This window comes from Lissotriton vulgaris, unplaced genomic scaffold, assembly GCF_964263255.1.
Source record: "Lissotriton vulgaris unplaced genomic scaffold, aLisVul1.2 SCAFFOLD_2574, whole genome shotgun sequence".
Classification (NCBI taxonomy): domain Eukaryota; kingdom Metazoa; phylum Chordata; class Amphibia; order Caudata; family Salamandridae; genus Lissotriton; species Lissotriton vulgaris.
This window is the reverse complement of record NW_028240954.1, coordinates 73,970-146,058: the sequence shown is the minus strand read 5'-3', so window position 1 is coordinate 146,058 and position 72,089 is coordinate 73,970.

The window sequence follows — 72,089 nt, the reverse complement described above, 5'->3', positions numbered from 1 at the left end:
ATGCTGAGTATGCAGGTGCAGTGCATGAACTCCTGTATGAGTGAGTCATGCTGCCTGGGGCTCACTCACTCCACACTTGTAAATTGCGCCTGCACCAGGCTTTTTCTCATTTGCAAAGTTTGGCGCATGGGCAGCCCCCACACCCCCAGGAATGACTGCTTAATACAACCAGAATGGAAACAACATTCAGAGAAATGAAAACAAGTTCATTTAATGCAAATAACTGTTAACAACACCATGTCCAGCTATTGTAGATCTGGCAACTTAAACAAAACAGCAACAAAAAACAAACAAGCATTGGCAAAGCCAATAGGTCTCGCTTTTTGGACCCTATAAGTATTCAGTTATGCAGCAGAATATCCTTGTTGCAACAATAACAACTATTACATGGCTAAACACTTATAAGGTCCAAATGCAAGACCTATTGGCCATGCCAATGCTTGCTTTTACATGTTGCACTGCGCGTGGGCTGCTGTGTACCTTGACTTAAAGTGGGAAAAAAGCGCTTTGACTGGGTCAATACTGGCAGTATCATAGTGCATTTTGTTTTCTTTAAGCCATGTAACCAACATGGACAAAGTCAATAGACTTTGAATAGATGAGACCTATTGGCTTTGCCTATGCTTGCTTTATAGATTGTTGCATAGGAGTATATGAAGTTGTGAAGACTTCTCTTGCAATATTTTCAGAATGATAGCGAACATCACAACATTTGTGAATTAGGGGTGATACCCCTAATTCACAATGTTTTCTGCATGTTAAAATCATGACTTTTGCGCACCTTTCAAGTTGTTGTAAGAACAAAAATGCCAATATCTATCCCGTTTCAAAATCACAGGTAAAACAGTGTTTAAATTAATTTTCAAGAAAACAGCATCTCTGTTTTCAGTACCAACAAGCACTCGCTCGTGATGAAATACTGCAAGCTTGCGCAGTGGCGGCCGGCACAGATCGGTGGTGGGGGGTGGCGTGGGGGCCAGGGACTAGGGGTAAATAAATAAAATTACACTCACCTCCTCGTCGTGTCCTCCCTCACCGCATCCTCTTTGGAACAGGAATCACCCAGGCTGAAGCTACCTTGAGCCAATCCCAATGCATCAATGCTGCGTTGTGATAAGTTTGAGCGCCGTTGTTCGGCGCTCAGACGGGGACAGGGACCTTGGGCATGTTCTCCACTCAGGCTGTAGTGCAGCCTGGGTAGAGACCATGCTAAGTGTGAATGAATGTTTGGCTAGCCCGAGAGGGCCGGCTAAACATTCATGCACACTTACGGAGTGAAAAACACTCCTCCTATCCCCTGCTCTGTCAGCAGAGCAGCCCTGCCCCGCCCCACCTGGCAAAGCTACCACGCCCATAAAAGGAAAAAATAAAATGATAATAACTTTCAGTTATTATCATTTTCTTTTACCTTACACTGATAAAAAGCAGTGGGGCAACACTCCTACACCTTAGCTAAGGAGCCGCCACTGAGTTTGCATAGAAAAACAACATGTGTGCATAGTAAGAAAAGGGACACACTCTGGGAGCACAATTATTTAGGCCAATAACAGGACTGCGCCAAACTACACTCAAGCAATCCAAAAACCAACCACTGCTACTGTTGAATGCCTCATTAAAGAAGCAAGAAATAAATAGAAAATAACTTGCAAGGTTTTCTACACCCTACATTACCTTTTCCAAGTGAGAGATTAGGCTTGGGTTGGAGCCATAATTAATAGCCAGGCAGGAATAAGAAGTCAGTCTTTTAACTAGACATGAAGCTGCAGGCACAGGACACAGCTGTGAATAAACCAAGTCTGGCACCTTTCCATCACTCATAAATTCCTTGGCAAGAACCCCCAAAGCATTCGGTCTGCAGTAAAATTCCTCGAAAATACATCTCCAGCCAGACCCTTTCTTGGTTGGTCCTGGCAAATATTACAGCTGTCATGAAGAACCTCGCCTTTTTCAACACACTCCCTGTGTACTGGTTTCTATTTGACTTTACACAGTTGACCTTTAACCTTTGCTTTGTCAGTGACTCTCAGATGAGGTTAAAGTCTGTACAAGAAATGTCTCTGACTGGTGCTACCAATAACAGTGTAACTTCTTAACTATCTCGAATCCATGCTGGGTTGCATATTTCTCAGGTATTTTTATATTGTTACTTGAAGTCTTACTACACTTATGTCTGACACTTATACTTGTGACAGACTGCTTATCTAAATCTGTCTGTCACAGGCAGCATTGTATTGAGACCACGTTTACTAACGAGTGGTCCACCGGTGCGCATGCGCTTCTGCTAAAGTTTCCGCATTGTAGATCGGCATGACGTGCATCGGCGCACCAAGTGAGCCGAATGTACGTGTTTTCCACCAATCAATGGGGGTATTTAAACGCGCCTCTCACCTCTCCTCGTTGCCTCCTCTTCGGCTCAGGACTTCGCCGAGAGGTACCGACGGAGAGGTGAGTTTCCGCATGGCTGCCCGATATGCTCGTTTTACTCTGTTTTACTCTGATTGTGGGCACTTAATAGAGGGGCTAGTCTGGCTAGTCTGGCGCTTAGGCATCTACACGCTTATGAGTGGTTTCTTTCACATTAATACTATCTGTGAAGGCCACCCTTCAAGCATAGGTTGAAGCATGAAGTGAGCTGAGTCATTTATCTCTCCCAGTTTCTGTTAACTTTGAACAATACCCCCAGTATGAATATTGAGATTGCCTTCTGGTTGACAGTTTCTAATGACATCATGCAGGATTGAGTTTTTTTAACATTAATCCTTCCTTTTTGTCAGTTAAAGCCTTCCTTTCCACCTAACACTTGATGCTACACCTACCTTCTTTCTCTATGGCAGTGTGATCGATGTGGGCAACTTACAACCAAGTTTTCATGCACAATTTTAATATATACCAATGGTTGAGGACACCGATCAGATCTCTGACAGAGTCTCCTTATATTTATTTTTTCTGTGCACAGAGCAGGGCCTCATTCTCCGAGCCGTTGCCGGGCGAGGTGAGGCTTTATCCCCACACATAGTTGGGTAAGTCTACTTGTTTGTTTAACTTAATTACAGAATTTTCTGTGGTTCACCCTACGGGCAACCGCTATCATTTTACTGGCCGTCAGAGGTATGACTGGCCTAGCTGAGTCTTTTTAGGTTTTCACTGTATGATAAAATAGTTGTGTCCAGGGTTGATTGCCCCTTGGAATCTATCATGTATATAGATTAACAACTAGTTGTTTTATTTCTCTGTTTTTGTTTGCAGGGACTGCATCCTCTATCATCACATGGTTCAATAGGATATGGTAGGATGGTCCAATTGACCACATTCATTGTTGATAGACTTATTTGAGTCTGACATTTCACTTTTTATGCACTATAAATAGAGTGTATCTTTGCAGTAGCATCTATATAGTAGTGGCCCTGAAGAATGCCGGTGCACTTTCACCTCATGGCAGAAACGTGTTGGCCTTATTAACCACTCAGCAAAGTAGACAGTGATTTTGTCACACTGTTTTGCACCCTTTTTTAATGTGACGTCCAGGTGAATAACAATAAAAGGATTTTTCTTTTGCCTTGACCGTCATTTTAATATCACTCACTCAACTTTCACTGCACTGCACTGTATCAGCACCGCCAGTGGCTTGGACACTTTCATCCTGTGAACCATAACAGTGTGATATCCAGCCGATACATCTGGGCACGGATACACCAGTCTGGTTCTAGATGTCCTAAATGACGAGGCTCCGCCATGAGGGTGGGCTGATAGGACTTCTATCAAACACTTAGTGTCTTTCGACCACTTGGGGGCTGGTTCAGCGCATTGTCAGTTTGTAGTTTTTTCATTGAGAACCTAGAGGACTTAGCTCTCTTTCAGACCTTCAAGTTTTTTATTGTTCTTTATAGCATTGTAGTCACTACTTTAGCACATACACAGGGTGGGCTTCGAGTCTGGCCCTTGCTCGTGGTTAGGCGGCTCTCTTATCTATCAGTTCGCTGCACCTGATACAATGGCTTTCCACCCTTTATGCGTGTTTATTCCTCCTGAGAGCATTACTGCCTTACCCTGGTTTATGTTGGGATTCTTTATATCCTTCTGCTGCTGATGTCAGTAAAGTTTATTTTTCTTTCACATTTTCTGTAGCATTTGACTTTTAGCACTCACTGAAAGTGCCCCGCTCTCTTCATAGCATCTGGTTGCTTGCATCCTCTTTCCACTCTGTGGTGTGTTTACATTTTCTCTTTCACCTGAGCCAGTGATCACCACCTCTGTCAATTAAATCAATTAATCAGGGATTTGAACAGCACACTACTCACCCGTGAGGGTCTCAAGGCACTGGTGGGGGGTTTTCCGGTCATTCGAAAAGCCAGGTCTTGAGGCTCTTCCTGAATGCTTATAGTGTGGGGCTTCATCTGATGCTGAGGGAGATTTCATTCCAGATCTTGGCCTCTATGTAGGAGAAAGTTCTGCCTCCCATTTTGGCTGCGTGGTATTTCAGCCAAGGCTAGGTCAGAGGAGTGGAGGTTTCTCTTGGGGACCTAGAAGGAGATTCTTTCCTTGAGGTATTGGGGTGCGGTGTTCTGGAGGGCTTTGTAGGTGTGTGTGAGCAGCTTGAAGGTCACTCTTTTCTTGACTGGTAACCAGTGGAGGTCTCGTAGGTGCTGGGTGATGTGGTCTTGACATGGGATGCTGAGGTTGAGTCTGGGTGCGGCGTTCTGGATGGTCTGGAGTTAATGAAGTAGAGATTTGTTGATTCCAGCATAGAGGGCGTTCTAGTAGTCCAGCCTGCTGGTGATGAGTTTGTGGGTGACGGTCTTCCTGGATTTGGGGGGGATTCCATTTGAAGGTTTTGCAGAGTATGCGGAAGGTGTTGTAGTATGTGGGGGAAACAGCTTTGATCAGTCGGTTCATGGTGAGGGAGGAATCGGGTATGAGGCCAAGGTTGCGGGCGTGGTTCTTGGGAGTGGGGGATTGCCGAGGGCAGGGGGTTGAACTTTAGCCAGCGGCTGCTAATCTAGGTTGCGACAACCTTCATTTCTTACTGGAAGTTGTGCCTGGTGATGTTGGGTTCCTTGGTGAGGGAGAGGAGGAGCTGGGTGTCATCGGCATAGGATACAATGCTGAGTCTGTGATTTCTGACGATGGTTGCGGGGGGGCCATGTAGATGTTGAAGAACATGGGGCAGAGGGAGGTTTCTTTGGGTAACCGCATCTGATCTTTGTGGGTTCAGAGAGGAAGGTCGGGAGTCTGATTCTTGGAGTTCAGCCTGCGAGGATGGAGTGGATACAGTCTAGGGCAGTTCACCTGTTTGCCGGCGTCATGGAGTCTGGCGGCTAGTGTGTTGTGGGAGCCGGTGTCGAAGGCCACTGAGAGGTCTAGTAAAATGAGGGTTCCAGTGTGGCCTTGGTCTAGGAGTGTGCAAATGTCGTCCGTGGCAGCTAGGAGGGCGGTCTCGGTGCTGCAGTTGTTGTGGAAGCCGGATTGAGATGTGTTGAGGATCTTATTGGATTCTATGTAGTTCGTTAGCTGGATGTTGACGATCTTCTCTGATACTTTGGTGGTGAAGGGGAGGAGAGAGATGGGCCTGTAGTTATTGAGGTCCGTCAGGTCTACGGAGGGCTTCTTGAGGAGGGGTTTGACTTCTGTGCATTTCCAGTCGACAGGGTTCAGTTGATTATCAGTTGTAGTTCTGGTGCAATGGCGGAGGCGGCCCTGTGCAAGATGTGTGATGGGCAGGGGTCAGTGGGTGCTACGGAGTGTCTGCTCATCATGGTCTTTGTGGTGTCTTCTGTGGTGACAGGGTTCCAGGCGAGGATAGTCAGCTGAGTGGTGTTACTGGTGGAAGGTGTTGGGTCGGTGCCTTGGCCCTGTTCATCGAAGTTGTCGTAGAGTGCCGTGATCTTTTGGTGGAAGAAGGAGCCAAGTTTGCTACAGAGTTCCTGGGAGGGAGGGAGGTCAGTGGTTTCACTGGGGGGTCTGGTGAATTCTTGTATGATGTTGAAGAGTTTCTTGGAGTTGCAGGATTTGGAGAAGATTCTGTTCTGGATGAAGTTCCTCTTCGTGGAATTGATGAGTTGGTGGTGTGCTGTAGTGGCAGTCCTGTAGGCAGTGCATGCCTCTGGGGTTTTACTGTTCCTCCAAGCTTTCTCAATTCAGCACGAGAGCTTGAATTGGTGGCTTTTGTGGGGTGTTGTCTGTCAGAGTTCTGGAGGGGTGCAAGCGTGTTGGTGCAGTCGGCGAACCATTTAAGTAGTACGTTGGCTGCAGAGTTGGCATCGATCTTGGTGGGGGGAGGAGTGCGGCTGAGGGCGGAGGCGAAGTGCTCTTCGGTGATCTCGCTCCAGTTTCCACGCAGGAGAGTGGCATTGGCTTGTCTGCAGTGTGTTTCGAGGAGGAGAAGTGGACGCAGTGGTGGTTCATCCAGAGGGGTTGCGTGGTGTGACTGAAGCGAATGTTGATTCCTCTGGCGAAGATGGGGTCAAGGGTGTGTCCTGCCTTGTGAGTGGGGTGGTGAAGAGTTGCTTCAGTTCGATTTTGGCGAGGTTGTCTAGGAGGGCAGAGAAGTTGGGGTCGCTGAGGTTGTCAAGGTGGAAATTCATCACTCCGAGCAGTACATAGTCCGTTGAGGTGAGGTTGTGGGGCGCAATGTGGTGTGCGATGGTGTTGGTGAACCGTTCATAGAGTCCGGGTGGTCTGTACGCTTAGGTTTACTCTGGGGTTGACCTGGAAGTGGATGTGTTCCATTGGAAGAGCAGTCATTCGAGATTGAGGTTGTTAGTCTGAGGGAGCTTTTGTGGATGATAGCGAGGCCTCCTCCAGGGTAGTTGGAGCGGTCTTTCCTCTGCGAAGTCGGTTGCAATGTCGGGTGCGGAGATAGCGTTGGTCCAGGTCTCTGTGAGGAAGGTGATGTCAGATGAGAGGGTGTGGAGGAGGTCCCAGCTTTCTACTGTGTGTCTGTGCAGTGAGTGTGCGTTCAGGAGGATGCAGGTCAGTGGTTTGGGTGCGCTGGCATTCGGTGGGTTGGCACTGGCTATCCGGGTCCGGAGGCAGCAGTGTCGGCAGAAGAACAGGCCTTGGGTGATACTTGGTGTTGAGAGCTGGCAGTTGTTGTCGCGTCCGGTGTTGAGTGCTTGGAGGGTTGCTGAATCATAGCGGCGGGGGGAGGAGGACCAGGGTCTCTGGTGCTGGTCATGGTCGAGGTGCCAAAAATTGCAAATAAATTCATAGAAGGCTTGTCCTTCAACTAATATAGTGAGTGATTGACTGGCTGGGTTGCAGTAAATGGTTTCTGACTGATCCTCCGATAGCTCAGTGCCTCTTCAAAGCAGGTGTCCACATTCCTCCCATTCTAGCATCTCAAAAAGTGGAAAAAAAATTGAAACTGCTTATGTAGGACGTCTTCTATACCTTAGATCCTACCTTCCATTTACCTTGTAAACCAACCCTGGCTCCCAAGTTATTTTGATCTTGGAGAAGAGTATATTAGGATCAACATCATAGAATTATGTGTTCTTCATGAAAGGAGGAGAAAAAAAGGGAACAAACTCTACAATACAATTGTTGGACTCTTGGTGCACTCCCTTTTGTGTGTTTCTGTCTGTTCAATTGAATTTATAGGTGTTGAGTAATTTGACCATTAGACCGTTAGACAGTAAGTGCCTACAACTATTACCTTACAAGACTAGCATTTGTGCGGCCGTTTGTAACCATAAATACTCTTGCTTTGGGATTATTTGGACAATATTTGGTGCCAGCGTCCCACTCCTAGGGCAGCTAATCCCCCTCACTTGCATCCCCGCCCCCTTTCCCAGTAGCTCAGGTGTATAATAAAGCAATGCTCTAGTCTTGTATTGCTGTAGCTTAAGCCTGGCCGACATTAAATGAGTGGAATATATTGTAAAAGGCTGTGCAATCATGGGGCAGTCTACCACTTGCCCCAGGAATTTGGACCATTCTGTAGCCAATATCTCCAAATCATGTTCACTGAGTTGATTGAAGCAGGCGCATAATCTCTTAACGCTAATCAGATCTACACCTTTACAAATTAAGTCCAATAAATGATGTTCCAGTGGGAATACATACTGCCATCTGACTTAGAAACTCTGTAACAGGAAATATTTTTTTTAACTTTTGGCCAGGAGAGAAATGTATTAACCAGAGTCTCTATTAATTTGCAAAGAAAAGGGAGCAACGATATCAGTCTATATTTAGCTAGTTCTAATTGGTGTGCTGTAAGTTTCGCTAACACAGGCCTGAGCTGGGCATCTTTCCATCTTGCAGGAAGAGTTTTGGTGCTCAGAGACTGGTTATGCAGACCCGAGATTATGTGGGGAAGTGCTGGGGCCAAGGTTGCCATGATGTAAGGAGGAGAAGGGTCCTCAGAGGAGCCTGATTTTATCTTGCTCATCAAGGCCAAGACTTGGTGGCTTAGTAGGCTAATGCATCCACTGTAGGGGCTTGTGTTTGACCTAATGGCCACAGCTTTAAATCCCGGTGGGTCCACTCAGCCTTTCATCCTTCTGAGGTCGATAAAACAAGTACCATTAAGTTGGGTAACAATAAACATCTGTTCTTCAGCACCAAGATACCCTTAGGTAAACAGGTGCTTTACAAATACACAATATGTTACTTTCTCGGAGGTGACTGGCTCAAAGTTCTCCAAGAGGGTATAGTGATTGATGGCTGAGGATGAAAGTGAGGACTGTCCTTCCTGTGTAAGGCCATTTGAAAGAGTGCAGTAGATTTTGGAGATTTTTTCTTCAAATTGGTCTGCGAGGTCGTGGCAGATGGACTGGGATGCTGGAATAGGAGAGGCGCAAACAGGGGGCTTGGTGAATTCTTTTAGAATCTTATATAATTATTTTTTTATTGTATTTCCTGCCGTGTTAATCCTGTCCACTTTGTGGGTCTTTCTTGCTTTCCTAATGTTGTTATGGTAGGTGCCTAGTGCTGTTTTACAGGTAAGTTTGATGGGATAGGATTTAGTGGTTTACATTTCCATTCAAGCTTTCTACAGGCTGCTTTTTGTGCTTTGAGAGGCTCCGAATACCAGGGAGAGATGGCTTTAATTGTTTTAGGGCAGCTAAGATTAGCAGGAGCAATGGTATCTAGTACCGGCTTGAAAGCGCTCTGAAATCTTCCAGAACAAGATTGATATCTGAGTGCAAAGTGGAGGGTAGGAGAGAGAAGTGCAATGTCCACGGTCCCATCATTCTATGTGCTGTTGTCTTGTAGCCAGAAGATTCTCCAGTATGGAGCCTGAAGTTTTTGGAGAATTGGTCTGTCCAGACCATTGGGATGGGGGGAGGGTCTTCCTGTAGATTAGGTGAGTTGGTAAATATGAGGTCCAGAGTGTGGTCTGCTACATGTGTGGGCCCGGAGACCTTTATATACAGTTCCAGTGATTCAAGGTCTGAGGAAAGAAGTATTGTTTCTGGGTCAGAGTCCAGCTCTGCATAGTAGTTGGTACTATTACTATTATAGGGACGTCCATTTAGAAGCTTTGATAATAATATTTGTTTAATGTACGATCATTATCAGCTATGTCTTCTATTTTTAATAAAACCAGACTGTTCCAGGCCAGTTACGTTTGGTATTAAGTTAACTAGCCTAAGGGCCAGTACTTTGACACATTTTTTACAATCAGTATTTATGAGAGAAATAGGGGGCATATTATCAACAAATAGCGATATTTATCGCTAAGTAGGGTTAGCTGCAATTTTTTTATCGCCGCGCATCACAGGATTTTATCGCTGAGATAACGTGCAATTAGCGATAAAATTCCCGGCGTTATTCACGCATTATTGCTAACAGGGTCTTAGCCATTATATCCACCTCCCATTGGATATAATGGCTAAGAACTGGTCTGGGCAGGTGTTAGTTTTTGGAGATATTTGCGCTTAGCGCAAATATTTCCATCGCTACGCCTGTGTTGCTAATAGGCGATAGCGATGATGGCGACTGCTTTCAGTCGCTAACATGTTGGGTACGCCCACTCTGCATGTCATTAGCGATAAATATCGCTGACATGCAAAGCGGGCCCAAAACCGCTCGCTATCGCCTACAAGCTGTCGCTAACTGCTGTTAGCGACAGCTTGCTAATAGGGCGATAGTATTATCGCCGCTTGGAGGCCAAAAACGTCCGCTAAAGCATCGAAAATTGCCTATCGCCCCCCTTGATAATATGCTCCAAGGTCTGTTCTTCTTGCACAAAGAGAAATCTTGAGTTAGGTATAATACAAACTATAGCCTCCGCAAAAGAGCCCATAGAGCCCTTCAAAGAAGAGATGTAAATATTCAGCTTAAATAGTATAGGAAATATAACTTTTGAATATTGGAAATAGAATTCTATTGTGAATCCATCTGGACTCAGTGCTTTCCCTGTTTGGAGAACTTTAACAGCAGAACATAACTCTTACATGTTTTGCATGTTTTCTTGAGGAGACAAATCTATATTATCTGTTTTCCTTTTCTTCAGCCTAGAGAAGGAATTAATGAGCACCTCAGAAGGACGAGTCTCATGAAATATTACATTTTGGTAGTAGTTCGCAAAGCAAAAAGCAGTATCAGAATCTCTGAACATTACTCACCCAAATCATTCACAATAGATTTCACAGCTGACTTTGCCCTTTAGCACTTCATATAAATAGCATATAAAGAACCAGCTCTATTCCACAAACTTTTTCAGTAGTATATTTGCTACACTGTATTTTAGCCACCATCAAAGCATCACAATCAGCTTTGTTATGTTTTTAAGTATAGTATTTATGTTCTAATCTCTTAATGTTGTCAAGAATAAATACAGATTGTTTTTTGGCTTTTTTCTTTTTGAAGGAAACATAAGTAATTATAAAACCACTGGGGGCTGCTTTAAATGCACCCAAGACAAAGTAGAAATGAGTGTCTCCTGTATTATTATTATCAAAATATTCTTTGAAAAAGTTTTTGTAGGTGGTAATAAAAGTCTTATCTTAAAGCAGGGAATTATTAAATCTCCATTAAATCCATTAAGATTACCCATTATTGTTTTGTAGAATATCTAGGTCTGTCCAAACCGGGGCATGGTCAGAAATCAAAATTGAACCAAATTAACCAAATGCTGAACTATGCCTTCACTTACAAATAAACAGTCAATTCTAGTTTGAGAATGATGAGTGGTCAAGTAAACAGAGAACTCTCAAAGATCTGGGTTAAACAATCTCCAAGGGTCAGATATGGAGCTTTGAGAAATGGTATTTTTAAATGCCTTATGAGCACTGTTAGGAACAAATCTAGCTGAGGAATGCCTATCAAGAAAGGGGTCCATTAATTGCCACCCAGTAGGAAATTATCACAAGAATGCTGAAATATTTTCTCTGAAATTAGTTTCCTAAAAATGGATCTGGATGAGTAGGGTCATATACATTCATTATTGAAAGGATATTTTCTTCTATTTTAAGTTTAACCAAAATCCACAGTTTCTCAGAATTATTTTCTTATGAAATTAAAAAAATAGGCAAATTCTTGTAGCAAAGTATAGCAGCGCCATTCATATTAAATATAGAGGAGGAGAAAAATACTTCACCCACCCATTGCTTCTTAAGTTTAGGAACCTCAATATGAGAAATATGTGTTTCTTGTAATAAAACTTTCTGAGCCTTAAGTCTAGCCAAATGTGGCAAGAATCTTTGCATCTTCAATAGGGTTTTTTAAACTCTTTACATTCCACATAATAATCCTGAGATTTATTACAAATAATATGATTGAAAAATACTTAACTTAATAAACTCTTATTATGTAATACTCCTAGGAGAAAAATAGGAAGGAGTAATTGGAAGGAAAGAAAACAAGAAGTGGGGAAAAATCCCCAACAGACTACTAAAGACATGAATGAACACAAACAGGTAAAGAAAATTCCCTAGTCGCAGTTGAATGAATACGGATATGAACTGAAACACCTGGAAGGATGAAAGAGTGGTGGAATACCTAAATGCAGACATGCAGATCATAACTCCAATGGACGGAAAAGGAAAGAAAAAATATATACCAGAGTGATGAACAGTAGAACGATAGAAAAAAATATAATGACAATTTCACAAAAGGTAAAAAAAGAACAGGATGATGAACAACAAGACGAGGTGGTACCAGAACAAAGAATTATAAAACAATCCAGTCTAATATGTAAAAAAACAAAAAAAACAATGAGACACGGATTACAATTAGCCACGCGATCACTTAAAAGCCAGGAAAAAAGAAACATGTTTGTGATTGGGCATTTCTTAAGCAGTTAAAAGAATACTAAAATCATGAAGTAACTGAAAAACTCAGTTCCATGCATTTAGATCTGTGCTGTCTGATAAAATCTCAGAGTCTGCCATGGTCATCAAATGTAAAAGTCTTATCTTTCAACATGGCCTTGAAAAAGCAGGGATGCACTAAAGCAATCTAGCACGAGTTATGAGCAATATGGAAGAAGGTGTTTCCTTCTAAGGGGCCAATTCCGATGTGGGTCGGAAAGCTATCCGACCGAGCCGGAACAAAAGTGTTTTCCGACCAAGCCAGACACCTGCAGTCCGACCGAGTACGATGCGGCTGCATGCTGCCGGACATGGTTCGGTCGGACTCCCATAGAAGTCAATGGGAGCCAGTCGTACGACGCGTACATGGGCTCCCATTGACTGAATGGGTATGTCTTGCACAAGGGCGCCCCCTACACTGGGTACGTGTTGGTGCCATCTGCACTGTACATGCCTGTGTTGGGGAGACCCTTGGGTCTCCCCCTGTGTCTGATTCGTAACGGTGCGGGTGATGGGGGGGTCCGACACGGACCCCCAAAGGCAACTTCCCAGACGTTTTGGGAGCTGGAAACTTCAGCTCGATCCAGCTGTCTGACGCGTGCTTCGTACTGGCTCGGTTGAAAATCGTCTCCATTGCACGGCACGGTGTGCTTACGGACGAGGCAAACAGAGCAGGTCGGACCCGGAAACGATTCGGTCCGTGATTTTGTGTTTCTCGCATCGTATTTGCTTGCTCATACAGCTGTACGAGTCGGGGGGAGAACACACGTACGGCTTGTACTTTTTCCGTCTGGATAGCGTTCGGAGCTCTTCCCAGCAACATCGGAATCTGCCCCTAAGTGTTGTAGCGTTGGAAGCATCTTGAGAAGAGAAGACTTTGTTCCCCCACCAGTACAATTCTCAGATTTTTTAGCTTCTAAAAGAATATCCATTAATCCTGTAAACTGCAGGAAGAGAATGATGGTGCCCGCAGGCCTTGTGGTAGCTAGCGAAGAGATCTTAGGCCCAAGCTATGAGCCCTTTGGACACTGAGAGTACAACGATCTCCCAGGTGAACAATTGAGGGAATAGCCTTTAGTAAGAACGAGGTCATGTTGGAACCTTCAGACCCCTCTGCTATACCATACAGTTGAAGATTATTTCTCCTGTTTCTGTTTTCCAAGTCCTCTTTCGTTTTTTTAAATTGTTCAATTTGCTTGACCACATGGGAAACATCTGGTATGGAATCTTCAACATCATTTACTCCCTATTCAATGGCAGATATTCTCTTATCATAAACAGACAGTTTCTCCTCAATTCATTGAAGATCTGCATTGGTTTAAACAACACAAGTTTTCAAAGCTCTAATCTCTTCCATGAGATCTTCTAATGTCAAGGGGGGAGATGATTTGGAGGGAGAGTCCACATCCATTTTGTGCCTTTAAATTGAGGTAGAGGCGTTAGGCTTTTTGAAGCTACCCCTGAAACTTGAGAAGCAGAGTACCTTTGTTAAAATTCACTTATCTCTTCCATGCTGGCCTCATGAGATGTGTTAGCAAGATCCTTCTGTTGCTTTTTAGTCTTGATAAGGGACGGAGGCTTGAATGAAAAAGAAGTAGGTTTAGTGCCTGCCCTCTCCATTTGTGGTCTCACCTTGCAATCACAGGAAAGAATAGCATGTATCAACCCCCTCAAGTAATAACACGTTAATAGCAATGCTAGAAAGATTCAAGGTAAGGGCTCTCAGACTGGACATGATAACCAATTGCAATAGAGGAGACAGGATCAATGTTATGAAGGAGTGGTATTATAGGACAGTCAATGCTTTCATGATCCAGAAATGAAACTGCAGCAAGGTAGGCATAAATGTTCTTCAAACTGTTGCCAAGTAGGTGAAAGAACAACTAACCCCACACCTTAGCAGAACAATTAAAATATACCCTTAAAGAGAGTGCATGTCAAGTCAGATACTGAGGTAAAACCACAACATTGTAGGATCTTTCCAGTTATAAATAAGCACAAAAAATGTTGTGGGCCTTTAGCTTTGTAAAGAACCCCGAGGAGAAACTAACCAAGCTGAAAGATTTGTTTCCCATACATCAAAATATGCAGTATACATAAAACTTTGTGTATCTTTCAGAATTGTTTCAGTGTGTTCCTGTTTATAAAATCCTCCTCTGGTATCAGAAAAATAGCTTTACATTCATTTCAGAAAGACTTTCTAATGCTTTGCTTACTTATCAGATGCATTGACTTGAAAAGCAGAGCAGCAGTATTATTTTAAGTCATTATGATCTCTGCCCTGCTATACAGCAAAATTAAATCTGTGCTAAAGAAGCTTTTCACAGCAATACGGATACAGTAAGTGAATGAAAACCTGGCAAATCACCTCAGTCAGCACTTCTTCCAAAACATGACAGGCATGACACACTCAAAAAAGAAACACATAGTTTTTCCATTAAAGTACTTCACATTTTTGTATAATAGAGAAACTTGCCCACCCATCAATAAATCTACCACCACATGTTTCTTTTAATTGTTAAGTCATAAATCTCCTTATCAGGTCTTGAAAACCTGACTGGCGCAATGGAACATAATCTTTTTATTCAACAAAACTGCTGCTACAAGCTGTCTTATTAGCTCACTATATTTTGAGCAGTCACAAATTATCCGAATGGCACTTTATTCCGAAATTCCTTTCCACAGAGTCTCACTCAGCTGCATCCACCATCTTGGGCTCCCAAGCCACAGCGTCTCTGCTGTCTGCCTGAATGAGAGATTAATCAGTTGAGCAAGTTATCACTGTTCCAAAGGTGAGTGGTGTTTCTTCTGTCTATGGCAAATAGGGTATTGGAGGGATTCTGCTTAGGAACAGTACTATGCTTGGGGCCATAGAATATCAGCATGTAGGGACTGAGTCTCCATACCATATCTGCATCTATGGGCCCAAAACCGACTAGCTCATAGTGACTCACATGCCCTCCTAACCTTTCCAGAGAGTTAGGTGATGTGGCAACCCAGAACACAATACTCCTGACCCCCTCAGGATAGCGGTAGCAGGTCACCCCCTTTCACTCTCTCACACGTACTTGTCCACAATAAATAGAAAAGAGGCACAAGGAAAGTTTATAATGTTTATTCAAACTGTTGTGCTCTAATTTGCAATAGTTGCGGCACAACTAGCAAACAAATACAGGTCAGTAATGTCATTAGCATAGCTATTGGACCGTATACAATAAAGCGTCCTGTCATATTATCTGCCAGATTTGCCTAAACCCACCCTCACGAGGGGCAACATGGCGGCCGCTAGTTAGAGCCAGCCCTCTACTTGCGGCAACTGAGCGCTTACCTACTTGCATGGATGTGGGGGACGTCATCGGTCAGTGCAGCGTCCCGATGAGGTGAAACCCTGTCTCTTGGCTTTTGCTGTTTTGTGTGTGACTGACTCTCTCTCCGCCCAGCAACAGTGGGCCGACACAAGGCAGTCTGTGAGCAGAGGCTGCGGCTCGGCAGAGGCCGGCGAGCCACAGCAAGAATCGGCCTCCGGGGCAGGGGGAGCCACGGGTCAACCACCTGCACTTTGGCCAACGAGTACCTGCCCAAGCTTCATCCCTGCAGAAATATTAAAGCAGCGTGTGGGGCAAGAGAAGAGAATGTTGTACAGAGCCCCCCAATGACCCCGGTAAGAAGGAGAAGGAAGGGGGATTGGGGGGTCTGGGACCAGGTAGCTGCGAGAGGTGATTTAAACATAGAGAAACCACAGTTTACTAGAAGAAAGGGTGCAGACGTGGCCCCTGCTGGGGGGTTTACAGGTATACCCTAAGAAGTAGGGATATTTGGGGCAAAGATCAACCTCTTTCCGGTGTTCCCTCAAAAGAAAACACCTCGTTTGCGTCCTCAGCATTAAAGAAAAATCTAGAAGCCAGGTTGTCTTGCACCCGCCTTCACCCCTCCCCCTTTCCTCATTACCCAAAAAGCGCCTACCAACAAACGACCTCTACCTACAGGCAGAAGGCAGCCTAAGAGTAAACTTGACAGCATATAAATTACAACTTCACTTGGCTCTTATTTTAAGGTCAAAGACCAGTCTGCGCATTCTATCTCCACTTCTATGGCTGCTTGCCCCACTCCCATGCACAGCCCGAGCTGCCTGGGCCTGCAAGAGCTTGCGCCCTGTGAGGCTGGGAACAACACCTTGTGTCTTGAAAATAGGTTTACCCTCTGGCAGCAGTAGAAAATGGACGAAGCTCCAGCTCAAGGTAACTCCAGGTCCGAGAGCCCATCAAGCCAGCCTTTTGAACAGAGAGAAGTGCCCACTGTAACGGCCACAGTGACCGGACCGGGGGAGCAATTTCCCACAGAGAGGCTTTTAGCCACCCTGTTAACGGAGATAAGAGAAAAGTTTGCAGTCTCCGAGTTTAACTAACAAAAGATCCACGGAGCATGGGAGGCACTAGAAGGTAAAATCAACAACCTTATGGAGTGAGTCGGGCAATGCAGGTAGCTTTTGAAGACCTCTCAAACCAGGTTGACACTAACAAGAGCAAGATCACGAAGCTGAGGAATACCGATAGAGAATTTCAAGATAAATCTGAAAGCCTAGAAAACAGAGCCAGGAGAAACAACATCAGGATACTAAATGTCCCAGAAGATCTTGAGGGAGGGGACATAAGGCGCTTCACCATCAACCTTCTCAGGGAATTTAATATGGACATAGAGAAACAGTCTTTAGAAGATGATATCCATTGGGTACATCGAGACCCGTTCTCTAGGAGACCAGAGAAGAAAAATCTGAGAAGAATCTTAGTAAACTTTAAGACATATTCAATCAAAGAGAAAATCCTCGCCGGGGCACTCAAAGCAGGATCATACAAGAAAGGAGATTGGTCCTTCCGCATCAGATCGGACATAACACGTGCTATGCAAGATAGGCAATGGGAGCTAGGGAAGTTTATACAAGAACTAAGGGGGCTAGGTGCTACGGCTAACGTCCGGTTCCCTGCCTCACTAAAGGTGATGTGCAATAATAAAATGTACAATTTTAGGGACCCCTGTGAAGTCAGCTCCCTGATTGAACAGATTAAAGCACATCAAAAAGATTAGACCTAACATTGCTGTGATGTAGTGAGAGAGAACGAAGTGGAGGTAACTACTGGCATAACCTCTAGTTTTTTGGGAGGGTTCCCCGGGGTGGGTGGGGTGGGAGGAGGGGGTGCGGGGGGTTTGCAAGCAAAAAGGAAATGCCAAAAATAAGCAATTTTTTTATCTGCACTGGGTGGGAGAGATTGTGGGGAAAAAAAGTGTCCTCATATTAACAAGACTTCAATTCAATTTCAAAGCTTTTATTCGATTTGTGAATACAAATCATACAAGCAAAATTTAAAAAACAATTCATTTCATTAAAATTGTTAAAAAATACAAAAACCATCTTGGAAGATACAAGAGAAATCCGGAATATTTATATGGGCAAGGAGCATATACTGGCAAACACTAGGCGTCAAATCATGAGTGGAAGTGTAAGGGTAAACTAGAGAATGCGGGAAACAAGCACGTACAGACAGGGATAAATAAATCATCACATAGAATACCTATCCTAACGACTGTACATTTTAAAATAACAACAGTACAATTTAAAATTACCCGAAGGCATGGGACATTAAGGATTCCAGAGTAAATTTGCAAAACAAGTAGGTACAGACAGGATAGTGTAAAAATATAACACACTAAACACTACCTGGCAGCTGTACCAGTAAGAATGCTAAATCAAAGGAGCATACATGTACAGACAGGATTAAAAGACATTATCACACAATGTGCTTATCCTGGCAGCTGTACTTTTTACGAAATAACCAATAATAAAAAAGACATTTTGCATGGTTATTAGTCACATGCTATATAAAAAACAGTATGTACAGACAGGAATATTTAAAATCATGGCAGTGAAATGCTTTTCCTGGCAGCTGTACATTTCAAAATATAAGTGGCAACAAAAAAACAAATGTCCGCATTTTCTAGGGTTGATAGTAACACAAGGGCATTCTTAAAAGACCTTATATTATATTTAATGAAAATAGGTTTTAAATACCTTAACCTTAAAAAGTGATAAAATTTACAAAATAATAAAAAATGGCAGCAACTCTGGCGTGAAACGTTGTCACAGGGGCAGGGAGATTCTGATTTAAGTTTCTGCACTGGAAACGCTACAAGGTGGTGAACAATGCCCAGCCTGACACGGGTTAAAACGAATTGGTGAGAAGAACGACTGACATTTAGAAGGTAAGCTTGGAACCCCGATGTTAAGTTAAGTTCCTTATAGAACTTCACTGTGGCCAGCTTACCGTGAATTTCATCTCGCCCTTTCTTTTTATACATTAGAAAAGTTTGTTTGATTTCTTTTTTTGGGATTTCAACCGCCAGTTCAGGATTAAGTAGGACGTCAATGTCAAACAAGGTTTTGTACCAAAAGTGGATATATTTCAACCATAGGATACGGGCTTAATGTATTTAAATAGGTTATATCAATCCTCTAGATCTCTAAATACTGGTAGCAATCTCAGGCTTGTCAGGTTATTACGCATTTATTCACACTTCCCATGATGGACTTAGATAGGCCTAAGGGTTCCCTTTAGAAGAAGAAAAATCCTAGAGTATTTAAGACCCTCTGATAGTGAGGTCTTTCTGTTACAGGAGTTGCATTTGCTTAAAGAGGATTGGGCTGAGCTACTCAAAAAACAAAAATAGGTGGATCACTGCATATGTACCACACAGTCATGTTCAGTGAAAGCAGTTGCCCTTCTTGTTAAAAAATCTACCCAAGCTACTCTCAGAGAATATGTTGTCAACCCTCTTGGTAGGTGAGCATTAGCCAGGGCCAAAATTAATGGTAACTGGCTGACTTGTGTGGGTTATTACGGCCCTAACTTGGATGATCTGACCCCACTACATACCATACTCCTTCAGGTGGTCGATATTAAAGATCCCATTATACTAGGGGGGGATTTTAATGTAGTCCTGGATCCAATACAAGATTCAGCCCCATGGAGAGCAATGGCATCAACTTATAATATGAAAGGCACCCTGAAACAATTGATGACATATATGGGCCTCATAGACATCTGGAGAGTGATTAGAAATCAGGGAGGGTCGTCTTGGGAAAATTTCACCTTTCATAGTAAAAAAATGTGTCCATCGATCTAGGATCGATTTCTTTTTGTGCATTCCCTCATTAGTAATGCAAAATTGAGCTTGCCGATTATCTTGAAGCAATTGTCAGGAGGAAATGAGAAACCAGTCGGCTATCCCATCATGAATATGGGGAGGGATGCAGCAAATTGCTTGCATGGAAGACTAAAGCTAACAAGTCAAGGAATCTGATAAAAGATCTCAGGTGCTCAAACTCAGATAATATTATCTCCAAGGATATTAAAATCGAAAACGCTTTTGCCTAGTTTTTTCAGGACCTTTATACAGAGGACCGAATAATAAGTGAAGAATCTTTGGAGGAATTCCTTTTAGATATGGAGCTGCCTATGCTTCAGAGCCCTGAAAAAGATAACTTAAACAGTCCCATTGGCCTTGAGGAAATTTCCCACACTATTACTACCTTAAAAATAGGGAAGGCTGCTTGACCTGATTCCATTCCTAATGAAATGTATGTCATCTTAAAAGAAGAACTTGCCCGATAATGCTCCAACTGTTTAACTCTGCTTTCATATCTGGCTAGGACCTTCCATGGTCTTGGGATGCTGCCACTATAACCATACTTTTGAAACCAAATAAGAACCCAAGGTCCTGTGAGTCTTAAAGGCCCATTTCTCTTCTTAATAGTGATCACAAAATATATACTCAGATCCTAACCAAAATTCTGGATAAGGTGGCAGGATCACTAATTCATACCGACCAAAAAGGTTTCATGACGGGGAGGCAACTCCATGAGTTAACACACAATCTAATTGGGGCAATAGATATGGCAAGAGTATTTGGGATCCCCTTGGCAGTATTGACTTTCAACACCGCAAAGGCTTTTGATAGGGTCAGCTGGCCCTAGACAGGAATGTCCTCTCTCCCCTCTGCTTTGTAATTTCTACATTGAACCACTGGTATGCAAATTAAGGGGATGTCAGAATATTCACCCTTTAGTTTGTAACGGGTGGGTGAAAACATTTGGAATGTATGCAGATGATCTTAACATCTTGACAGGGGATCTGCAGCACTCTCTTCCTGTGATATGGGAGTAGTTGAAAGGGTTTGGGAGGGTATCTGGGTTCTCCATTAACCAGCAATAAACCGAGTTAATGCTATGGAACACCACCTATAGGATTGAGCTAATGAAACAGGGGATTAGATATCTGGAAGTTGAAATTGTACACAATTTAGAGAAGCTACCCCAGGTGAATTTTGATAAAGTAGATGCCAGAGTTAAATCACAGTTATGAGCATGGGGGGCACTTCTGCTCTCCTTCTTGGGCAGATCAAATCAAATATCCATGCAAATCCTCCAAAGTTCACCTTTCCGTTTAATACCATCCCGTTAGAATTTAAGAAGGCCTGGTTTAAGAAAGTGCAAGGGGAGTTCTCTAGCTTCATCTAGTGAAATAAAGAATTTCCTAGAAGAAGTTTTGAAGATAGGAAGAACAGAATGTTATTGCCAGTCGAGACATTTACCAATACTACTGCCCTTTCCATCTGAAAAACTTTCATCAGCTGTTGATGGGAAGCTCCTGCAGGTTTCCGCTTTTTAGGGCCCTCACAATAAGCTCTCCATACCAAGCAGCTTTTTTCCTTCTAAAGTTTGGCCATCCCAAATTCTTTAAGAAGGTGAGGGTAAAGGTTCTTTTAGTTGCTTCAAAGATCTAGAATCAAGTGAGACTGGCTCTTCAAATTCCCTACTACAGCAACATTGCGCCTATTTGGGACTCTCCAGGCACTCCGGCCTGTTTACTTGATGCTCTTGCAATTCAGTTACAGGGTTGTGGCCTTTTCAGGTGGGGCAACTCCCAGTGGATACTAAACTAATCTCATGGAAAAGCCTTTCAGATACCTCTGAAAACTCGGTCTCCAAATGTAAGTACTATCAACTCTCAAGCTGTGTTAAAACATTGATGAAGGAGGGCAAGGGGAACATGGACTTGGTTTCAAGGATCTGCTCACGCCCCTTTCTACGAAAAGAAGTTGCAGAGTGGTATTGGATGCTAATCCAAAATGGAGAAGAAAAGCAAACAGAGATCTTGAGGAGGAAACTGCCGGACCAAACCCTTGAATCCCTAGGGCAAGTATTAATGTCTCTATTGTGGTCATACTTGAAACCTTCTCCATTAAGGAAAAATCATATTTTTACCGTCTTCAAGGCCTACTGGACGCCACAGAATTATCGTAGTTGGGGCGTTGAGCAGTGAAGAAATACCCAAAATGTGGAGAAAACAACACGAATGAGGCCCATATGTTTTGGCAGTGTCCCCCAATCCAGCTTCTCTGGAAGAAAGTGGGTAAGATCATCTCAGATATCTTGGTACAAGAGATTAAGGTGAGCTTAACGCTTGTGATTTTTGGAGTGGTCCCGGGAGGGGTGGTCAATCGGGGCCTTCTTTAAACCCATAAAGCCCTTATTTTTGTTTTGATTCTTGGTGCACTTAGGGAGCTGTGTGTTAAGTGGATTCTCCCCTCTCCCCCCATTGAGGCCAAATGGATTCACTCTATTAAAAAAAAAAACTATTTTGACCAGGCAAATAAACTCGTCAAGAGAACAAACTTCTGGTAACTCAGGGACGTTTGTTTTAAGCTTCATGTCTCCAGCCTACCACATTGAGCACTGTTTTGTTTTACCCCTTTCTCCTTCTGCATCTTTCTGTATCCTTCTCTCTCTTTGGTCGCCTTTTGCCTCTCTTTCCCCCTAAATTTTGTCTATCTCCCATCTTTGGTCTTTGCACGAAGTATGTTTACATTTATTCTGCAACCTGATGGTCCAATGATTAATGATATGCTACACAGGCTCCTTTAGTGCTGGGGTCACCTTTTTTTACAGCACCTGTTTCAAAGGAGCCAGTGGTACATGCCAGCCGAGAAGTATTTGTGTAGACCCAAGATATTTTCATCATTTTCATTATTCCTCCCTAATGGAGAGACCGGGTGCCTTTTTACCTCCATTTGGTCTGGCCAGGTTTGGTTTTCCTGAATTCAGAACATATTTAATAAATGAGGACTAAAAAAAAATAAAAATAAAATAATAAACCTACCCTCACTATGAAAGCTAAATGATTATAGATTATAGATCTCTGGGTTTGATAGCAGACCCCATATGTTAGCATTCATAGAGAGTTGTTCTACATTCCGTCCACCACTTGCAGGCATAAGTTACCCCTGCTGGTGCTTTGTTTTTAACCATGGCCCCAAGACGAGTTGACACCTTCGCTGTGGCGGCTATTCCACTGCAACGCTCAGGGGGCGGGGGGGCGCGCGGCGTGCCCATGCTGGTGACGGAACCGCTCCATCACCAGCCTCGGTTGAGCTGTGCCCCGCTTGCTCAATAAAACGCACCACACAGGCGCGAAATCAGCGCCGCGCAGGCGCGTCGGGCGGGCCATGACAGAACCGCTCCGTCATCAGCACACCGCCACCGCGGCTGATGATGGAGCGGTTCTTCATCAGCACGGAAAAGGTTAATAAAGTTACATTTCATACTTGATAGCTAGTTCCCTGTGTTGTGTATAGAAGGCTTTAATTCTCACCAAACTCAGGGCAATAATGTTGTCACAGCACTGTAGGCAGTACTGCAGGTCACCAATGTGGCAGCTACAGTGAGCCAACAGTCATCAAGGCCCAGCCTAGCCTGAGTACCAGCACCGTTGTGAACGCACTGTAATGTGTTGGGGATGTGATGGAGGATGCGCCTGCTGAACTCTATCCAATTCACTTCAGGATTTCTGTTGAAAAACGATGGTAGCAGCAAAATACCCATCTCAGGTACTGGCACTACATACATATACAGATATGATCCACACGTCATACCTCAAGTGCCTTGTCTCAATGGCTAATAATCTCTAAACAGTGAGTCCTTGGTGCTTATGCTTTGGTCCATGAGGAACCTAACAGAGACAAGAGTGACTCGAGAAAAGAGGTGAATTTTGGTAACTTTCATTAATTGCCACTTAAATGGAACAAATCTTGGTTGCAGTAGGAGAGTATTTCAGTGTCTTGAAAAGTAAGTGGAGAAGGACTGTTTCTGTAATTGTTCTTAACTGTTTTTTCAGATGTTGAGTCTGGCAACGGAAAACTGATTTCATCATACATGCTAAAATAGTCAAGTAGGTTTGTGTATATGACCTTGTAGATGTTATAGAAACCTCTGAAATTTATATTGCGTGGACGTGATAGCCAGTACAGCTGCTTTGGGGCTGTAATGATATATTTGATGTTCCCTTGGTTTGATGATCAACGCTGGCTGCTGCATGTTGAAACACCTTTAGTGCTATCAGGCTGGCTCTGGAAGTCCAGATACAAGAGCATTCTACTAACTGCGTGTGACAGAATAAGGGCTTGCAACGTGGATCAAAAGTGGTTTGGTAGAAAGAAAAACTTGATTTTAACCTGTATGTCAACCTGGAACCATTACTGCTGTTTTTGTCTTCACATGGGCCTTAAACGTCAGTCTGGTGCTGAAGCATCACCAGACTACCTTCAGTAAATCATGATCTGGAAAAACCCTTTCCAGTGCATGTGCATCTCAAGTAGGACATGACATGCGAACGATGCACTGCAAGAAGACTAAGGGCTCCCGGCTCCAAGGGTGAAACAGCTCATTTGACATTACGCACAGTGGCTCGCCTCACCATCCTCACCTAGTAAACCCACTGGATCTTAAACACACATCCCAGGTAGACAAAGGGAACAGGACCACAGGCTATGGATACTGCACAGACTTGATCAGGAGGGTGGCTAGTAGCCCACCAGACTTGGAATCCAGGGACACAAACATCCCTGACCATAGACCAATTGCTGCCATCACTGTCAGTCTACCACAGTCTGGGTAGAGAGGGCAGTAGCCACTCTCTGTGAAATAGGTGAGCACTATGCATGCCCCGTCTCAACCTAGAGCCAAGGTCTAAGGTCTCAATCCATGTTAACAGGAAGACCGTCAGTGGATATGCATGATTGTCATGCTTACTGAGGTAGGAATCCAGAAAACATATTGTAACTTTTAAATGACTTGCCTGGTGAGCAGCCTGCTCTCCAGAGACATGCAGAAGCCTTTGCTTTCCATTAGTAACTATTATGTTGGCAGCACACCATTAAAGCCTCCCCCAAGGAAAGCTCATTCTTTACCCTTGAAAGGTGATGAAACAGTTCATGACCTTTCCAGAGGGTGTACCATCTACCTTCTCTGCCAAACTGCATTTTCTACTTTACTTACTTAAGGTTAGCTATGACATTCCCGGCATCAATAACGGATACACTTTTTTGACCACGGTCCAAAATGTGAGCTTGTTCAGGACCTGGGTATGTAATATGTCAGCACAATACACAGCTTTGGATCCCATTCTGAGCTAAGAGGTAGGGAATTGTGTTTCCACAGTATTTGGCCTTCGTTGCTCTGGTGAAAGATAGGGATCTGTCAGATGGGAAGGGTGTAAGAGTTTCAAGTCGGCCCGTGCCGGCTATCTTGAGCCCCCTGATTTGATTCCACTCCTGAGTTGGTGGAGGTGGAGTTATCAGTGATTCTGACATGACCTCATGAAAATGTGCCTACGTTAAATCATCTGAGGTTTGCTATATCTCTCCATATGGAACATCAGATTTATTTGCTGGTATGGTGTCTCCAGGAGGAGGTGGTGCATCTAACTGCAAAACTGTCCATTTGTCCTGCTGCCTTGATTATGGCTTGAGAAACTTGTTTGGTTGTCTCACAAATAGGAGATGATTGTGATGTGGTAGATCCGTGACACTCCCGGGTCGATTATCCCAGTGTAACTGTGTACACTGGAAAACCTTGAAACCTGATGTCAATGATATAGGAGTCATGTTCTCATCAATCCTCTGTTTCCTTTCTTTTTTCTTCCTGTCTTGTTCTGACATTTTTAGGTCAAAGCCTGTGCTGTCTTGTTGCAAACAAATATTGGGAGCATGTTGAAAATTGCCGTACGAATGCACTCCACCTACTGTTTGCTGTTGGCTTTGTGTTTTGTTGGTCACACTTGCTTGCTTTCTATTCGCTGGCTTTATTTGTTTTAGGCCATGAAGCCTTGTGATGGCACATACGCTGTTTACTACCACTTTGATTGGCTCCTTCCATTCTTCCACAAGTTCTTGCTATCCAGAAACTATTGTTTTTCCTTTTTTGTGAAGCACTCCACAAGAGTGGATGTGTTTTACAGTTGTCTCATGGGTAACTGAAAGTTACCTACAGTGCTGTAAACTTTTTGCTGGCTGCATTATTCAGTGAACTGTAAGTTACTTGCCATAATTGTTTGCCAGCATTATATATTCAGCTTTTGATTGCATACACGGCCTTGTCGACTGCATGTGCTTAAGTTTGTTCGTTGCTGGGTAATGCATTTAAATAAAAGTGGAGGAGGCCTGTTAGCATATATTTCGGTGCCATAAAAGCACATCAATAAGTGTATGAGTTTTAATCAAGCTTCCATATATAAGTTGCATTCAGGCTTATTATTAGTCGTCTAGGGCACGAGGCACAAGATTTATGTCATATTTTGGTGCACTCTGCATGGTCAGTTTTAGGGAGAACGTTTTGCGTTTTCTGTCTTAAGCCTAAAGGCCCAGGGCCTCATTTATGAAAAGTGACGCATCGCTGCGAGAAAACAGATATGCGTCACTTTTCATTGCGACCTCCTTGCGACCGCAATGATGCATCATATTTACAATATGACGCATCATTGCGCAAGGAATTACAGATACGTCAATATTTCTGACGTATCTGTAAGCGCAAAAGTGGCGCATTGCTGGAGTGTGCCACAAAAGTGACGCAACTCCAGCAATGCGTCCTTTCACATGGGGAAAGCCCCATCTGAAAGGGCCTGCGTCAGTCTTACGCCTGCTGTGAGGCAGGCGCAAGATTTTGACGCGACAGCATCCTAAAAATGACGCAGTGAAATCTCATAGATTTCACTGCGTCACTATTGCGAGGCTTTTTACGGTGGAACGCCCCCTCTGCATACATTATACCTGACGCAGGTATAATGTAGCACAGGGGTTTACAAAGTGACGCATCTGCTTAGATGCGTCACTTTGTAAATAGTGCGCAACAGGAGGCATGTTTTACGCCGCCGATGCGTCACAAAAAGTGACGCACCGGCGGCATAAAAGTGACGCGCTGCCTCATAAATGAGGCCCCATGTCTTTGTGTGAGAAGGTCGACTTCTCAGGATTGATCTCAGGGATTCGTGTTGCTTTTATTGACATTTTATTTTTGATTTTCTTGATTTGTAACTTCAAAAAGAATCAGGAAACATCTTTGTGGTCCCCCTCCCTTCGCCACATCCTCTCTCCCCTTTTCAACAGAAGTAAAACGAGCGCCGCACAGCTTGCGGTTTAATGTTAAAGTAAGACGTGAAAGTGAAATAGCTTCAGCCTCTGTGTTTCAGAATCATCTGCACATGTTTTTTCTCCTAAATGCAAAGCTGAAGAAGGCTGCAGACCATTCAGAAGCCATCGGCCACAATTTCTCTTGACCTTTCATGCCGCACTCCCAACACACCATACCTGAAGGAGCCCCATTGGCTCCCTATTCACAAAGGAGCAAAATTCAAACTCCTCACCCAAACTTTCAAGGCACTATAGAACAGGCCTAACAAACTCACAATCACATCTGCTTTCACAAACCTTCCATACACCTCTGCTCATTCTCTACTTGCATACATCCCACGCATGCAGAAAATCAGATCTGGTGGTCGAACCTTCTCCTACATCACTCCGAATGTGTGGAATGACCTTCCACTACACAAAAGATCCTCCACCTCACTTCTTGAATTCCACAAGAATCTAAAGACATGACTTTTCAAGTAGCTCCACTGGTTACTAGGTGTGCCTGAACCAGGGGTCTCCAACCTTTTCTGTAATGAGAGCTACTTCTGATAAATGAAAATCGTTGTGAGCTACTGAAGTCCCTGTGACTCGCATATTTTTACAAGACACCCTCCTCGACCAGATTTGTTGACTATAATGCAAATGTCCATGGAGCCCGATACTAAGGTTTGAACAAGTGACAAGGGGGGCACTATGATAGGGTTGCCATGTTTTTCAGTGAGTGTATGGTCTGTGGGGATATATGAACATGTGTGTGAAAGAATGGGATATATGTGTATGGGTGACTATGAGCCTGTGTCGTATATACTTGATGGATTTAGACCCAGATCTCTGTACTGGGGTGAATGTATGACATTGTTCTGCATTCTGTCCATCAATTGTTGTTTTTGCATTTGTCACCCCGAGTGGGATGGGTATGCTCAGACTTGAGTCCCATGCTCTCCAAACCAATGGAGTCAAGCTATCCTGTCTGAAGACGGCTGATAGCCAAAAAACGGTCCTAGGATGCTTGATTCCTGTCCAGGAAAGACATGGCTTGGCAGTTCGGGCTGGACTGTTCCCATGAGGCACAGAGTCAAGGCTGATTTGCATATGGCCATGTCTGAACTGGGGTGGTGTGGAGTGAAAAAAAACGATGGATTTAGGCCCAGATCTCTGTACTGGGGTGAATGTATGACATTGTTCTGCATTCTGTCCATCAATTGTTGTTTTTGTATATACTTGTGGCACAGGACATACCTTTTGCCATATGTGGCACTATTACATGTGCAACCATTTTAAAATGTAATGTGTAGACAAATGTTCTACAGAAATGTTCATAATAAGGAAAAAAAATCTGCACTTGATGGAACATTTTCCTGCACTTTAAATTTCTACCAAAAATGGCTGTATTTTTCAGTTTTACAAGTGGCAGCCACTGGGACCAAGATTCCTGCTGTGAATAAATGCAACATTTTGAAATGGGAGAAAATTCAACTGAAGAGTTAACTTTATGTTTATGTGTATTACATAAAACTAATTTTAATGTTCTCCCACATCAAGGTGTCTTTACAAACAGCAGGCATATTAATCCTAGTGTCCTGTAGACATGCCATATTTATAATAGGAAAATACAGTCATTTGTTTAAGTGTGAAGAATTTAAATTTAAGACAGATGCTTCATAAAACCTTTAGCAGTTAATTGGCTTAATTTAAAGTAAAGAAAAAACATTAAGACAATGTTTTATAGAAACATTTTTCTTCATCTTAAATTTCTCTCATTTAAAAGAAAATTACTGTATTTTTCTGTTACAAATATGGAACCGGGTCTACCAGCCACTGGGAGCAAAGTGCCTGCTGTGCGTAAATGAGGCACTTTGAAAAAGGAAAAAATTAAAATGATGAGTTAACTTAATCATTAAGTTAACTCTTCATTTAAATTTTCTCTCATTTAAAGCATACAGAAATATCATTTTGTTATCATGCTCCAATACTGAATTGGAATGACTCAAGGCTTGGAGCTACTCTGAAGGTTTCTGCGAGCTACTGGTAGCTTGCGATTGACTGGTTGGAGACACCTGGCATAGACTCACACCTGCTCAGCACCAGAAAAACCTCCCGGGTGATAGTGCACTCTATAATATCTGCACAACCTTCTTCAGAACATTTTTTAAAATCTAATAGTAACAAGTTTAAGGTGTTTTGTCCTTCCCATGACACAAGTTTCGCTCACTTGCAAGGGCTACGCAGCTCCAATGTGAATGAGGAAGCCCTAACTGCTATCAGGTCAGATAAATCAGTAATTTTATTGCAATTGAGTTGGTCTCCAGGCAGAAAACTTTACTCTTGATCTAACATTTTGAAAGTCTAGCAGAGTAACTTTTTGGGGATTTGTAAATACTAGTGCAGCACTTATAAAAACAATTTTAGTAATCATTTGGATAGATATTTACATCAACTTGTTTAGGGCTGGCATTGCAAGCCACATCCTGTTTTTATTGCTCTAGTATGCAATGCAATGCATGCAGTTCTTGTTTACAAAAAAAGGTTTGCGTGTTTTTACATGCCCATTCTAATTCGATGAATAAGATGACAATTTATTAAGAATGGTACTACTTTCGTATCAGACATTTCTCTAGACTCTTGTGGTGCTGTGATGAGCGTGACCCTAATTCACCCACAAAAATAAAAAAAATACAGATTGTCTTTTTTTTAGCACAGCAATGTTGCCATACATTGCAGTAGGGGATGGGTAACCACAACCCGGAACCCACCAGCAGCACATCATGCACCACGATAGAGAGAAACAGAAGCAGACTGTGAAGAAAAACATCTGTTGGTAATCGCATGTTGGCTTGCTCCTTATAGGTCAGGTGACAGGAACTTCCTGTCGGGTTGCCATTTTGAGTGGGATTTTTTTTCTATGAGTGAATGCTGTGTCCCAAACACAAAGTGCTTAAAGGTCAGGATTGTGACGAAGAATACTCAGTTTATTTACATATCCATAACTTGACTATTGAATGAATGAATAAAGCTTTATTCGATTTTGTTTTTTAAAATCATAAAAGCGTACAAAAAATAACAGTAATTAAAAATAAATATATACATTCAACAAAAAACATAACTTCACATTCAAAAGACATAACCCCCGCCTCTGGATTCGGCGGTGAGACATATTTTCAAGGGGTATATCCCTATCTTGAATGAAGATACACAGATTTGTCCTTTAAAGTAGGTGAGCTCAAAAGTTGCGGCAATTGTGCAATGATACAGATCTGTTGGCAACAGAGAAACTAATACCACTGGGTACCTGGACTCCCCCACCCAGCGGATGGTGGTAAGCTATTGTTGTTCCTAATCGGGGGATGTTTGGCATACAGGGATAGAAATCATGTAAGTCCCAAGTCTGTATTGGGCCATCCCCTTCTTGGGCTGGACAAGATCTTAAATATGATGCGATGTTCCGATTCCTGAATCGAACCAGTACCAAGTCCCCTGAAATGTTTTTTGGTAGTAAGCCCAACCAGCCCACCCTTCTCACGCTCAGGATTCCGCCGTCTTTGTCCGGTGGTAGGGGTCTGTTCCTTCCCATCCAGAATATAACTTTGTTCATTAGGTCCCGCTGACTTTCAGCTTTTCCCAACGCAAGTGGTGGCACTCCTGTGAGGATGGACACATATGGTGCTGCTTGTGGCGGGAGGTGAATGTATGGTGCATTGCGTACTGTCTTGGCCTCTGAGGGCCTTGATATCGCAGGTTTGCAGGAAGCTTTGAAAGTAGTTGAACTTGGAATTATAGGAGATTGTGGAATGACTTGCTTGCTTTTAAGGATGGCAGATAGATTAGCTGGTGGCAGAGTGGTGGTTGGCTGGGGTCGGTTCGATGTTACAGGATTATCAATGGGTTTCAGGATGGTCGTGATTTTGTTCTCGAGACCCAAGAGCCTTTCCCCTATGGCGTTGATTTTTTCTGTTAGTGGGGAAATGATATTTTTGACAAGTTGTTCAATCTGAGTCAGAAGAAAGGTCTGGGAATAAGATATCGGTTCAACCAGTTTGACATCAGTCTCCATGGTGGTAGGGAGATTATGGACGGGCATTATGGGGGTAACAGTTGGTATATGGGAATTGCATTGAGACCTTTCGGCATAGTCCTCATCATGCTCTCTATTGACGGGTAGTAACCATGAAAGTACAGAGGCTTGTGTGTTGACTTTATTCAGTGAAGAGGGGGTTCCCTGTATACTGCCTTTAGTATTTGTAGTGCGGATGCCTTTGGCGAAGAAGGGTGAGTCCACACTGACATATTTAGTTTTGCATAATCTGTTTAGCTCACCCCACGGGGACAGGTTCAGCGTTCTTGGGGAGTTTAGTGGAGGAGATAGTGTACTAGATGGGGAGTAACAGGGGCAGGTTATGTCCGTAACATGCACGGTAGACCGGGAGCTTGTGGTAAGCGTTTGGTGCGTTTGCACCGCATGACCCCCCTGCGCAGCTGGATTTATTCCTCCCTTACAGGGCATGATCACAGTGGAAATGATGATGTTACGAATAAATGTTTACATAAAGTGTGGACACGATACCTCCTTTAGCAGTAGTTACAAGGGGGGGTGGCCCGTCCCGTCCTGGTCGGTCCTCTGAGGGCCACAGAGGGCCCGCCCTTTGCCCGGGCTTAGCCCGGCGCCCGCCCGCGCGCGCGTCCCGCGGGGCCGGAAGTGAGGGCTCACTGAAATAGGCTCCCGTAGCAAGTGGGTGTGGCCGCCGCCTCCCGAGTCCTCCCGCTGCCTCCTCGGGTGTCCGTGCACTTCGCTGTGCACGCGCTGCGCCTCCCGCGAAGCGGGAGACGCGAGGTCTGCTTTGAAGTCCCCCGGTAGCAAGGGGGTGTGGCCGCCGCCTCCCGAGTCCTCCCGCTGCCTCCTCGGGTGTCCGTGCACTTCGCTGTGCACGCGCTGCGCCTCCCGCGAAGCGGGAGACGCGAGGTCTGCTTTGAAGTCCCCCGGTAGCAAGGGGGTGTGGCCGCCGCCTCCCGAGTCCTCCCGCTGCCTCCTCGGGTGTCCGTGCACTTCGCTGTGCACGCGCTGCGCCTCCCGCGAAGCGGGAGATGCGAGGTCTGCTTTGAAGTCCCCCGGTAGCAAGGGGGTGTGGCCGCCGCCTCCCGAGTCCTCCCGCTGCCTCCTCGGGTGTCCGTGCACTTCGCTGTGCACGCGCTGCGCCTCCCGCGAAGCGGGAGACGCGAGGTCTGCTTTGAAGTCCCCCGGTAGCAAGGGGGTGTGGCCGCCGCCTCCCGAGTCCTCCCGCTGCCTCCTCGGGTGTCCGTGCACTTCGCTGTGCACGCGCTGCGCCTCCCGCGAAGCGGGAGACGCGAGGTCTGCTTTGAAGTCCCCCGGTAGCAAGGGGGTGTGGCCGCCGCCTCCCGAGTCCTCCCGCTGCCTCCTCGGGTGTCCGTGCACTTCGCTGTGCACGCGCTGCGCACTTGACTATTAAAGCCTGCCGAAAGTCTCTCACACCTGTTTTCAAAGAACTCATGTTAAAATGCACTCATAGTTTTTCTGAGTGTTTTCAACTTTTTTTCTTGCTCATTTAAGAAGAGCATAATTTTCCTGGTTCTCCTTTATCATTAGATAGAAATGGAATCAAATCCTACGGCCGGCCGCGGCAGCTCTGGTCCGAGAATGACTCACTAAACAACGGAAACCCCAACACTTGCGGGGCGGTTCGACCCCGAGAGGTGAGTTAAAATGAGGCTCTGCCCGGATGATCCACAGTCTGCTCAGTTGGGCCTGAGGACATTGCCGAATTTTTTAAACATCGGAGCCCGACTGGCCAGGCACAAAATGGCGGCTGCGATAGACAGGCAGACCAACCGATGGTGAGGCTGACGAGCTGGAAGTGGATCGCCTTGGGAGCACAGGACCGATCCTGACGGCTAGCTCTGCCCAGTAAGTAAATGCCTGAGCCCCCAGGGAGAGCATGTCTGTGGGGAGACATGGCGATTTGGCCGCTCTGTTAGCCATAACGCTGCTGCCAGAATAACGGTTGACTCTGGGACAGGAGTCCTCCTCTTCCATACCCTTTCGCACACGCGACCCCCTGGGGAGTCTACCTGCAGACGCGCTGGCGCGGAGCTTTCGCTTCTGGGCCCCGTGGAGCTGACACCCAGCCGAACAAAGTGACGCCAGTCGCACTCAAAACTCTAAACCACACAGACTTAGGGTCCAACATATGGGGATTTGAAGGAGTGGTGACAGAGGCAGCAATAGAAAAGAACACCCTCACAGGCAGCTGGGAGGTAAAGTGAAACCGAAACCGCCTTAGACATGGGACAGCCTAAGGGGTGCCACAGTTAGTGAAGAAGACGACATAACAACAGTGTCCACTCCAGTGGGCGGTGACTGGAGCCTGCGTCACTACACTCTGTTGTCTCAACTCTGTGGCCTCAACTCTAAAGCTACCTTGGTATGATGCCCGGTGGAGCTACCTCGCGAACCGTAGGGGAGATTAACTTTGGACTCCCTCCTTTGACTATCACCTACCTTGCTGGACTTCGGGCAAACACTCCAGCGTCTCTCCTGACCTTATCTTCACCCTCTCTCTTCCCCCAACCCTCTCCCCTCCTACTCTTTCCAGCTTCTGTCCTCTGCCATCACTGCCCCCGCCCCTCCCCACCCTGTCTCTCAGTGAACCTCTTCCCTCGACACTTGAGACCGAACTATTTTATCTGATGCCCGATGGAGCTACCTAGTTTAGCTATAGGGGAGATGGGCCATGGATTCACTTCTTGGTCGTCACCTACCAAGTCGGTCTTCAGACAGACTTCCTTTCATCTCTACGGTTGTCTCTTCCCTTATCCTCACTTTCTCACCTCCCCTACCCCCCACTACTTTTCTCTCTCCTTTCTCTCCTCTTCTAATGTATTGCTGATTGTTTGATGTAATGTGTAAATGTTGATCTTGTTCTGTTATATTGTTGAACCACGTTGTTCCACATCCTTTCGTCTCTCCTGTCCTCTCCTCCCGCATCCTCCCTCCATTTTATGTCTCTTCTTCTCTTCTCTCTCAATTTATTGAGACTGAACTATTTTGTCTGATGCACGATGGAGCTACCTGGTTTAGCTATAGGGGAGATGGGCCGTGGATTCCCTCCTTGGTTGTCACCTACCCAGTTGGTCTTTAGACAGACTACTTTTCGTCTCTCCTTATTGTCTCTTCCCTTATCATCACTTTCTCACCTCCCCTACCCCCCACTACTTTTCTCTCTCCTGTCTCTCCTCTCCCAATGTATTGCTGATTGTTTGATGTAATGGATAATTGTTGATCTTTTTCTGTTATATTGTTGAACCACATTGTTCCACTTCCTTTCGTCTCTCCTGTTCTCTCCTCCCGCATCCTCCCTCTATTTTATGTCTCTTCTTCTCTCCTCTCTCAATGTATTGAGACTGAACTATTTTGTCTGACGTCCGATGGAGATGCCTGGTTTAGCTATAGAGGAGATGGGCCGTGGATTCCCTCCTTGGTCGTCACTTACCCAGTTGGTCTTTAGACAGACTTCTTTTCATCTCTCCTTATTGTCTCTTCCCTTATCCTCCCTTTCTCACCTCCCCTGCCACCACCCTCTCCTTTCTCTCCCCTCCTAATTGTATTGCTTATTTTTTTATGTATTGTGTATTTTGTTGAACTTGTTCTGTTACATTGTTGATTCTCATGTAAAGCGCTCTGATACCTTCGGGTCTAGCCAGCGCTATATAAAACTCTTTAAATAAATAAAATAAATAAAGTATGCACTCCCTATGTAAGCATGAGTGATTGATCGGCCCACACGGGTCATCCAAACAGTCATGCGCACATAGCATGTTCTCCATGTAGGCTGCATTACAGCCTGCGTGGAGAACAAAGCCATCCCTCCAGCCCCTGGCTGAGCGCTGTATCATGGTGCTCAGACTAATCACAACGCTGCATGCAGCATTGTGATTGGCTGCGGGGAGCATGGGAGCCCTGGTGCTTCCTCTTCCTGTTTCCACCAGGAAGCCAGAAAGAGGATGCAGGAGAGGCGGCGGCAGCCAGCCAGCCAGTCAGCCAGGAGGTGTGTGATTATTTTTTGTAACCTGATATCCCATCCCCCCACCCCACTGCTGCTTCCAGGTAGCAGCCGCCACTGATGCCTGGGCAATTGTTATTCTGTTTTTTTGCATTATCGTATGATGTGGCTCCCAGAGTGTGCTGTGTGTGTTACAGCAATCACTTCTGAAGCACAGTTTTAAACATGTTTTGTATAAATGCCCTAGCATTTATAACTTCATCTGGAAGTACATTTCACCAGTTATTTGTTGGCAATGTGCTCTAACATCACTAGTTACATGTCTTCCCTCGCAAGTCTGCTCTATTGACTGCATTCTTAGGATCTTTGAAGAACTTTTTTGTCCATTTTATACTGCACAAATTCGATCCGAAGGTATTGGAACGCTTACAAGAGCACAAGTTATATTATACAAGGACACTTTTTTGTGTGCATTTTGTAGGAGCGGGAGATTTACCCAGATAACACCAAGCTCAAACCTGGCTCCCCAATTCGAAACGTTGGCGTCTTTGGCCATTACGTCCAGTTGTACCTAGACATACAAAGTCAGGACACCAACTATGCAGAGAACATCACACTAATTTTGCTCAGAGTCTGAGTCATTCTTCCCTTACTCAACTGTGAACATTTCCTTGTAATAAATCCAAAGCGTGCACTTTAATAGCCAATCTTGCACAGCAGCCGCATTGTGTACTGCATGGCTTGAAGAGATTGGCAAATCAAATAGATCCTTTAAGCACGACATCTAGGTTTTGTAAATGAATGTTGTCTCTGCTGGGCAGGATTTCCTGGTCTCTGTTGTGTCTGTTTTAGCAGATCTTAAACAATTCTCAATTTGTATTTATTTTTGTGGTTTTATATAGTGTGAACATGGACTAAAGGTGTTACAGAGCTTTAGAATTGAAACTAATTTCTAAGTGTACAGCAATGTAGTAGAAATGCCTAGGTATCATATTGCAGTGCTTTTTCATCTCTATTGTTCAAATGTTGATAAAAGCAAACAGGAATGTAGTGTAAATACCCTAGTCATGGAGATTTAAAAACACGTTGCAAATATAAGATCTACAACAAAAAGAAGAAAGATAATTGCTTGAAAACTAATTAAACTCTGTTGTGAGAGAAAAATCATAAATATCATAAATATCTTATATGCAAAGGGTTTTCTAAAGAGTTTTCTGAGTAAATAAAATTATCATTGATAGAAATTAGATTTTTGGGGATTGGTGACTATCCACCTCAAGTAGTAATTACAAACCCTGTCAGGGTGTACTCTCAAAGTAACACAATTAACCTATGCTCAACCCCCTGGTAGCTATGGCACAGAGCAGACAGGGTTGTCTTAGGGCAATGTGTAAAATATTTATGCAGTACCAAAACAGAAATAAATCAAAATGCAAAAGAATACAAATCCCAAACCAAATTATAATAATAGAGAAAAATTGAAGACAAAAAAAATGACAAAAATCTGATAAGGGGAGCTGGCGATATTAATTTTTAAAGTTTTAAGTGAGAATAGCGCCAAGAAGCATAAAGAGCCAATGATAGTCAATGGCCATGGTAAACTGGGACCTAGGCACAATTTGACTTTGACAGTAATGGAGCTCGGTCGAATACAACAAGCAGGTTTGTTCCAGTCAAAGATTTTACCTTCCTGCTTAAGTCCCAATCCACCACAGGAGTATACGTCTAAAGCCCTCCAGGACCCCAGAGGAGGCACGTAGAGACTCACAGTGTGTGAGGCAGAGGCTGTCAGAAGGCCCCAGTTCAGGTGCAGTTGCCACTATTCAGCTGAGCAGTTGCAGGAAAAGGCCTCTTGTAGCTTATTGTGTTCCTGTAGCTTGAACAGGACAGCCTCCTGACCCTTCGAGTCTACTTCTTTGTCCTGGGAACAAGAGTGAGCTGGTCCAATCTTTCGGGTCACCTCTCAGGTCACTTCTGATTCTGCCACAGGTCCAGTAGTGTTCAGAAGTGCCAGAAAGTGTCACATTTATATTTGACATAAGCTAGTAAGTGTGAATGACTCTTGGCATACTCTAACTAATGGGGTAAACATTCCGGGGGGCAAACCTACCCACTTTGTGTATTTAAAATATGGCAATATTCTTCAGGCACACTTAAACTTGGGCTCTGAGGTCTGGGAGTGTGTGTGGGGAGTATACTATGGTAATCCTAGTGTCTTCAAACATCTTGCACTATAATCCAGTTTTGGGCCGCCAAGTTAGCCACAATTAGCCCAGAGACAGAAGTGTGTGATAGAGCAACATTGGTTTTATCAGCAGCCAGACACCGGATACACAAGAGATGTCTTGCCTTCCTGTTCCTGTCCTTTCAAGGGTCTGCCATGCTAATATGTAAAACCCAGAAATAGAAGTTTGGTGGGAAACCACAATGTCCTTCAGTAACCAAACAGTGAATGCCCAGTAATTATTTTGGCATCTGATTTTAAGCCTTTCAAGTGTGCCTGAAAGTGTAATATCTAAACCCAGATTTAATTGACACTGAAACAGGATTTGACACTGTAATATCAAACAAGGAAGGATGCCTACAGGATTCACACAGCATATTCTTGGAAATTCCAAGGAGTCGTCTCGGGCCATTCAGGTCAGAATATTGGTTGCTCCTCAAAGCATTTCACACCATTTCACACCTATTACAATGCTAATCAGTAACTGAAAAAACTTTGACCGCAAATGCAAATTAGCCTCCAGGAACTCGGGTAGAGAAAAGGTAACTTTCTAAAAGTTACCATTCCGTAATATTGATCAAAAATCCTACTTCATCATTGAATTGTGTTTTTAGTAAGTACTAAAATAGTTGTTTACTTATTTTTCTAGCTGGTCCCATTCTTGAGACACAGTATTGGGATTTTAATCTGTACTCTGGTTTTCTACTTATGACAGATAGGCCTAGCACAGGGTGCCTGTCACTGTAAGAAGGTGGTTACCTAAAATGTCTACATGTCTTACTTTTAAATCCCACACACCCTGCCTTGTGGACAACTTGGTCTACATAGGGGTATATTATTACTATTTAAGGGGGAGGTTTTTGACTTGTCAAATTGTAGCGTTTACACTGCTACTGTCAGGATACACAGGTAGGCCTGATCCTGATACCATTTTTGCACTGCTACTGTAGTGTATGCACAATAAGTGCTGAGCTCTACTAGAGTCCTCAAAAATCCAAGTCCTGGGTACACTTTGTACCATATACTAGGAAGTTATAGGTAAGCTAAATTTGCCAATCTGGTATACCAATAAAATCATGTTGAAAGGTACAGCACAGGCACGTTATTCCTCATTAGTAAGGATTAAGTTCATAGAGTTCTACAGACAGCAAAAGAGTTTAAGCAAAAATTCTGGGGGTACACCATGCAAAAGGTGATCATTTCCTACAATCATGAAAGACAATGCAGGCTTCTGAAGATGTGAAATGAAAAGAAAGTAGATGAAGTAGGACTGAGAGAAGAGAGAGGATTAGAATTTAAAAAGAGAGGAGATGGTGGCAAAGTGCACACTCAGTGAGCATGACATACAGAAAAGTATATATAGGATCAGGGTGAGGACAAGAGGTATAAAAGTGACAAAACAACAATCACTGGCAAAGGCAATAGGTCTAGATGTATTGTACTGATGCATGAAGAATAAATACATTAAAGCTAGACAGGAAATGAAAGGTTGGTCGAAAACAAGCTTCTTTGCTTTTCAGTACTGCCTTCTTTTTGTTTCTATTTCAAATAAAGATTGGATGGCAAGGTAGCTGTCACTATAATCCTACTTACCAAATATGACATAGAAATAAGACAAGTACTGCAATCAAGTGCTTAATGCCACCTGATCTTCTTTTCCCATGGAAACAAAAAGAGGAGTATATTGAAGGAAATGGAGTTATCAGTATAGCCTGCCTTTTGTTTCTATGAAAGTCACAGTGGCACTTGAGAGAAGCAACTGGAAGGAAATGGCAGGGTGGGAATGGCTTGGAGAACAAAGAGCACACAGGGGAGGGAGAGAAAGGAGGGAGGTGTGAGATGGTGAGTGTGGGGAGAGAGGAGGAAAGAGGGCAAGAAGGGAGGGTGAAATTGAGTTATGAGGGTGTGGAGAGTAGAGGAAATGTGGAAGAATTTAAGATTTAAAATTTCATTATGTTTTTCTTGAATATTTTGCAAAATTGTTGGTACTAGATAAATTAATATTGAAGATATTTACATCAGCATTGCCACTTGCAAGCAGCACAAAAAAGAAAGGTTGAATGAATATAAATGGTGGTGTATCAAAACACCAAAATAATCGCAAAACAAGTAAGAATACATATTAGATTGAGGTCAGAGATTTTATAGCATACTTCTAACAGAGAGGAAAAACTGAACAAGGTACACTGAGGGAGCAAGCTAGAACAGGCATAGAGGGTAATAGTTGTAAAGTACTCTCTTGCGCCGTGCACTGTTTTTGATGCTTATAATAAGAGGAATTTTGTTTTGCGAAAACAGCATGGGTCTTGAGACACTTTTGACTTTTAGAGAAGTAAAGATGAGTGCCGGTATGTATGGTTACAGGCTACCTATCTGATGCGGACATTTACTCCCTTTTGCTATCTTATTTCACCAGTAGTAAGGATTCATTACCCACACCAGACACCATCCTGACCATTACTCCGAACCCACCCAGAGAACCAAGTACCAACTTTAGGTCCAAGAACAAATACAACCTACTACAAGTGCTCATAACTCACAAAGATTTATTAGTAACCAACTCTCATCTCAGATCCATGCTTCTCAATTGCAAATCAGCAGTGAAACATGCTACTGACATTATGGATCTCATTCTCGCACAAGAACATGATCTCCTTATCTTAAAGGAAACTTGGTTCAACGATTCCTCATTACCCATCATGGACACTCGTGTGCCACCCAACTATGACATCATCAGACTAGACAGAATGGGAAAAGCGGGTGGTGGCTTAGCCTGCATCTACCACGCCATGCTTCCTGTTAAACAAACACAAATTACACCAATAACCTCCGGTGAATACCTAGGTATCGAAATATGGAGTAATGATAATATAGTTTGCAAACTCCACGCGATATACCACCCTCCGGGTAATAACCTTCCCTTTATTGAACAATTAAAAGAGACTATCTCCTCTAACTCGGACCAGCACACCAACCACATTTTCCGCGGTGATCTCGACATACACTTGAATGACTCTAATGACCCCTTACTCAACACCTTCAAGGCCTTCCTTACCGACCTTAACCTTACACAATCATGCTATAAACCAACTCACATTAGAGTAGTTATCCTCAAGCTAATCATCGCTAAGGACGAGGCCCTTCAACTGGAATCCATAACACCATGTGATTGGTCTGACCACTGGCAAATCACCTTCTTCATCTTGGCTAGGGTGTGGACTAGGAAGGGACAAACTCTCAAACCCAAACAATGTTCTAGAAACTTGAGAAATATTAATCTCACTTCTATTAGCAATAACATCCTTCCTCCACCCTCAAGCATGACAAAGATGAATGATCTCATGGAGCATTACGTTCAATCCAAGTCAGACATTCTTGACACAGTCACTCCTGAGCAACTAAAAAGATTACTGAGTATGGTCTCCAAACCCTGGTTCAATGGCTGCCTAAATGAGGAAAGGCGTAACTTAAGGCTTGTGGAAAGAACATGGAGAATATCTCCTTCCGTTGCTAACCTCAAACATTTGAGGGCATCAAGAAGGTCCTACAATAAACACATCTGTAGTTCCAAAGCAGAATACTTTAGAACTAAACTGCATAATGCTAAAAATAGACCCAAAAAAGGATTCAAAATTGTTAAACAACAAGTTGTCCATAAATCAAACCATCACTCTGTAGACTCTGGGCCTCTGCCTAGCCGTGAAGGGTTCTCTGCCTATTTCATTGAGACGGATTGAATCTGAGTTGCTACTTGCCTACAAGATAGTGCCAACTCCTGTCCAGCCCAATTCCATACCAGTACAGCTAAATGTCAGTTCCCCCACTACTGGTTATACTCCAAAATGCAATGCCTCCTGGAATTCCTTTAAAATACCAATTTACTCAAAATATTAACCTCTATAAAACCTGCTAACAACTTCAATGATTCCCTGCCCGTCAAGCAAGTCAAATAGCTTATACCCTCCATTTTCCCTCTCTGGACTAATTTTGTCAATGCTTCTCTCTCTCTCTCAGGTCACGTTCCCTGTTGGCTTAAAGATAGGTCGGGTCACCTCAATTCTGGAACGGTCTAGAAAACTAAAAGCGCAATTGGATAGTTTGCAGTTGACAGGGATCTAGGCACTATTTCAGGGCATCCACAATGGAGCGGAGATTGGAAACTTCAAATGGTTCATCCTAGTTAAACTTTTTACTACTGAATTAGGGCCTGATTACGATTTTGGCGGAAAAGCTCCCCCGTCGCTTTTTCAGCAGTCTTCCACCCGCTGCCTTGGCAGTATGACCACCCAATCACGATACTGGTGGGAACTCAGCTACAAGACTGCCTCTGGACCATTGATACCGCTGGGACTCCTGCAAGAGCTTTGACACAGGAAAGCCAGATGTGGCACTTGGAGGCAGTTTAGCATATATTTAACAAGGACCCCCTGAGTTCACGAAAATAAGGTTCCTAGACAAGGGAAAAAGTACACAAATGATATGTAACAATCTAGGCAACCAGTAAGCAATAAATCAATATAGAAAATAATACTTGGAAGGGAACTGAGCTACAACATTAATTTTAGTTAAAAAATTCCACAGTTTATTAAAAATGACAAAAGACATACAATATCACATTTCAAGATTAATATGCACAGTAAAAAAATATATATCGTTTGTACATTGAAAAATTAAACACCATACACAAATCAAATTACATATGAGGATACAAGTAAAGTTAAAAAAGGGGGAGAGTGGCAAGATATTTCTCTACGCGCGTTTCGGCGAACCAGCGCCTTCTTCTGGAGCAGCCACAAACATTTATAAGATGATGTTATGTAGATGTATAGGGTATACTTTATTTTCTTTGTTTCTATGATTGGTGGTTCCAACCGTCAGAATACAGGAGATGATGTGAAGAGTTGGTATGTACAGCCCAATAGCCGAGTCTTAATATAGGTCAAAAGTTAGAGTCCTATATCCTGGAGGTAACACTAGTTCACAGGGTGTCCTGGATAGACTCCTAAGTTCAGTCTTTGCTGATTAGTGCTTTTAGATCACAATTCTTTGGTATTCTGATTCCTGAATAGATAACGGGGTTTAGTTGGATCCCGCCGACCGGAACCTATAAGTCACTTGGGCCAAGGGTGGGCTTAGTGACTTAGCTCTACGTTAACGCAATCCTCCTGATATGGGGATCTTGTTGGAGGTAATCTCCTTGATGGTTTACCTCCAATAGAGTTGATAAAATGAAGATTAAAATAACTCCCTGTCCAATATAGATTAACAGGGCTCTCGATTTCCGGCAGCGGGACACGGGGTTTCTGTAGTCGTGCGGAGATGGATGTAGATTGGAGGCAGTCCCATCAAGGTTCCCGCTGTCCAGATTACTATCTGCCCTTCCTTGGAGCTTTTTCTGGTGAGGACACCGCCATACGCAAGAATGCAGAAAGGCACAAAAAGCAGTGAAAGCTCACCATTTTTCAGGGTCCCACCCCGCAATCTGTGTCGGGCACCGTTGACCAGGTCCCCCCTGTGTTGCTGCCACCAGATCACGATGCTCTGCAACCCCGTTGTCACCGAATGCAAAGGTAAGCTTCACCATCACTTCTCCTATATGTAACATTGTAACAGTTTATTATATTTAACATGTAACAAAACATACAGTACATATACATTGCAACACATTACAACAGATATATGTGTTCAGATATGCAGATTTTGTACTTATCTATCTCTTCAGCAGAGAAATATCACTTCATCAGGACACTTCCACCAAGAGACCGCCAGCAAATTGTGATCATCATAATATGGCAGACAGGAGACTGCTGAACCGGCAATCTTCTTAGCGGTATAATGGTGTGACCGCAAAATCCGTAATGAAGCCCTTAATCTTTTCCCTTTTGGTCAAGGTCTTCCAAAGGGGCAAGGTCTAAGGCTAAATCCCTGAAGTCATATATGTTGACTTTAAGCTCGAGCTGAATCTGTTCATTTTGGAACCAAAAGCTATGAGTGGGATGAAGCTGTATCTTGTAGCCACCAAGGGCGCTTAGGCACTGTCATAGATTTGCTGCCTTGCACTGGTCCATCGATTTAACGTCAGACTATGTGACTTTTTTGGTTCTCAAAATGCTCCACTGTGGCTAGGCTCGAAGATGTAACTGGGCAGAGCTTTATGAGGCCATATACCTTCTCTGTGAGATCACACTGAACCTGTTTAGTGTGGTAACAGGCTCGCAGTGTAACAAACCTGGTTTTCCTGCCCAAATTGGGTGTGCCCTCCCTGGGAAGCCTCTTCATCATAACCCGACACTCAAGGTGGAACAAATGACTAGGTCCCACTGTTCTCCACTGGCTGGTAAAGTTCTTTCTGGTCTCCACTGCAGCTCAATGTCTTCTCAGCACCATCTCTTTCTCCAGCAAGGGCCTTTGCAAAGCCTATCCTTAGTTGTCAGCTGAGCCATTTTGGAGTCAGGGGCTCTTCTCCTTGTTATGTCAGTGGAACAGGTAAACAGAAGGTCAGCCAGCAGACCCTTCAAGAGCAGTTCCACACTCTTGATGTCTGCAGCAGTCTGGAGTCCTTCAAATCTTCTTTCTTCAAACAGGTTTTTTTTCATTAGGTGTAGTCTTTCTAATTCCAGGAATTTTCTGAGAAGATAGAAGTGAGGAGCCGCCAGTCTTGTCCTTTACATGAGCAAATTAATGATGAATTTTCCAGGCCAACTCATCTACTTTGTTGCCCCAGGGCCACCTTCTTAAGAATCACTTCCTCCTTGCCTTACTGTAAACATGTCTAGAAGTCCTAAATACAACATGGCTCATGGCTTCCTCTACCAGAAGGATTTCTGGCTCTCCCCAAACCACTCTCTTAATTAGATGAGTTCTCCTCCTTCTGCCATGGCCAATAATAGTTTTTCTCCCTGCTTAGGCGAGAGTCAGAGGGTCTGAGAGAGCACTGAAAGGCGACTTAGATGTGCATAAATGAAGTTAGAAATTAAAGCACAAGGGAAAGTAGAACAGTGGTTATTTGCAAGCTACCTTTTTTCAATAAATTGTATTTAGTTATAATATAAAAACAACATAAAAAAAGAAGTACCACAAAGAGATATATGTTGAATGCCTACATATATGTCCCCAAAAGAACAGGTACTGTTAAGCATCTTCAAAAAAGCTTGTATAAAATTGCCAAAACTATCAGATTGTATTCAATTATACATGCCCATGTTGAATTCATTAAGCATATCAGAATCTGTTGCTGTGATGCCACAGAGACATCAAAGCAAATAAATGCCCTTTATATGCAAATTTACATATTAAGTTCATAGGGGCTAAGAAGAAGGCAGTCAGAGGAACTAATGACTTCTCTGAGGGATGCTAATTTTCCTGTGCCATTGACACAGTTCTGATGATGACCCCTGAAAATATAATCTACTGGGGTCAAAACATGAACTGCTCTACAGATTGGAATGAACTTGAGGCCTCCTTTTAAGAGTTATTGTAGAAGACATCCCTTGACTAATCCCCACCTTCAACTTTTCACAAATTTCTGATAGCCACAGTTCTATTTTTCCTTAGATAGGAAATCTTGCTAAGAATTTTGTAATCACCTATCTTTGAAATGCATTCCTTATTCAAAGATCTGTATCAAGAGACTTACAGTACACGCGCAGTGCAACTGATACTACCAGCTTCTGGAGGGTAGGCTTTGAGAGTTTGAATCAATGATGAGGTCACAGTTGTCCTCATCAGCATGGATGGAACTCATTCTCTGAGGATGAGGATCCACGTTACTCCTATGAACATTCCACATACACTCAATCTGGTGAATGGTTGCCTTCAAACGGAACGCTGAATCTATACTAGAAATTGGAGAAATAAGATCTGCTTCTTGTGCAAGGACTTGAATGGTACCTGTTTGACCGAGCAGCAAAGTGGGTGGTTTCTGAGTAAAAATAGAAATGTGAGCCGGTGTTGCATTTGCATGAACGTGTTTGTTCAATGCAGAACACCGTGGATGGTAAGTCAATATTACTTTGTAAGGCAGGGGAATACAGTTGAGGGAGATGCCAAGTGATTTTCAGAGGTCTAGAAAAGTTAGAAAAATCACTCTAGGGGTGATGAGAAATATGTCACCCAAGCTATGCAGGAAACTACCAGGGCCAGACTAGGCACCGAAACCGGCCCTGGCAAACTGCTCGGCTCTGGGGGTAGACCGGGGGGGGGGGGGGGGGGTCCGAACTGCTTGCTCGAGCCAGTTTTGCTGATTTTGTTACAGGGCGCATTATATTATTGCAGACCCCCGGTAACAATAACGGCCCCCCAGAGGGCCAAAATCGGCCCTCACCCTAGCAGCCCACCGGGGAAATGCCTGGTGCCCAGTACAGCCAGTCCGGCCCTGGAAACTACAGCTGCAAGCTGAAGTGCAGCTGTCTTGCATTGCTTGAATCTGATTCACGTAAAAGTTCTGATTAACCAAGTAGATGAGTCATAAGCATCCTTACATAGGATTAAAATCCAGATAAAGAGGATATAGTTGAAAAACAAGTAGCATGAAGTTTGATGTGAGAAGGAAAATAAGTTATAAAAGGGGCATCAACGGTAGAGTGAGGTTGTGGGAGAAGGTGGTTATGGATATTGGTAATGATGTTTGAGAAAACATGGAAGGGAAAGTTCTGAGCTGAACATTTGAACACAATTGTTGATATACAATTGTGGAGAGAGATGGGTGGTTGACATGGAAAAGGAGAGAAGAATTAGAGACATCTTGCATAAGAGAAGTGGAAGAGAAATGTGGAGTATTGATGAGAGAGAAAGAGAAGTTGGGAGCGGAAGAGTGCATAGAAAGCGAAAGATCAAAGAGTTTAAAATTATTATCTGTAGACTAAATCATGATCTTACCATTTTTTTAAATGGCAATCAATACATCTTATTTGCTTGCATTTCAGCATTAATCGTCAGTTCCTGGTGTTTAGGGGCGTTTCTGTTCACAGGTATCACAGGCATGTTCCCTATGGTGCCACTTCTGGGGAGTGCACGGGGTCACCGCTCATCTATCCACTGAAGAAGCCAGACATTGCCCTGAGCATCTCTGAGCTCACGATCTAAACGAAGTACATTAACTGACTAATCGACAATACGTACTACGCACATTATTTTAAATGTTTGATAACCAATTTTTATGTATTTTAAATTGTGGGTTTTAATTAACTGTGCAATAAATGTACTTACTTACTCACTGAAGAAGGCTACAGCCCTATAGGTTCCAAGAAAAAGAAAGAAGAGGGCAACATTTTCACCAAAAGTTCCAAACTACTATCCCGAGATGTCCCAGTGGTGTAAAGAAAATTGAGGGGACCCCCTTGCAAAGTACATTGAGCCCTCTCCCCTCCCCCCCCCCCCCCCACCCCGCTCTAGACCAAGTCAGGAGCTGTCAGGTCAGGGGCCTGCTACCTGTGCACAGTGCCGGAGCGGGTCCCTGGAGCCTGGCCCCACCTCACCACTGGGGGTGCGCGGGCTATTTTTACACCACTGATAGCCATATTTTGTCTCAGTGTCTGTGCCATCCTGACCCATTGGCAAGAACTCCCTTGTAGAGGGTGTCTCCATCCCTTACTGTTACTATAGGTCTCTGGTCCACTGTGGAATTATTTACGCCTCTGTTCTCAGTATTCGTGCTTCAAAGTCGCAGTGTTGGTGTTTGAGTCTCTGTCCCACTCTAATTGTAATATGTTCCAGTCAATCTTACTTGCAGTGTTAACCGGGGCCCTGCCAGTGGAGTGATACATCACTACATAAGACAGAAACTGCCACAAGAAGAGTGTTGTTGTTCTTTTTCTACCCTTCTAGCCTGTCAGTCATCGACATAAACAAGTCTGCCCATTCTTTGAACGGAGAGAAAAACATGGCTCCATAGTCTTTTGGGCCAAATGGGCGATTTCCTCATACATGTATCTCAATATATTTCTGGCACTAAGCTCTGTGTACCCAGGAGTGCCCACGACAAGGGAAATAGGTAAATGAACGCGAGACATCCACAAATTCTGAATGTGAACACTTGTGGCCGAAGGATTAGCTGACCAGACAATCTTGCAACATGTGCATATCATGCCCCAGTTCCCACGTGCGCTCTGAAGAGTGTGCAGTCAACCAGGAAGGCGCTACGTAATACGAATGGGAGATGCGTGTCTGAGGCACAGTGCATTGTGGGACTTCACACGTCCACTGCATCACTTTTCCTAGGGCAAATAAAAAAGGTCTGCAGGATAGAACAAAAAAAAAATGTGACACAAAAACATCTCGCCCGAGAATTCCAAAAGGTAATGGTACAGAAAGACATTTTAATTCAAATTTCTGTTGTCTCATTAAACAATAGTCCCTCACTATGGCTCTGATAACCACACAACCGCTGCACTCTTCTACATTGTGGATAATTGAGAGGTGTTTTCTTCTATAGAAAACATATACAAAATTGAATGTAGACGTTCCCAAATTTTGGTGAGTAAAGGCGCTGTGCAAGAGGACATTTTTTTTGATTTGCAGAAGATCACACACTGTGGTCAAGTGTGGAAGGAGGATTTCTGGCCCATTTCTTGTTATGAAAGTTGCACCTTAACCACTAGACCGCACCTCCTCCAAATGGTAATTTAATTATTTGTATTTATTGGACTACTTGTATAGAATACACATGATTCATGAGGGCAGTAGAATGCTTTATACAGGCTACTAGAGTGTTTTTTTGTTTTTTTAAAAAGCTGATGCTTGGAAGACGTGAATTAATCTCAGCCAAAGGTAACTACATGGGGCTGCGTTCTAGTCCTTTGTTTCTGTGCCCACTAGGCCTCGCTAGTCAGAGAGCAGACGTAAGCGAATCAGTCTGGTGCCGCTTCAATTTAGAAGTCCAGTCCAAAGTGCAGGACCAGATCTCCTCCAGATAGGAACACAAACGACCCCACACGCGTTTCAGAATACTTAAGGCCTGATTATGAGTCTGGTGGTGCAGGACCGCCAGGCTGCCGCCATGCTCCTGCACCTCCAAACCCGTGAGCGCATCGCCCGCCAGATTACGACTTTTTTGTCACCGATGGATGGTTCTTTGGCGGTCCCATGGAGGTGCCTATGTAATAGGGACTGCAATGAGAATGTCAAAGGCAGTGCCTGCACGGCTTGGACTGGTGCAGCCCATGCCTTGCAGTTACTGGGTGAGCATTCACACAGTGGGGCACAATATGTGCCTCCCTGCCTGCACCCAATAGCCATGAGGCAACAGGCAGCCCTATAGGCCCTCCTTTGTTTCCTCTCCGCCGCGGTTTTCATGGAGGAGGAACAGCCATGAATACTGTGGCAGAGACTAAGACTGCGGCGGTCCCGCTAGGCATATCGTGGCCTCAAGACCAGCACGCCACTGTCAGGGATCTCTGATCCCTGGTGGTTGCAGCAGTACATTGGTGGTCCGACCACCCTAGTTGTAATGGGGTGGTGCGGGCATGGTCTGACCTCCACCACCACGACACAGTGAATCTGGTGGTCTGTGGGCCACCAGACTCAATCAGGCACTTAGTGTCTGTTTAGGTTGGAAAACTGCATATCGGGCTAAAAACAATTGTCTCGTATGCCACCCAGGCAATTGCCAGTTGCTGAGATTAATTCAAGCATTCCTTAAATAACTTTATTGTTTGTTGCAGTAGTTGCCCTAAGTAAGATGGGTATGACCAGAGATTGATCCTATGCTCATTGTGCTAAAGGACGCAAGCTATACCTCAATGACAAAGCCAAAGTAGGCCGAAACCATTCTGGAGTTGCTTGTTTAGGTCTGGAAAGGACCTGTCATGATGGTCTGGGTAGGACTGTTCCCACTGAAGCAGGACCAAGACTGATGAGCATATAGCATAGCAGGTCTCTGTCTACGGTAGCATAGAGGGTGAAAAAGATGCCTGGGAAGCAGGCCAGAGCGAACAGCAGCGGCTGAGATTAGTGTATTAGTGTATTCTATCCATCACTTTGTGGTGTGTTGTAGACCGGGCCAGACTGGGAACTCAATGCAGCCCTGGCAGTTTTGTCTCACCAGCACCCCCTGGGTGGGGGGTGCGCACGTGTGCACTGCTGCTTTTGTTACTGTGGGCTGATATTGCAGCACCACCGCAAAACTGTTCCCAGTAAAAGCGGCCCCACCCTTCCAGCCTCACGGGGAAACGCCCGATGCCCGCTACGGCCAGTCCGGCCCTGGTTGTAGAGTATCCCCTGTTCACTGTGCCACAGAAATCAAGCCATACCTCACTGACAAGGTCTATGTAGGCCGAAGCCAGTCTGGGTTTATTGTGGTCTTTCCTGGAGGGGACTTGGCTTGGCAATTTGGGCTACACTGATCTTATTGGAACAGGTCTAAGGCTGATTTGCATATGTATCTCTGATCTGTCTGTGGGGGTATACTAGGGGGAAATAATGGTTTGGAACATGGCCGCGAACAGTTAACAGTGGCTGAGATCATTCACGCATTCCTTCCATCAGTTTTTGCTGTTTGTTAAATATACTACTTCATACATTTACAAATTTAGAATGGCACAAAGCGAATAGACGTTCATAAGCAAAGGCTGAATTGTGTTTCATATCGAGAAAACAAGTTTCATTTACCATTTTGTAATTACAGAAGTTTTTGCAGGTAGTTATCTGGATGGGGTGAGAGCTGTAGGTAATACCAGTGGGAAGCCGGTTTTGGTGCAGAGAGAAAGCAAGAGAGAACCGGCGTGGGACTTATGTTGCACATCAATAATTTTTTTCCCTCGCTCCACCTCGAGAAAGGTCAACCCACGTCACTCAAACAGCACTGACGTCTGCATTCCAGACACTGGAGACGTTTTTTTTTTTTAAAAAAATGCCATTAAACCAGTCCCTTCGTTCCTTTGAGTGTCTCTGCTATTCGCACACGGTTGTTTTCTTTACATGGGGAGGTACCGAAAATATTTACCTTGAGGTAACTCTATTGGCGCCAAAATGTGGCGCAAGTGTGTGAGACGGGGTGGCCACGGAGTGCCGGGAGATGGGATGGGCGGTCGCCGAGCTGGGAGTGTAGGTTAACGCTTCAATTATGCAGGCCAGCAAATGTATCTGATAGGAGGGCAGAGCAGGACTCCCCCACGTCTCCTCATTTTAAGAGGTTCTTTGATCTGATTGACAACCCCCTGCCTCTCGCCGCTTGGGGGGCTCCTTAAAGAGACAGTCACACCTCATTTCAGGCTTTTGTTTTGTTCTTTGTCCTTAAGTGGCGAGTTTCACAGCTTCGGGGTGTGGTGGCATCGAGGTTGGCCGTGCAGCAAGCATGCTCTTTGCTCTACAAGAGTCAGAACTTTTTATTGGTGCCAAAATCTCTTTACTCTGCCCAGCAAGAGGCTATTGATTACTTTAAAGGCCACCAGATACTTTACAACAAAGAGAGGCACACACTTTAATGTTAATTGCTCGCATGTTTGGTACCTCTAGATTTCGTTGTAAGGGTGTTCCTTTTCCCCAGTTAACTGCAATTTCTAGGAAACCTCAACATGTAAGCCTTCAAGATAAAATAAAAATAATTTTCTTTTAAACCGATAGTAGCATCCTTTGGCATTTCCAATTAAAAATGCGTTTGTGTCGCCTTGGTCTTTAAGCACAAAATGTTCAGCAAACCATTAAAGTACATGACACAAAAACGTGATCATGGTGATAGGAAAACACAGTTGAGTAAAAGTAACGTCAAGTTCGGGAAACTGGGGGGCAGATTTACATGCCCCTTGCGCCTCTTTTGCTCTGCCGTTTTGTCACTTTTGTGACGCAGCGACGGCGCAAAAGATGCGCCATGGTGCGGGGTATTAACAACGTTACGCATCTAGGAAATGCGTCACGTTGTAAAGCCCTGCGCCATAAGGAGGCGTTCCTGCGCAGGGGGGGGCATTCCGCCGCAGGAACGCCTCTTAAAAGTGGCTGAGTGAAATGTACAAGATTTCACTCAGTCACTTTTAAGCCAAAGCTGCGTCAAAACCCTGCGCCTTACTTGAAGCAGGCGTAAGGCTTGAGGCAGCATTGAAAGAATAGGCCCCCCCCAGAACAATGCTGGAGCTGCGTCGCGCTTGCGTCGCAACTCCAGCAATGCGCCACTTTTACGGCAGAGATGCGTGACGCATTGGTGCCGTTTTGGCCCCATGGTGCACCGCATTGTAAATGCGGCGCATCATGGGTGGCGGAGCTGCGGCGCACAATTACTGGCGCATCCCTGCTAATTTGCAGGGATGCGCCAGAAATTGTGAATCTGCTCCAAAAAGTCTAATAAAAATGAGTCTAATAGTGGAGTCGTTACCTTAGTGTAGCATTTGAAATATGAAAGCAAAGGTAAAACAAATTTTTTTTAATCAGGATTTGGTAGCAAACGTTTTGACAACGTTTCCCCTTTTTTTGGATCCAACATGAACCATACCATGGTTATATCCCAGGAGATGTACCCAAGTCACAAGTCCTAAATAAAAACAGAAGTGGGGGGACTAACCAAGTTAGGTAGTATGCAAGTGAAAGCATAACGCGTGCCATCACAGCACATGATGTCACGATGCGTGACATTGCAGGTGACATCACAGGAAGTGACATAACAAGAAGTGACATCAGATATTAAGACCATACACGTTTATCAGGTATATCATGAGTACATTTAAGCACATTATGAGATTTAACGCATTTGATGGAGAGATCTGTGTTTTGTGAATTCCCAAATTTGAATCAAAGTAGTATAGGTTAATGCTTCTCCTGCTAAGCACATCATGTAACATGTAGATGACAGATATTTACTTTATGTAGATAGGTAAGGGGGTTACTGGTTTTAACACATAGATCCTTTGTTACCTGCAGTTCATAAATCGTAATTCTTGTAATGTAGCACGGTGAGCTATGAAGGACATGTGACTCCCACAACTTGTAACCCTGTCTCATGTCACTCATATTGTGTATTGATTTACACACTTACATGATTTATTGTCAATGTATAATGTGTATGTTTTGTAAAGAGCTTTGACGCCCTGCATTGGGATGCATAGCAATATAAGAGAAATAAAACAGTGCCTTTGAAATTATTTGTGTAAATACTGGGACAGACCAACACATCTGCCATTCTTCCAGTGCTTGCATCTCTTATATACAGGGACTGAACAAAGGCAAAAGCAGCCTCTCTTAACCCCTTCGATGCTGATGACGAGCTGAGCTCGTCATCAGCCACGGGGGGCGTGTGCGGATGACGAGCTGAGCTCGTCATCTTACGCGGCTTTTAGAAAAAAGCCGCATAGGGGAAAAATAACCGCCGCAGCGATGCGGTTAAGGACCTGTGAAGAGATAACAAGCTGTGTGCCTTTTTTTCCCCTCTGTGGCATTTACATTTAAGTGCGAGGTTTCAGGCTACCTCCAGTAAGGATATTTAAACAAAAGGAGACGTGATGGCCCCTTAATTTCGGCCCAGATGGAGGTTAAAAAAAGCTCCCTGGCTGCCTGCACGTTGCTGCTGAGAATGGAAAGTAGACAACGTACAAGTGGTGAACATGTCTGAAAATTACACCGGACACGTTCAGCCTATTTCTTTGTGGCCCAACTTCTTGGGCCACAAACAGCGTTCACCCTGTGAAAATAGTGGGTGGACGCCGTGTACCTGCGTGTACCCTCGACTTGTACCCTGGATGTACCATACCAGGGTTTGCCTGCTCAGCACAGAGCCAAGTGTTATGCGTCTCCAGTGTGTAAATTCATTTGATTTTGGTGTGTAAAGTAAATTTATATCACTTGATTTTCCTCCAAGAATAGCCTTATTTTAGGTAGCACTGCTCAGAAACAGAAAGAGGCAAACATTGTTCACTGTTTCCAAGAGGTACTGTACTGTTAAAAAAAGGACCCGAAACGTGGGGATATATAGGGCTAAAATAATTCAATATACCCACTACAGGCGCACAAAACAGACGCTCGGCTATGTGCTGCTCCAGCAATGCCCAATCATGATACAGCCCCAGTGGGCATTAGCAGTTCTTAATTTGAGCTGGTGGTTGCCGTTGGGGGGGCGGGGGGGGGGGGGGGGGCACTGACACTTATTTTTGGGGGCCACCACTTATTGTGCTTCATCAAACATTCCCATGAGTAAGAGAAGAACACACAAAGGGGGAGGAAAGAGGAAGAGAAAGACAATATCCTTCACAGACAGAGAAAGCAGAAAAGCAGAAAGCTACAAAAGTGAGATAACAGGACAGGGATAGTCTGGCAGTCGATTAAATAGAGTTGAAGTGGAGTCAGGACTACATACAATTGGTATTTGGGGCACTGACATTTTATAGCTCTGTCCGCCGGTGTCTGAGCAGCACTTTGGGCACCGGCACTTATTATTTTACAAATAAGGCACTGGGCTTAAGACACACAATGGTAACAATTTAAATACAATAAGATGCATTGATAATGAGTATATAATAGGTGCAGAATATATCCAGAGCTAAAAAATATTAATATAATCCTGAATTTTTGATGACATATGGTAAATTGGAAAGGCTGGCAATAGAGCAACATGTATACCAGATTAGGAAGTAGCTACACCGTACAATAGGCCCAAAGATATCAGACTCGCCCTCTTTCCATCTGTGGTCAAAAACAGACCAACATCAGGCCCTTGCTCCTGGTACACGTGTTCACTAATTAATGCCACTTTGAAATCTCACTTGAATACCCCGCACTACGAGAAGTGTCATGAAAGGCTTTATGAATATGGGAAGTAGCACTACAGGAGTATTCTTTTGGGTACTCTTACATTTGTGACTCTGCCCTAAAAAGTTACATTTCCTATTAGTAAAAGTACAATGAGGTACAGTTCTTTTTATTTGTACTGTGTATTAGTATTTCTATTTTTTCCCATTTTTGGGGCCAATTCACTAAGGCATGTAAGAGTGCAAAAGTGAGTACTCATTATGTACCTCTATGACTCTACCCTACGTTTTTAGTCTTTCTCGCCTTTAACCCTTTCCACGCTCATGACGAGCTGGGCTCGTCATGGTGTAGCCTCCCGCACGCTCATGACGAGCCCAGCTCGTCATGTAAAATGGTTTTTTTTAAATCTCAGCATACAGCCGTAATTACTATCGCGCCCATGAGGTTAACAGCCTTCTCTTTTGTGGTCATACTTATGAAAACTACCTAGCTGTAAAGTCCTGTTACCGGCTTGATTTAGAATAAAATAGGTGCAGGGGTCCAACGTTTCTCATAGGAGCTCAGTGATTGTACTGCTGAATGCTCCTCACTGGTAATCTTCCATAGACTTCTTAAAACCTGGCTTTTTTCTCAGGCTTACTAGGGTTTTTGCATTCGATTCTCTGAGACTGTATGTTTTGTTTGTTCTCTGCGCCTTGATGCCCTTGGGCTAAGTCTGCGCAATACAAATTTCCTATTCATTCAATGCTGTGGCTGCTAAAAACTCAAGCTGGACAATCTTTATTTCTTTTCGTTCCTCTTTTATATATCTCCATGGACTTCCTTTTGTTTACCCGACTCTTGCAGCAGTTTCTTCCCTGCTTTTTCACTTTGTCACAGTTTTGCTTTCTCTAGCTCTACCTCACCCTTTCCCTTTTCTACCTTTCCCTCTCATTCTCTTTGTTAAAGTCTGATGATGAAACATAAAACCCAGTTGCCTAATATGAGTGTCAATGACCCCTAACTGCAACCATTTGTTTTTGATAAACAAACACATTTTTATTGTTTCCGTACAGGTACAACACGTCTCATTAATTTGACACAAAACCTTGAGTGAGGTGAAAAACATTAGGATTACAATTGCAACAGCAGGCATCATCGCTGACATAGATCTAACATTGTTCTCACAATACCGCCCCACAACAGGTCCACTCCCACCACCCCAAACCACCTGCCCCATTTTTAGCGTGCTTAGCTGGGCATCCCTGTGCCAAAATTGATTAGTTTTTCCTGCTGGGCACACCAGTCCACCCCATGTCTCCACTGCGCTAAATTTGGGAGTCTAGAGGCCCTCTAGCTAGCAGCTATATCTTGTTTCGCCACCAGTACCTCCGTCCCCAGCATTGACCAATGTATGCGGGTCCCTCCTGCTCCCTCAAGTACTCCCATCAGGACTAATAGCGGGGCAAGGTCTCTTTCAAGGCTCAGGACATCAAAGAGCTCGGACATCACCCTTTCACAGTAACACGCAATTTCCGGACAAGACCACGTCATATGGCAAAAACCAGCAGGAATGTGGAAGCAACAAAAGCACGCTGGGCTGGGTAACAACCCCACCTAGAGAAGCATGTCTGAAGGAAGGTATGCATTCTGCAGATAGTATGTTTGCACTAGGTGCAGACGCGCTGAAACGTTGAGTGTCTTAGGGGCCATCAACGCATCCCACCAGTCTGAGTCATCCAGGGGGGCAAGCCATCCTTCCAAACATGTCTTGAGTGCCATCAACGTGTCTGGGGCATTTATGATACGAGTGCTGTAGATGTGGGACACATCTCCCTTACCCAGCGCCCCCATCATGATCCTCGCCGCCATCAGACTGAACTCTGGGAGTGGAGTGTCTGCAGAAATATGTACTTGCTATGCTTGTCTTAATTGTAAATACTTGTGAAATTGTGTTCCAGACAAGGAGTACACCTGTTGAAGCTCCTGAAAGGAGGGCATGTGGGAGCCCCTCCAGACGTCTCCCAGTAATGTGATGCAGGTGTCTCAGCGGCCAAACCCCTCCAAGGGAGCCACCTCCCGTAAGTGTGTGCAGTGCCACGGGGGGTTTGCTGTGTCAATTTCGACCACCACCCAGTGTGTCTCTTGGCTGCCCTACTTCCAGTAAAGATCAGTCGAGTTACCTCGGATTTTGACATGGGCATTGTGGCACCATACAGCATTGTCATGGTGTGGGGAAAACCAATTGTGTGAAGTTCTAATTTAAAGGCCGGGTCCGACCATCCACTGGTGAGCCAATCATTGATAGATAGTTACTAAAGACAAGGGTCCCTAGAAAACGAATACTGGTGACGTAATCAACATATGCTAAATAGACAATATGTTCTTTGTCCAGCCCGACAGAGTTTATTTGAACAATATTTGTAGTGACAGAAATTTACCAAGTGGTGCACAACCTGCGACTCACACAAACAAGACAAAAACAACAATAGGAAGGAGAGGATTCAGGCAAAGAGAGAAAAGGTCAGTTTTCTAGTAATCAGTAGACAGACTTGATTGTGTGTAAGTACTGTTGTGCATTACATTCACAATATTTGAAGCCATATGGTACATTGGTGTCGACGTTTCGATCCCTTAACTCAGATACATGGAATCATCGGCAGGACAGTGATTATTAAACATGCCTGTCTTGAATACATGGAAACCCTTACATACAGACATTTAACATAAACCAGTTACAGGAAGGAATGTGGGTAAAAAGGGGGTGCAAAAGAGGAAAAGCAATATTAAAACCAATGACAAGTACAGACCAATTTAGGCAAGTAATCAGTGACTTTTTAGTGACTTTTTATGTATATGCACATTGTGAGGAGGTGGAAGATTGAGAGCTAGCCCTTCAATCACGGCGATTTTATAAAGGATAGAGGTAGGCAAGTAAGTAAAGGCAAGAACAGTCCAAGATGAAGACTGAATTGTGTAGAAGCGATTAGAAACAATGGCTTGGGGCAGTGGGGAGAATAGAGTATGTAGATTGAACCAGTGGCTCTGCATAGTGAGCAAGGTGATGTTTAAAAGTAATCGGCGCTATCACAGAAGGGAAAATGTTGGGGCCTCTAAATTAGGCCTGCTAGTTGGGTTGCGGGCCTGGACTGAGGGTGACCCGGCGCAGAGTGGGGAGAGAATAGATGCACATGCTGGGAAGTGCGAAATTCAAGTTAAAACCAGTGAATATAACAGATGTTATGGCGCAGCGAGAGTTACCGGGGAGGCCGGGTGACTGCACTTTCAAATTACTGTGCAGTTTTTCACTGTGCGTGGGTCCAGCGAGATCAGTGAATCCTTTCCAAAGGATGGGGCAATACCCTATAATAGAGAGCGCATAGATGAAGGAAACAACAGAGGTGGGACAATGTGTTACGGGGAAAGAAGGTGGGAGTTCATACCCAAGAGCAAGTTCAAGGATCGGCAAGGCGGTTTAGGGAAAATTATCATTGAAAACAGGCCGTCGTGGATCGGGAGCCAGTGTAGCTTTTTGAGGTGCGAGGTGATGCAAGCCCATCTGGGCAGTGCTTAATTTGAGCAGGTGCTCAGCACCTGCACTTCTTTCACAGGGCCGGGGCTACAATTTCTGACCCTGCAGGTGGTGGTCTCAATATTAATTGTTCAAATTCAAAATAAAAAGAATAACATACATTGCATGTTGACTGGCTGGTAAATGTTCATAGACAGGCTAGCATTCGCCTGTCCAGGCAGGCATGATTGCGTATCACCACGTTAGTGATGATGTCATCTCGCCGATCACAAATCCAAGAAATCATCGACAAAATATGTCTTGCATTCTATTCCCCGAGTCTGCTGCACACTGCCACTGCCTGAGCCTAAGCCTCCCATTGGATAATTGTAGCTGGGGGCCGGCTCAAGATGGAGTTGAGGCAAGGAAGCTGCGAGATTGCATTTGGAACTTGGGAGTGAGGGCTCTTGAGGAAGAATAAATAAACGAAAGTAAGTGTGGACTTTCCACTTGCTGTTTAGCCAGAGTAGCATATCCTGCAGCCCGGCATTGCTGCTATCCTCAACGTGCTCAAAGCGGCTGTGGCACAACACAACTTTTGTGCGCCATAGCGTCACCTGTAGAATCTGTGCACTGCACCCCAGCATGGTAATTGCTGAGCGTGTGTGAGTCCAGTAGGCACCACAGCCATACTTACCGGCATTGGCAGCATTACGGCTGGGGACAATGCCTGTGCTGTAGCAGGCAGGGTCACAGCAAGCTGAGCAGTGGATGCCAATGCCGACTCCATCCCTGCACCTTAATTACAGGCAGCGCTAGTAGTGACATCACCTGCTGTGCTTGAGCAGCTACCTGTTCTGCAAATAACCCAGTTACACTGCACTGATTAATATATGCAAAAAAGGCATTTTCATTTGGTGTACATTTTGTTTTTGCACACAGTGTAGGTGAGAAAGTAAAACACATGTCATCTTCCTCTTCTTTAGGAAAGACAACAGGAAAGCGCAGAGTTCAAAATAGCGGGGGCATATACAGGCTGATAACAGGGGTCACAGGTAGCAGCAGTGTTATAGATGATAGAGAGAAGGAGTAAAGAGGAGAAAGAAACAACAGGAGAGGAGAGATATAAGACGGAGCTAAGTAGAAGAAAAGGAGAGCAAATCAGATACAAAGAGAAAGCAGCCATGATGTGAAGAAGAGAGCATCAGGAAGAGAGAAGATAGAATGAAGGGATCTAGAGGAACAGGACAGAGGAAAAAAAGCAGACAAATGATAAAACGGAAACACAGCTAATCACTGCTAGAAGAGTGATCGTAAAGAGCCAAGATCGAGGGGGGAGAGAGAGGATCATGGATAGAAGTGAAGAGGAAAAAGGGCAGGGGTAGAATGAATAGAGGGCAAATCAGAAATGCAGGGAATAAGGTAATACAACAGGTGTGATAAAGATGATAGAAAACAATTAGAGATGTGAGAGGATAGACTCTTAGAGTAAAGATGTAGGGGACAGACAACAGATCAAGGTTAGAAGATAAAGACTGGGGCAGTGAGAGTGTTGAAAGTGGGGCTCACCGGAGGAAGAAGAGAGCTGTGGCCTCCTTGGCAAAAGTGTCAGCACCTGCACTTCTTTTTTTACAATTTAAGCACTGCATCTGGGGAGTACAAGGAAGAGTCTTGCTGCTGCATTTTGCATTGCCTGTCATCTCTTCCGGAGGAGTGTAGTGATTCCCTATTTAAAGAGTGTTACTGTAGTCCAGCCTGCTAGTGACACGGGCTTAAGTGACAGACCTATGGGTGTCAATTGGGAGCCACCTGAAGATCTTACGGAGCACAGGGGTGCACCCCTTAGGGCGTTGGGATGATGCCCCCTGATATTTTGTACCACTCGACCCCCCAATTAAGTATACGTCAAGTCCTCCGCATTTTAGGACTTTCTAGGCATTTCTGACGTGGGCCGTTTCAGTTAATTATTCAGTATCAGGCATGAGGAGGTGGGTCAGTTGAGAATCCTACATTGCAGGGCTGAGGGGGTGGAGCATATTATTGAACAACAGGAGACACTGTTAGAGTCAAAGGGGCCCAAGTGCGCATGCCAGGTTTAACTGTGCCCTCTCTCCGGCCAGCCTGACATGCGCACCACAGGCTGCCTCAGAGTCTTCCCCCTGTGTATACTGGAGCCCAAGGTGACTCATAACGCCAGCCCCCAGGCTCAGTAATGAGTGTTGCAGTCCCCTGTCCCAGACCATCCAGGCACTGCTATGCCAGCAGGAGCAGGGTCTGGATTGGCTACAGCCTGTGATGCATGCACTGGGGGGTGGGCTTCTCCTTCTCGCTCCTCGTGCCATGCCTGCTGGATCTGAGCCGGAGCTTTTAACCAGAACCCGCTGTCGCAGAGCTGGTGCGGAGATGCGGCAATGGAGCAGTACGCTGCCTTCTTCCCAGGGCACAGGTCCTAAAAAAAAAAGTGAGGGGACGCGGTCACCGGAAGTGACGTCACAACAGGAATCTCATGGATATTCATATGCCTTTAGATGAAAGGTGGTCTGCACCCTGCCTCGCGGGGGCTGCCGGTGCCTGCGTTTAATCCCCCCACAGTGAATACAGGACAGACGTCCTGAATGAGCTCCAATCTCGCCCCAGAGAGGCCAAAGAGTGGAGTCCAGCTTTTGGCAAGGGGGACGGCGTCCACCTGGTAAAAACCCAGTAAAATACGTGGGGGGATGCTGTCCACCCACGTGGTACCCTGACTTTAGCCCTGCTCCTTCCTCAATGTGATTCAAAAACAATGGTCTCAGACAATTATTTTTTACTCAAGATAAATAAATCAAGTGAATATTCAAAACCTTCTCTTAGTTGTGGGACATGTCCAACAGATCAGCCCAACACATTCAATGAATGTTTGTATACAACCAAACAAAGAGCAACAGCAATAATTATAGATTCAGGGCAATTTTAATTCATTGCAATCATGGCTATCTCAATATATAAAAAGTTTTGGTTGCCCAAAAGAAGACAGTGCAGAAAATTGAAATGTAGAGTGCTAAAACAGAAAAGTAGAAAAAGAGCATAGAGCAAAAAATATTTTTTCCAATTTTTTTTATAGACATGCAGTAAATTTGCACAATATACAATTTCCAAATGGCCTGGTGTGTAGTATAGATTCTAGACACTTTTCTATGGAGACATTGCTTCCAAATTTATATTGCACAAAAAGGTGTGTAACACCTTCCAGGACAGAGATTATACAGCGTCGACGTTTCGACTCGTCTTGAGGCCTTAAGGCAAATTAGACCGTGGCCATGCGAGTCTTCATCAGGACTACAATTGTGGGCAGCCAGAAGAGTAGCACAAGCCCTAATGGAGGTAGGGGACAAGGTGGTAATGTTTTTACTCTTGTTCACGGAATTAGGAAATTAATCCCTTTTTCATAAGGCGGGCCTGATTAGTTTATTAAACCAGGTGTTGCAGGCTCAAGGTCTCTGCTTCTTCAGTTCTCATGGAGATTAGTTTGGTCCCGTTATCTAACCACCAGACAGCCCCTTCAATCGACCAGCTGGAAGATTAAATCTCAGTTTCTAGGGTGAATTAAATCTGCCCATCGGCTTCCGGTGTAAATCGACTCCCAAGTGAGTCCTAGGTAGATCCCAAGCGCTCGGCGTTTAGTTCCGAGTGTGTCTAAGCCTTCGAAGGCCGAAAGCTTAGACACACTCGGAACTAAACGCCGCGCGCTTGGGATCTACCTAGGACTCACTTGGGAGTCGATTTACACCGGAAGCCGATGGGCAGATTTAATTCACCCTAGAAATTGCGATTTAATCTTCCAGCTGGTCGATTGAAGGGGCTGTCTGGTGGTTAGATAACGGGACCAAACTAATCTCCATGAGAACCAAAGAAGCAGAGACCTTGAGCCTGCAACACCTGGTTTAATAAACTAATCAGGCCCGCTGCCAGAACCCTCACCCCTCGTTTGAACATGATCACTACGGAACATTCCTTGCAAGAAAATGCTCGACTAGGAAAAGGTTCTTGGTCAGCATGTATGCGACTTCGGCACTCCAAGATGGCCGCCAGAGTCGCGTGGAGTTAGCATTCTAGTCTTCCAGCCTCATCATCACCGCAGCTGAGGTGAGGCGCTGTCAACCGGAGAGCTTCGCACTTCACCCCGTATCTTGCCTGAGGTAGAAGCTAATCTTGGAGTTTGTGTGAAGAAAGTATTCTAAGTCCCGTTCTCATAGTTTTCCCCCTTTAGAGCTTCCCAGCCCATCTCCCAGTCAAGAGAAGATCATTTTGAGAACTTTGCAGTGCAACATTATCTGTTATCCGTGAAGCTTCGTCGAGTGTGTTATCTGCCCCTGACAGCTGAGGAGGAGTCGGCGCTCCGTTTCTCTGTGAAGAGATAGAACGGAATTACACGTAGATAAGTGTGACCTGGAGCATGTACTGTGAATTATATATTCCGAAAAACCTTGTTGTCAGATATTCTCCTAAGAACGAACTGTACAAAAAGGACTAGTCTGTGGAGAGAAAGATTTAGCCAAGAGAATTACTTATATCGGTATAAACTATCGAACTGTCAAGCCTAGAGAAATCGTGAGGAGAAAGTCTAAACTTCAAAACCTTGTGACACGAAGAAAAGTACGATGAAAAAGACATTAATAGTCATATTCGATTGACACTCGGAGAGAAGGTGTAATTCAGCATCAAGAACTCTATTGCACGCTGATGATACAGAAGAGAGGCTAGTTCTGGAGGTTTACTTGGTAGGTCAGAACCCATAGGGAATTTAGATAGGTTAGAGAGGTAGATTTAGGAGCTAATGATATGTTTCTCTCTTCCCTGTTTGCATTAGTCATGACAAGATCTGTAGACCGGATCTGAAGACAAGAACCTGCCAGACAGTCTCTTCTCTCTCTTTTGTTATTTTATCCAATCCCCCTTCCCTCAGGATGATGGCTTAGAGACTCATGTTATCTGTGGGCTCTGGGTTATTGTTCAGAGTGGATTTGGGAATCGGCATCTCTGTTCCTGTGCAGTCCAATACCACAGAGTTTTCTGCGATCCTGACACCCGCCTTATGAAAAAGGTATTAATTTCCTAATTCCGTGAACAAGAGTGAAAACATTACCACCTTGTCCCCTACCTCCATTAGGGCTTGTGCTACTCTTCTGGCTGCCCACAATTGTAGTCCTGATGAAGACTCGCATGGCCACGGTCTAATTTGCCTTAAGGCCTCAAGACGAGTCGAAACGTCGACGCTGTATAATCTCTGTCCTGGATGGTGTTACACACCTTGTTGTGCAATATAAATTTGGAAGCAATGTCTCCATAAAAAAGTGTCTAGAATCTATACTACACGCCAGGCCATTTGGAAATTGTATATTGTGCGCATTTACTGCATGTATATAAAAATATTGGAAACATTTTTTTTTGCTCTATGCTCTTTTTCTACTTTTCTATTTTAGCACTCTACATTTCAATTTTCTGCACATTCTTCTTTTGGGCAACCAAAACTTTTTATATATTGAGATATCCATGATTGCAATGAATTAAAATTGCCCTGAATCTATGATTATTGCTGTTGCTCTTTGTTTGGTTGTATACAAACATTCATTGAATGTGTTGGGCTGATCTGTTGGACATGTCCCACAACTAAGAGAAGGTTTTGAATATTCACTTGATTTATTTATCTTGAGTAAAAAATAATTGTCTGAGACAATTGTTTTTGAATAACATTTATTACCCGGGTCTTTTTGACATTTTGGGTCACCCCATTTTCTTAATGGTCACCTTCTTCAATGTGGACATCATCACCTTCCCTGCACAGGACTCTGCCAGCACCATGTCAGGGCTGGGCTCCGACTCCTGGTGAGAGTGGAAAAAAACCCTCTACCTGACCAGGGGTTTGCAGCACTGCTGGCAGCCATTGCATACCTTCTCCACGAGGTGTTGGCCATCAGGTGAGAGGTGGCCACATGGGCACCGGGTACGTAGGGTGGGAGAAAAGGTGGGCTGCATTGGGACAGGCTTGGGCAGTGTTTTCACTAACGTTTGTGTGAAGTTTTGAATGTCAACGATTTGTGCTTGTTCGTGATGCCTGGGTATGGCCTTAGGAAGGGACCAACCCCACCTGTGACGAAAGTCAGCCTCTGTAACTGAAGGCAGCCGGGGTGTGCATGTCAGTCACCGAGGACTTCAGTGCTGCCAACCCTTGCCTATCATGTCACATGCAGCATGTTGCTGACCCCCACCACTTCTCTTGTAACAAGTTGGGAAAGGGGAGTGGTTCATACGAGGCAGGTTAGAAACCCTGTCATTGCACTGCTGACACTGACATTACATTATCTGACCAGGCATGTTTTTTGATCTAAGCTGTGAGACCACTGTACAAGTGTGGGAGACATTCAGAAGAGTTTTAGGAGAGACCAGTCCAGAGTTGCCAATGTACCATTTGTCAGGAAATAATACTAGCACTGCCAGTTATGACCATGCCCTTCCTTTCTAATCCATGCCACCTAGAATTTAGAAAGAGAAAAGGGAAACTGTCTGGGCCAGAATGCAACATGAAAAGCAGAACAGGATGAGCTTCTCATTGCTGACAGGCTACAATATGCCACCTTTGCCAGTCACGACACGGTCACAATCCTGCCTACAAATAGGATAAGGGCCAGTTAAGACATTTCCGGCAAGAAAAGCCCTGTCCCTGTTATTTTAAGTAACGTGCAGCTCACTTGCGTCGTATACATGCCCCTTGCTCCTAACTTTAAAACTGTGATGCCTATAAAACTTCGTTTTGCTTTTTATCTTTAGTGCTACTTCAGTCTAGAGACCTGCACACATATCTGCCAATCAACCACGTACCAGAGCCTGAGGGGGTGGGACAGAGGCAATGATGTGTGTGTGTTTGGCTCAGTGTGTGAGTGTACTTCACAAAATATTTGCAATTCTGTGCAGGGTGCCATAGTGCCTAAACCCCTTTTGGAGCAGTTGTGCTCACTAGCTGCGCTCACTTCCACTGGCATATTCATGTCTTCTTCTTAAGCCCCACCACTTTCAAAGTTTGTAGGCCGCCACTAACGGAGCATGCGTAGGGTGTGGAAGCAGGCGGAGGAGACTATGTTTACCTGTTTCTGTATAGATAACTTGCCAACCACTCTATAGTTGCCAGGTATAACACCCTTTAATGTACAGCAGCATGTTGCTACTCAACTACATTTGTGCTACATAAAAATAATGATTCATAACAAGTTCCAGTTCTTCTTCATCGTCTTGAATGATACAGACCCAGCAGAGTTTAAGGAGGAAGGAATGGTGCAAAGAAGTGGGTGCTCAACTGACTCAATACAAAAATACTTGCACTGGATAAACATAGCACCACTATAGGGTGTTTGAGTAGGGGTTGCAGATGGGGCCAGCGAACACTCATTTTTGGGGACTCTGGGCCACATCAGAGGCCTAGTCCTCCCTGAACCGGAACTCAAGTAACCCAGGGCTGGTTTCTCTGGGAACTATTCCCATTGGAGGTGTGATGTATACTTAAGTGTGTCGCCCTAAGTGGACGGCTATATGCCCAGACGTGGGTCATGTGCACACTGTGTTATTGAAATCAAGTTATACCTGGCTGATGAGCCCTAACTAGGGCAAAACCTGTCCTGGGTTGCTTGTGTTCCGGTTCAGGGAGGATCAGCAATTTCAAGGCATGTGATTGCCTCCGACACATATAGGCTGAGACGAATAAGTTATTAGCTTCAACAGATAACCTGTGAGCATGTGCACAAATTAACAACTGGGGCCGTATTAAGTATTGGCATTGTTTACACCTAGCGCACCTTTGAAAAGGTGCACCGGGCGCAAACAATGCCAATGCGCTCCATTATGGTGAAGGTGCTGCCCCCAGGGCAGCTGCGAACTCGCGATGCCCTGGGGGCAGCGCATTCATGTGAAAACATGGAGCAGCTGCTCTGTGTTTTCACAGTGCAAGCGGCACTTGCCTGCACTTTCAAAGGGGAATAGAGATTCCCTTGCAGGCGGATGCAGTCAGTGACTGCACCCGCCTGCAAGCGGATGTCTAACGGGTCCATGGGACCCCCGTTACGACCTGCAGAGGGATGCTCTCAGGGGACGCACTGCAAGTGCACCACCTTTTAAATGGCGCACTGCAAGTGCACCTTCTGAGGGCTTCTTTGACTCTGCACCCGCGTCTGTAATATGGCGCGGGCGCAGAGTCAAAGGAAACCCCCTCATTTGCATAGGGCACGCCTCTATGCATATGAGGGGACACCCTCTGTTGATATTGCTGGCGCTTTAAGTGCGCCAGTGCTATCTGTATTATAGAAGAGGACGCACAAGCATCTGCGTCCCCTTCTATAATACCAAAGTGCCCGGGGGGGACGCAAAGCGGGTGCAAACGCCTGTTGCACCCCCAGGGCACCTTATGTAATACGGTCACTGGTCTTTCAATAACTTTTTATCCATCCCACAGTAAGAACTAGGGCCATCAAAAAGTTATGACATGCCCAGGCCATTAAGAAGTTCCTTGACAAGGGCAAGCCACGAGATACTGAGATCCATATTGCATGCTAAGCAATCTTTGACAATACATTGGTTCAGAGCTGCTTCCTCATTCTGCCATATGGAAATCCCCCAAAATATAAACTTGGTTTTAGTATAATCCTCTGTATAACTGAGTCCAAACGCCTCATGGCATCTGTAATGATGGGAACTTGGAGGGAGAGACAGAATCTTTCTGCAGAAATGATTCTGGAGGGCAATGAACTGCGGTTTAGGGCTCTGCTCAAAACACACCTATATACTGCATAGAGTCTGGGTTTTCTATGCTGTTTCACCGGTAGCTTAGCGCGGGGACACGCCGTGATGGCGTTACTGAGCGCTCTATAAGCTCTTTATTATTATTATTATTATTATTCTCTTCCACCTGAACAGGGGCACTATTTGCAATGCCCCAAATCTCAGCTCCATATGTTGCCATCGGGACACATTGAGTTTTATAGATGTGCAAAAGCTGCAACAGAGATCTCCCTCCTGGTAGGTGTGGGATGTTAAAAAGAGACCCAACTGACCGTGAACATTTTAACCTTCGATACGCTATATTGGGGGCCCCAGAACCAAAGGAATCAAACCTGATCCCCAGGTAGGTAAAGATGTTGGTTCTTTCCAATTGCTTATTACCCACTACCACTGAAGAGACATTAATGCCACATGCCATGATCTAGGATTCCACAAAATTGAAAAAGTTCTAGGTTGGCGATGAACTGAGCAAATGCAATCACTAATGAGCTCAAAGCTCTAGGCATATGGGCAAAGTAGACCATATCATCTGTGTGGAGAAAGTTGCCACTGGAGCTCCATCATGCGTAGAAATTATCTAAACAGTCTTCACAGGTGGGAGCTTAACTTGTCCATATATTGTATAAATGAGAGGGGTGCTAACACACATCCCCTGCCGTACACCTCGTGAGATTTGGAATTCTCTGGTCACTTCTCCGTTTACATCATACCTGATTTTGGAGCTCATGTTCTCATGTAGTGCCGCTAAAATATTTACGAGTGCTTCATCCAACCCCAAATCTAAGAGAGAGGTCCACAGCCTAGACCAATTACCACAGTCAAGGGCTCTGGACAAGGCCATAAATGTGAGGTATTGAGGGTAGCGTTTGGTGATGGTGTACTTACCGATAATTAGATTTAGACATTGCCCTACAGATTCATTTGCCAAATCAAATTACATAATTACTCAGTTTATAGCAAAGGAATTGCTATGAAGACTTACTCAATTTCGCAAGCCGTTCACATTTAATGGAGAATAAGTAAGCAAAAGGACCTAAAGTGGGGGATCCGACTATAAGAGGCACTGGCCTAAATTTCACGCCAGGCACCGTCAAGTCCTGTTGGATGTTCATGCCACCTATGAATTTTGATGAATGTATGCAGCCTCCTCTGGCATTCTGATCTCTGTAGGGAAACTGAACTCATTGAACATTGAATCTTTAGCTGTTTGGTTCATTTGTTGGCTGCTTGATCCCGTTTGTGAAGTATGACTGGGCCAGATGGCATCACTTTTACCTGATGAGACCCACTGATCTATTTAGATATTAGTAAAAAGGTCCCATTTGGGACTATTTCTCTGCTGTTTACAAGAGTGTAGGAATGTTTATATTTTTTGCTATTTGCGTGTATTCAGTGCTGTGCCTTCACTTTCACAGAGCACTGCGCCTTACCTTTGTGAATTTTGTGTCACCTATAGATATGTGGGATTGATATAACCACCATATATGTTAATGTAACTCACTTTGGGTGCTTATGTACAGCGCTACGTTGCCCTTTGCCTACGCTTGTGCTGTAGAAAGGGCATAAAATAACATACACATACATATATACACATACATACATAAAGAAGCGGGTGGACCAGGATTGCTTCTTAGTACTAGTATTTATCCATCTGATGGAAGAGCACATCCCACGTTTGAGGAAGGCAGTAGAAGAAGAGAGATTGCTGCTGGACACACCGGAAGAAAGGAACAGAACTCTCAAGATATCTCCATCCTAAGAGTCATGGTATCACAGTCACATGATGCCTTCGGTGACCTAACATAATGATGAGAGCTGATTTGAGTGGTAGAATCTTTTCATTGTGGTGACTCAAAATAGGGTGGGAGTAGGGTCGGCCAATGGCAGAAGAGGATCTGGAAAGCTTGAGAGGTAGTTTTCTGCTGGTACCCAGCAAAGTAAGGTCATCATCAGGGGATACTTCTGAAATGGTGTAGGCCATAATGATAGTAGTATATCTAGAGCACAATGTCCCAATAGGTACCAATAGATAAGGCAATTTCAAGTGTGCATGCATCAAGCATTACAGGCAAAGGACAACAAGGAGTCTCAATTCATTCGAAAAAGGCTTATTAATCACCGTTGTTGTTTCAAATGGGGATACAGTTAAAAAGCAGCACTGTACATGAAAGCATTCATGAGACAACCCAAATGGCACTTGGTGACAAGGTGATAATAAGGTGAAAGTGATGACGCAAGTGAACGTGGTGAACAGCGTGATCGGCGCAAAGTGACAAGGAATATACAGTGAAGGCTCAAAAATAAATTCACATTATTTCAATATTTCAAGTAGAACACAGTTATGAGCCTAGAAGTAACGCGCCAGAGAATTGCGCTGCAGTGTCATAATAATGATAGTAGGACAGAATAAAACAGAAGACACCCCATTTCTTTCTCTGCCTGCTCATTGTGTAACCTGTCGCTGACACCAAGAACCACAATCTTATGTCTATTAATTTGTGGTGATTTCCTTTGTTGCCACTCATGCAAAAAGACCTTTAGGTATCGTGTGATAATATCTGTCACTGTAAGTGGGGTGCATCAAATAGTTATCTGACCTACACTCACTCGCTTGACACCCATTAGAACATTTCAAAAGTGGTAAACCTATCAGTCAGTTAAACAAATGTAGGGAATGATTTTCAAGTGCTTCCATTTAATGATCAGAACAGTTTTAACTTGACTCTAAGTCAGACAGGATCTAAATAGGCATTGACTCGTTTTAATGTTTCAAGTTCACAAGTTCATGAAATGCGACCACTTGGAATTTATATCACGGCCAAGGAGCCAACAGATTGGATTGCAAAAGGTATCAGGAAGCAGCCTGGGACTGGAAAGTTCGGTGTGCTCATAGGATCCCACAATGTAACAGAGTATGGTGTTAATAGCACAGCTGAGCAAGCCTCTCCAGCTATTTATGAGTCTAGACTGGTTAGTAACTTAATCTGTGATCTCAAGTTCTCCATATCCACATTTCATAAACCAAAGCACTCAGAAAGCCTTCCAGAAATCAAAAGTCAACTGTCATCTATTGGCGATGAAATACAACAAAGCGACACCCATCTCGCCACACAGTTCTGCTAAGAGCCATGCCATTTGAATGATTGGGTTATCCTAATCTGATGATGAAGTACTTTGTCCAATGAGATCCCGCTTAGAGTGAGGAGTGATGGGAGCAGTGGGCGGGTACCGTGGAGGGAGCGCAGCCATTTTACAGAAGCGCGGATGTCACATCGGTGACAGATTGACGCCACAGGCATTTGAAGCGTTTGGGTTTCCTGAAGTTAAATTAATTTCCCTCCATTAATGTTTGCATAGGAATGTCACCCCACAAGCATCAGTATATTAATGCTACATAAATAACTACTATTTTGCTAATGCATAAACCTCTTCAGAATTGACGCCTGTTTTAAGCAGAAAGTAGCATGGAAACATTATAATGTCATGATACCTATCCCAAAAGTGTTGGGCTGCAAAGACCTAGGGGTTAATTTAAACATGTCTGTTAACATAGACGTGACTGTACATGCCTTCTGACTCCTGTAAGTCAGCATAATGTGGTCCATTTTTAGCATTGAGGGCACTCCTGTGGACAGAAGTAATACTGGTGTTGACAGCTACCTTTGAGAACACTTTGACCATGACGAGTATATACAAAAGTGCACTTGACTGCCCTGCAATCATGTGAAAACATGAGACACAAAATAGCCAATTTAATTGATTCGTACATACCCAGTGAGCTAAGGTGAATTTATTTGACACACACGTACATATTCCTTTAACTATCAAAAGCAGCCCAAATGTATACACAGGCACACTCGAAAGCGTGTGTATACAAAGTGCGGCAAAACTGTAGGAGTGAATCACAGAATGTACCATTCTCATAAAAATAGATTCACAGACAAAGATATTCATGCTTTACCCTCACAAACATGAACCCAGAATTATTAACAAATAGCAGTCCCTCTCTCTCACAGATACACACACACACACAATATTTGTTTCACAGACGTACAGATTATCTACATTCTATGAGTGCAACCATACACACAATATACCAAATAATAAAAAGACATACACAAATGAATAAATGAATGTGTGCGCATGCGTGTGTCTGGATGAGGAGGGGTAATAAATGTGTGCATGCAATTCACAGACTAGCCAATCACTCGTAGAGGAACAAGCATAGAGCTAAAGCTTTCCCACTTTTATCTTCAACTAGCAGCCCGCCCCGGCGTTGCCCGGGGGCAGAAGGGGGCTGGGGGCTGCATTTTGAGCATTTGTTTAGTCCCGCCCAGCCCCCCCGCCCGCCCGCCCCGACATTGCATATACCGCTGCCCGCCCGCCTGACTCCCGCATGCCCGCCTCCCGCCTCTGCCTTACCTCAGCCGCGCTCCGGACTTAGCCCCCACTCCCGGGCCCCCACCCGCCCCGACATTGCCCGGACCGCCTCCCGCCTCGCCTTACCTGAGCCGCCGCGCCACTCCTTGCCGCACGTCACTCCTCGCCGCACGTCGCCGCTCGTCACCGCTCCTCCCCGCCTGTCGTCATCACGCAGGTGTAGGTCGCGGTTAGCGCTACGTCGCGGCCGGCGCTTGTTTTAGGGGACTACTTTGTTTTTAAACTTTCGTTTTTTAATTTACGTTTATTTTTTATTTTATGCAGCCTATGTCTTTCTACACACCCTGAGGATTACAACAATGTATTGGGTGTGTGGATTGGCGCTGTGGTTCCCGAGTTTACCTTGCCAAAAGGTGTCTGTTCTCTCTTTATAATAGTAGTATAGATAACAGTGTTATCCTTTCATTTACCTAATAGTGAACTAGTACTGTTTGGAACTTCCGGTTCTCATGCAAGCCCAGATGTCTTTGGTACCAGCGCCTAATTTGAACCGGTGGTTGCCGGTGGGGGCCACTGACACCCATTTTTGGGGACAGGCACCTATTTTTGTGCATCAGAGGGTTACCGAGAGCAAGAGAAGAGAAAAGAAACAAAGCAGGAAGATGGAGGACGAGAAAGACGGACAAAACGTCATGAAGGGCGAAAGCAGGATCCTGTAAGAGTGAGATAAAGGGGCAGAGCATGTCTCGGAGTGGATTAAAGATACATGAGGTGGATCGAAGACTACCATGAGAACGAGTCGACATTTAATTACACCGGCCCTGGCTTCTATGCACAGCTTTTTTTGTTCAGTTTTTTATAGTACGAACGTGACTCAACTGTATTGGAGTGAAATGGGCACCAGTTACGTTACACAAGGATACTTAAAAAAAATGTAAGGCTCGGGTACATTAAGGGGGATATTTACAAGGATGTGGCGCAGCACAGTGCAGCAAGTCACCTTGCTGCAACACAGGGAAAGGGTAGGAATGCACCGTATTTAATGGTCTACGGCCCAGTCCCGTCCTTTCTGATACGATGCAGCACAATGAGCTGAGGATGTGGCCTAACAGCCTGAGCCACCGACCTTGGAGCTGTGGAACGAGGTTGGAGACATGGCTCAGCATCCTGTGATTCTGGGCATATCACTTAATTTCCCCGTGCCTACCAAAATGAATGCGTCCTTCTGTAACGTAACTGGTGCTCATGTAAAGTGCTCCAATACCTTCGGGTCGAGTTTGCGCTGTATAACACAAAAACTAAAAAATGGGTTGCCTAGTGTCAACACAGGCACCCTTGCACCATGGCCCAAGGGTGCCTGCACTGCATGCAGGATTGTTTTTGTGCATTCTGCAGCACACAAAGAAAGAGGAAGAAACAAGGAGAAATAGAGGTATTTCTCCTCCTTATGCCTCTCATGGGGAAGGAGTAACTTTATGGCACATTTCCATATTTACCAGTTCTGTTAAATCTGAGAATGCATCAAAAACCATGGGAGTGGCGTGGAAACACCCATGCATTGTCCATGGAATGCCTTCCCAGGGCAGAGTAACACAACGCAACAATTTGTGCTGCGTCACTCCAGACTTATGAAGCCAGTCAGGGCCATGCAAAGTGGCTTTTGCGTGGCTTTATAAATCTTACTTAAGGTTTGAGTTGTGCCTAGACCTAGTTGTGTGGTGCGAGCAAGAAACAAACCTTCTCAT